We start from the raw sequence: 60,948 nt of genomic DNA on the forward strand, positions 1-60,948 counted from the left end.
ACCCAGTTATAATCTTGGCCTTCACAACATCATCTGACAAGGAGTTCCACAGGTTGACTGTGCGTTGTGTGAAGAAATACTTCCTTTTTTGTTTTAAACCTGCTGCCTATTCATTTCATTTGGTGACCCCTAGTTCTTGTGTTATGAGAAGGAGTAAATAACACTTCCTTATTTACTTTACCAATACCAGTCATGATTTTATAGACCTCTATCATATCCCCCTTTGGTCATCTCTTTTCCTGGGTGGGCAAAGACAGAGAAAGAGGAGAGAGTTTCTTTTCCAGCAAACAATGTCTTTGTATGGATGCAGTTTAGATTTTGTTTAAGCCCTTTCCAACTTCCTCAGTGGGAGAAAATGATGCTATTTTCCATGAAAGTTCCGTGTCTATAGCTTCTGGGTGGGACCTGGTCCTTCCACAGAAAAAAGTTTCAGTTTAAATAAAACCATTAGGTTGAAATGAATGTAACTAGCTGCAGGGGAAAGTATTATTCAATTAATATAATCCTGGCAAAACCAGGTCTTAAATGCCTGGCATAGGGTGCAAAAGGAATTGAGTCCCAGGACACATTAAATTATGGAACCATTCTGTAGCTTTTCCCATGGAGGGATGTGTTGGTAAATTTCATTCTAGTAATCTGAGGCCTGGTCTACACTAGAAAATTAGGTTGGTTTAACTACATTGGTCAGGGGTGTGAAAAATCCACACCCTTGAGCGGTGTAGTTAAGCCGACCTAAGTCCTTGTGTAGACAGTGCTAGGTTGAGAGGAGAATTCTTCAATCAGCCTATCTACTGCCTCTCGGGAAGGTGGATTATCTGTGCTGACAGGAGACCCCCTCCAGTCGGCGTAGGTAGTGTCTATGCCAAAGTGCTACCGTGGCGCAGCTTTAGTGTTTAAAGTGTAGACAAGCCCAGAGTTTCTGGTTTTCTCAGAGCATCTCCAGAAGTTCAGCGATAAATTGCAAATTTCCAGATTTCCAAGTGTCTTAGATGTTTAGCCTTGCCATGGAAAGTTATGACTTTCTAATAAAAGGGTGTATTTTGTTTCCTAAGTGGAAGGATTTCTACCCCTCAGTTAGACAGGGCTGGAGACTGGTCAAGCATTTAATGGGAACATGGGCCTTTTTTGTTCCATATCCGTTTGTTGACTCTCTGGATGCTATTAAAAAGCATGAAGATGATGCTCCTTCTGCAAGGAACTGTCTAGGAGAAGCGAATCATACCAACCTCAAAACCCACGTTCCACCGGAGTAGCAACAGCAGCAGCAGCAGTGGCAGCTGTAGCAAGAGGACAGACAGCAATAATTTAACCTGGAATAATAATAAAATAAATAAGCATTAAAACCTGCCTGACGGGTGTTTGGACCCGAGTGCACATGACACGGGACTGAGGAATTCACAACCGTGCTGCTGATCACCACACCTGCTGCACAGACGCAAATTCTCTCTTCTGTTCCCAGGGCTGTCGTGGGACTGGACCTGCCCAGAGCTCACTGGCACTAGCATTCCCAAAGGTGTGTGGAGACGGTGGTGGTGAAGCACAGCTAGCTGGACTGTGGGAGGGCGTGTACAATTCACCCCTCAAAGGGGTGGCACAGGATTCACTCTCCTCAGGAGCTCCCCGAAGCTGGCACACCCCCTGGTTGGAATGAAGACATTCTGCCCCCCACACCCCACTCAGAGCTGTGTATCAGGAACACAACACAGCCAGTAGCCAGCGTACATCACTTACATTTGCTGCGTGACGAGAAGCCCATAACCCAGTGGCCCCAAAACTTTTCTAAGGCTGGGGCCGCAGCTGGGGATGGGTCTGGGGCCAGGAAAGGGGGCCAAGGCTGGGGACTAGGCCAGGGTTCCACCCCCCCTGCACTGTGCCACCCTTTCCCCCGGAAGCCCTACCCCTGCCCCGCCCTTCCCCAAGGCCCTGCCCCGCCCCATCCTTGAGGCCCTACCCCACACCTCCCCTCCCCCCAAGCCCAGTTCCCATACTGCCCCTTTCCCCTGAGGCCCTGCCTCCGCACTGCTCCTCCCCGAGGCCTCACGGCCCTGCCCCCCGCATCACCACTTCCAATGAGGGCCTGCCCCCGCACCGTCCCTTCCCCCAAAGCCCCGCTCCACTGCTTCCCCCCAAGATCCCCCGCCCGCTCGCTCCTCTCCGTCCCGTCCCCCAGTCCCTCGTCCTTACGGCCAGTAAAAAGTGCCCCCCCCCCCGGTTCTTGCGCCCCGATGAGAGTTGGCAGGTAGGGTGAGGATAAGTGTGAAGGGTCTTAAAAGCAAAGACGAGGAGATTGTGTCGATGTGATGGAGAAGGGAAGCCAGTGAAGACACAAAAACAGAGGGGTGACATGGTCCAAGTGACGAGCCAGGAAAATGACCCGAGGAGCAGCATTCTGGATAGAGATGACGCGGGGTAAGAGTGCATTTGCCAAAGCCAGAAAGGAGGATCTTGCTGTAACTGAGACGTGACATGACGAGGCCCTGGCCCTGGATGACAGAGGAAAGGCCAGATCCTAGAGAGGTAAAGGAACAGCAGCAAGATTTAAACACAGCCTTGGCCCTAGAAAGGGGGTGGAGTCAAAGGATTACACAGGTCACAGGTGTGTTTGACAGTGGAAATGGAGGTGACGGTTCAGATGACTGAGAAAGGAGGGAGAGGGAAGAGCTTAGGAGGAAAGATTCAGAGCTCTGTCTTGGCCACATTGGCTGATCATCCACAAGGAGATGTCAGAGGGAGGCAGAGATAAACAGAAGGTCCAGAGCAGATGGGTAGCTCTGTGAGCGGGGTGCCGGAACAACGGGGGCTAGGGGGCATGCCCCCCCCACTTTTTACCGACTGTATGGGTGAGTTTCGGGGGGAGGGGAAGGAGAGGAGCGAGCGAGGGGCGGGGTCTTGGGCAGGAAGAGGCAGCATGGGAGTGGGGCCTTGGGGGAAGGGCGGCACGAGGGGAGGGGTAATGCTTTGGACACCTGTGGCCCCCCCCCCCATTTTTAGGGACCTTTTCCTGCTCCTGTCTGTGAGTCAGCTGTATAGAGAGGAGAGAGGGATTTGTGTTTGTGAATGTGATTGCTCAGAGACAAGGTGTAAGAAGGAGAAGAGAAGGAGGCCAGAAGGCCAGCGCAGAAAGTTGGACTGGGGATGAAGACAATGCTCCAAAGGATATGCTGAAGGAGCAAAGATGCCGACTTTCTATTGTGCCAGGGGGTGCTTGACCCTGCTCTGCCTCAGACCCCACCCCCCACTCCACCTCTTTCCCCAAGGTCCCACCCCCGCCCTTCCTTTTCCTGCCCCACCCCCACCTTGTCCTGCCCCCATTCTGCCCCTGCTCCATCGCTTTCTGCCTTTTTCCACCCCCTCCCACGAGCACGCACCGCCCTCACTCCTCCCTCTCCACCCCAGCGCCTACTGCCCACCGTGGAACAGCCAATCCGTGGCAAGCAGGAGGTGCTGGGAGGGAGGGGGAGGCGCTGATCAGTGGGGCCTGCCGGCAGGTGGGAGACACTGGGGGGAGGGGGAGCTGATCAGGGGGGCTGCTGGTGGGTGCTGAGCCTCCCCCATGGAGTCGGCACCTATGTGAAGGTGCGATTACAGAGAGAGAAGGAGAAGCAGGAGAGGACAGTCACAAAAGCGAAGGGAGGGCAAGATTTCCAGAGGAGCTTAGTCCACAACGTTGAAAGTGGACGACAAGTGGAGGAAGAGGCCAGAGTCCTGGCTCTGAGCGCTGGCTAGGAAGAGGTCTTAGATGAGAGCCGGGAGATGGGGTCACCGGGCGGAGCAGAGGAGATCAGATGAAAATGATGAGAATGGAAGAACATGAGAAATGAAATCAACCCCTTTTTAAAAGGACAGTTTTAACTCTATGATACTAACCACGATTTCCTACCTTGTAATTCCTAGCAGCAGCCTCCGGTGTGGGACCCACAGGCTGAGACTTGTGAGCTGCACGGTCCCTGTAGATCAAACCTATTAGTTTTTGATCCTCTTCACAGAAGAATTTCAAATCCTCCTCATACAGGTCACACACTCTCCCCTCCTCTCCGGCTGCCCCCCGCAAGCTCAGCTGCTTGGCTATTTCTGCAATACGCCCCAGCTCCCCTGTTGGGCTTGCAGTTTCTCTGCTGGGCGGTTTCTCTGCACTGGGGGCAGGAGAAGTTTGTCTCCGACTCCCCCCAGCACTGGTCGATGCAGGCTTGGCAGAAGTTGTGCCCACAGTGGATAGACACCGGGGCTTTGAAATACTCCAAACAGATGGAACAAGTGACTTCATCTTCAAGCTTTCCTACAGGGCTCTCTGTGGCCATGGCTAGCTGCAGGGAGCCTGACTGGGTTATTTTCAGTTTCCCCTCTGGTCTGAAACGCACATAGCAGGAAGCAGCAACCCAGCCTTTCGCTTCCTGAAGTCACCTCTTCTGGGTGACAGACCTCACCTGTGGTTATAGTCATGAGCGACGGGTGCAGTGAATTTGCCCACACTTAGGGCTGAACTGCTTTGAGCACTGGCTTAGCTGCACCTTAACCGCCCCCCTTTGACAGCAAGGGGTATTTCCGATTGCATAGGCAAGACTTTCAGAGTTACAGACCTTGGGGGGGTTTGGTGAGGAATGCACAGGGATGCATGGGGGTGGGTGAACCCCCACTTTGGGGAGGCTAGCTTGCCCCCTTCCACCTGAGGCCCCCCTGCCCTCTGGAGCCCTGAGTACCCCCCCATGGCCAGAGGAGCCCTGGCCTTCCTGCCCCAGCTGGCCCCCCTGAGCGCAGGGCCTGCCCCAGCACCAGGCTGAGCCGCTAGCCCCCACCAGCGCTGGGCCGAGCTGCTGGCCTGACCCCTCCTCCCCCGCTGGTTCCAGCGCCACCCCTGTCCGCCGACGGGCCTGAGCTCAGGGCCACCGGCTAGAGCTGAGCCCCCGCCAGGTAGAGAACCAGGGCGGGGCTTCAGGGCACAACAGGGGTGGGGCCACAGCCTCTGTCAGGGGAGGCTTAGCCTGCCCTGGTGTATGATACCCACCACCCATGAGAGGGAGGATGATCCACTAGCCTAGGATCTAGATTCAGCTCCATGCTCTGCCGCAACCTTCTTGTGTCCGATCTTTCAACAAGAGTAATTAACCACAGAAACAGCTTCCCGGGTCGGGGTGGATTCTTCGTCACTGACCATTGTAAAAATCAAGATCGGCACTAGGAATTATTTCGGGGGAGTCCTCTGGCCTGTGTGATACAGCAGGGCAGACGAGATGATTGCAACGGTCCCTTCCGGCCTTGGAATCTAGGACGTCCCTTAAGCCCAGCTCCACAAAGAGATGGAGGATTATAAACCCCAGATTTCAGTGCTACTGTGATCCACAGAACCCCTCCCTTCCCTCCCCCACCCCCCACTCCCCACTCAGCTGGCATCTCAGCTCAACTTGGTCCTTGAGTTTTCAGGGTGAAAGTCCCCTAGGCACCTACGTTTCTGCCCATGGGCGGGTGCTGCTTCCCTCTAGTCATCTGGATGCCCATCTACCGCCAAAGCCCCAGTGCAATCCTCAAACCAGGTGGAGACGGACACTCAGCGCCGGGGACGTGGGAGATCCTTGTTCAATTCCCCCTTCCCCCCACTCCACCCGATGAGGAGAAGGGATTTTTGCAGGGGTTTCCCCACCTCCTCAAGGGAGCGCCTTAGCTAGTGTCTCTCTGTCTCTGGTCCAATGAATATTTCAGTTTGGAATCTGCATGACAGCAGCTTCCGCAAGGGAGATGGAGAGATCCATAGAACTCTCTGCTCACTTTGATCACCCTGGGTTCCATCTCTCAGCCTTTCCCAGCAGAGCCCACTAGTGAGTATCTGAGTTACATTTAAGCCCCAATCCTGAAGGCTCCTTCCATACCGCCTCCTGGCTGACTTTGGGCCTTGATAGTGGAGTTTCCCAGGTTCAGATCTGCCCCCACTCCACTTCTCCCAGAGGATTTACCCGGACCAGTTACCACAGGCTAAAGCTTGTCTTCATTAGGATTTAAATGCAGGTTAAGAATACATCATTTTTTACCCCCCGAGTGAAGAAGAGGCTTCTGGGGGTGGGGCTGGGAGAAAGAGCTTAGTTTGATTCTTTTCCTTCATTTCTGTGTTTTTATTGCTAACTTTTGTTTGTTTCTCTTCTCTGGTTTCACTGGCGTTTTTGTTTTTGTTTTGTCACTGAACCGATTATTTCTGATAGCCGATGGCTCTTTAATCTAGCAGAAAAAAGACATAACAAGATCCAGTGGCCGGAAGATGAAACTGGACAAATTCAGATTAGAACTAAGATACACAGCTTTAATGGTGGTGCTAAGTAACTGATGGAACAACCCTCCTGGGAATATGGCAGATTCTCCATGCTTTGAGGCCTTTAAATCAGGATGGACTGGCTTTCTAAAATGTATGCTCAGAAGAATGGCCATACTGGATCAGACCAGTGGTCCATCTAGCCCAGTATTCTGTCTTCTGACAATGGCTAATGCCAGATGCTTCAGAGGGAATGAACAGAACAGAAGCGTTATTGAGAGATTCATCCCCCATCATCCAGTCCCAACATCTGGCAGTCAGAGGCTTAGGGAAACCCAGAGCATGGGGTTGCATCCGTGACCATCTTGGCTAATAGCGATTGATGGACCTATTCATTAGCTCAGCCACAAGGTATGGGCTTGATGCAGAAATCACTAGGTAAATTGTACTGGTCTATGTTATGCGGGTCAGACTAGATTATCATCCCTTCTGGGCCTAAAATCTATTAATAATGGCAAAAAATTACTATTCTTCCTTTTAAAAAAAGGACAAAAAAACTTCAAATGTAGCCTGTGGATTACATATCAGTGAAATATGGGAAGTTTAAGGAGTCTGCAGTCTTCTCTAAGCTCATTATGATCCAAAAAATGGTCTGACACGAGTGATAAAGTTCTGAAAGACTCCATTTTTAACGTATAAGCCAACTAACCGATTTGTTTGTAAATTCTCAGAACGTGCATTCTCTATTCAAAGAATAAATGTTTCAGTCTTGGGGAGGATATGCTAAGGTCTCTAGTTTATTATGTGCCTCTATCTTGGTAGCATATGAGCATCTGACCCTTCCAGGCTTGCACATTTAGATGCAGCATATCACTGAGAAGGAGCAAGGGGTTGGTGTAGTTCCCATTCATTCTAACTCGTCTCAGTGGTTACAAACACGCCGGCAAAAAAAGCATTCACAATTTATAAAAGGGATTTGAGAGCTCCTGTACATCACACACACACATTCCTGGGGTCGGGGTGGATCATAAAAATGTCAAATCCATTTCCTTAATAAATAAATGAAATCCTAAAATAAAATGACCCAAAGAGCTCCAAAGCTTGTCTCTCTCACCAACAGAAGTTGGTCCAATGAAAGATATCCCCTCCCCTGCCTTGTCTCGCTATATAAAATCCTGTGAAATACTCTTCAGCTAGGGAGATTAATAATTTTCTCCACCATCTTCAGGTTGCCACTCCAGTCCCACCATCTCCTCTCCCCTCTCCATGGGGTCCCCAACCATAATCCCATTGCTCGGAGAAATGTGGCCTGTACCACTGATATCAATGGGGTACTCTGAAACCTAATGATGGCATTGTTAATTCTTTCACCCAACAGAAAAACAGCAAACAAATCAATAACTCACCTCCCCCCCCAAATGAGCCTTTTTGAGCTTTTGAGACACTTTAACACAATCAATTTTGTGAATCCTGAAAAGGTCAAACCCATTTCCTTAAAAAAACTAAAACTTCAAACTTGGAAATGATTCGTTTTCTCCCTTCTCTTCAGGTTCCCCCCTCTTTGGTCTTCTCTCCTCCCTTCCCTACCTCCCCCCACCTCCAATTGCTCTGAGAAATATAGATTCCCCCATGGAGTTCAGTGGGTTTTTAACTCAAACATAAAGATGGGTGTGGTTAGATGTTGGCTGCATGTGCGTGTACTCCCTGTGTGCTGCCCCAGCTCTGCGCAGACAGCCGGCACAGCGGACCTCAAGCGAACCGCCCAATGACCACAAGATCCATTAAGGGATGAACCAGGCCAGGTTTATTGTCGACAAAGCACGGTAATGGCGCCTGGCAGACTTTACGAAGACAATGGACAATGGACGCAGTTCAGTGAATGGCGGGATTTTCCGTTACCCCCTCGGCTGGACTCTCTCAGAGATACACCTTTATACCCTGATACAAACAAATTATCTACTGCCTCTCTGACATAGTTAGTTACTGCCCCCGACGTAGCTAGTTATTACCCATTTCCTTGTACATATTGGTTTGATTAAAACATCTTTATTTATTACACTGTCATCCTGACCTTATCTTTTAGGAGGGGTCAGTGTGTTTTTGTTATCCTTGGGGAATGTTTTAGTACCATCCTTGATATCGGGATATTCTGGTACCACTCTTCTGGAATGTGTTTGGGTGAGTACTCTGCGCCTAGCACTTCTTAGGAATCTGTGTTTCTGCAATGTTAGCTCTGTCCTTGTCAGATTCTGTGAGCTTGCAAGCAGGCGGAGCCTGACGTTTGCTCACAGCCTGACTTTTGCTAACTTTGCTTTATATCAGCAAAGCTTGCCCACTACTTTAGCTCAGGCCTCATACCAGGCCTCTGATACAAGGGCTTATATCTTAGGTTCTCTTCCTACTACATTGGGCATTGTCAATTCTTTCACTGCTGATTGTTTTCACCAAAACCTCCAGCCACACGCCGATCCCTCAGTACCAAACAGCCTCTCATCCCACCCCAGGTGCCAATGGCCCAGATCCTCAAACGTATTTAGGTGTGTAACTCCCATTGAAATAGACTCCTATACCTTTAAGGTCCTGCGCCAAAATCCCCAAATGTCCCCCATCCAGAAACTAAAACCTCCAGCTCCCCCTTAAAAGAATCTCTCCTGTAGCTACGCATTCTCAGCACAAAGATGTTGGGATATTGGAAACTGATCACCTGGGAATGGTGTAAAATAAACACAATCAAATATCTTGCTACACTAACTGCACCATTTAAATCTATTTAAAAACGCCCTTTAAAATTGTCTCTGACGTTGCTGCAAAATTTCCCCTAGAGGCTGCAGAATCACAGGTGACTACTGGCAGCATTTCTTATTCCCTGATCTTGCAAAATCCCTGGGCCTCCAGAATCATAAAGAATTGACAGACAAATGCCGTTTGCTTCGCCTTCACGTCAATCTCTCTGCCATTTTGTCTGGCCAGAAATACGCTTTAGCCTCAGTGTCATGACGTCAGAAGTTAGAGAAACCTATTTTATGGTTGTCACATGAATAGGCTCCGACTTTTATTTTTCCCCGAGGGTGTTTCTGCCCTGAGGCCCCGCCCCCACTCTGCCCCTTCCCCCAAGGCCCATCCTCGCTCTGCCTCTTCTCACCCCTGCTCCGCCCACTCCCCAAAGCCCCTGCCTGCCCACCACTCGCTGTTTTCTGCCCTCCCCCAAACCCCTCTCCAAGCCACCAAACAGCTGTTTGTTGGGACCGCCATCAGCTGCTTAGCAGAGCCCCCCAATTAGCTAATCAGGGGCATTGCCAAACAGCTGATCGGCCATGCCACTGAACAGCTGTGGCTGATGGGTGCTGAGCTCCCACTATTTTTTTTCCAGGGGCGCTCCATCCCCGGAGCACCTGTGGAGTCAGCACCTATGATCATATGGGACCATTCCCCTTCACCCCTATCTCAGGGACACAGCCGGAGTGGGGATCCCGCCAAAAAGAAAGGGAAGAGTCTCTCCCCAGTGAAAGAGGCCGGTGGGAAAATGAAGATCAGGAACTTGTTGTCAACATCAAAAAATGCCACCCGCCCCCCTTCATAGTCCAGAGCCACCCGGATTCTCCTGGGGATCATAGGCAGGGGTAGAATGGTCTCACAGGCGGTGTAAGCCCGGTACTGACCACCCCAGTGACCCACAGCCCAGATCTCCTGCTCAGGGTAATTGCTCATCCGTCCCTTCCTCCTTACAGACTCCCTGGCCACCCCCACCGACCAGATTCCCCCAACGCCCACCTCCACCTCCCAGTAGTGTCTGCCCGAGGCGAACCCGTCACGGCCCAGCACGGAGAGAACGGAATCGAATCGCTCGGGATTGTCGGGCAGATCCTGCTGCTCGTGTCCCCGTCTCACGCCTTTCCCATCCGCAGATAGGACAAGCTGGGGATGAGCCGTGTCTGGATCCAGAGTCACATTCGCTGGGGAGAGAGAATCAGAGCGTTAGGGGCAGAGCTCGGCCCTGTCGAAGGAGGGGACCTTTTCTCGCACTCCCCAGCAGCCCCGTCCCACCTGGGTCGCTCCCTGATTTTCTGCCTCTCTGTCCCATCCCAGGCTCTAGGGGTGCTGCTATATCTGCTGCTGTGACTGCTTCTCTCTGCCTCTTCCCCTGCTGCGTCTCCCTGTGGGGGCTGCCCCACTGCCAGCAGCAGGGACAGAGCCTGGGAGCCACCAGCTGTCCTGTTAGGGAGAGACGCCCCGTCCCCAGCTAGCAAGGAGGAAGCAGCTCAGATCACAGCTCAAACTTCTGTGCAGTGGGGGGGGAGGGGGAACCCCTGGGGAAGAGCACCCAGCCCACTGCGGAATGGAAGAGAAATAGGGGACGCCAACCGATGGAGAGCTGCCTCCCAGCCCACGTGGCAGACAGGAGGAGGAGGAGGCAGCCAGTGGTGTAGCCCATAGGGCAAGCTTATTCACTGTCTGGCTGTGACCAAGTGGGAATGTTCTTAATGTTTTCTCTGAATACTGTGTGAATGCCTCAGTTTCCCCTATGCCTTTCTTAAGTATCTAGGTGGTGGGATAACGGTGTGTGATTGTTGCAGAGCCCTGGAGGGCCAGTGTGATGCTGTCTGCACAGAGAATGGCCGATATCCCATCTCCTGGCAACTGATGGCCTGGGCCCCTCCCCTGCAAGGTGCCAACTGAAGGTGTTGGAGAACAAAGAGATCAGGTGGCCTCCTGGCTCAGGAAAGAGACAAAGAGGAGGGGCTGGAGGGGGTTTCAGTTTGGATCTGGCTGGGGAAACAGAGGGAGGCCCAGCACCGGGGTCTGGGCTTCCTAGCCCCCCAAGATGGACCCGAGTGAGGGGTCCTGTTTTCTGTACCCACAAGCTCTGTTTTGGACTGTATTCCTGTTGTCTAATAAACCTTCTCTTTTACTGGATGGCTGAGAGTCATGGTGAATCGCAGGAAGTGGGGGGTGCGGGGCCCTGACTCCCCCCCACTCCGTGACACTTGCCTTCACTATATTTAGCTGCTTTCATTATATTCAGCTGTAATGTGAGAAACCTACAGGCCTGTGTACTGTTAATCAGGAGTTCTCACATTTCATTGCACCGCTACCCTGTTCTGACAACAAAAAATATTATATGACATCAGGAGGGGGGACCGAAGCCTGAGCCCACCCAAGCACTCCTGCCCCAGGCAGAGGGGCCAAAGCCCAAGGGCTTCAGCCCAGGCAGGGGGTCTGTAACCCTGAGCCCCACGACCCAGGGCTGAAGTCCTCGGGCTTTGGCTTCAGCCCCGGGTGGTGGGGCTTGGGCTTGGGCTTTGGCTTTGGCCCTGGGTCCCAGCAAGTCGAAGCCAGCCCTGGTGACCCCATTAAAATCCACTTTGGGATTCCAGCCCCCAGTTTGAGAACCGCTGCAGGATTAGCTGAAGCATAAATTAGCATAAGCGTGGTTAAGCAGATAGTAACCCTTGGCATGGATTAATGGCCTAGCGGTTACCTTTAGATATTGGGAACTAAGGAGAGCTTGCTCAATGGTATGAGTTACAATGTTCCAGTCAGTGCTACCGCAAGGAACATCAGAAGAAATAATCGCGAATCCGCTGGAGCAAGGGGTGATGGTATGATCATGGGCTGAAATGGCTGTTACATGTTAACCCAGCATTTCTCAAACTGGGGGTCTGCGAGGGTACTCCAGGGGCTCAGCTGATCAACTCCTCCCCCTCCCTCCCAGTGCCTCCTGCACACCAGGGAACAGTGTTCAGCAGCATGCAGGAGGCGCTGGGAGGGAGGGGGAGGAGCAGGGATGGGGCACGCTCGGGGGAGGAGGTGGGAAAGAGGAGGGGCAGGGGTGGGGCGGGGGCAGAAAGAGATGGGGAGGGGGAGAGGCCTTGGCGGAAGGAGTGGAGTGGTGCGGGGCCTAGGGGAGAGGGGAGGTTTGGGGGGTCCTCAAAAATTTTTAAATCAAAATGGGGGTCCTTGGGTTGCTAAAGTTTGAGAACCGCTGTGTTAGCCTATAGATGCCAGAGATGGGGCTGGTCCTGTTGTCTCTTACCACCAGGTCCTCAACCCAGGCTATGAGTATGAAATTCTAGGAGCTTATGCATCGAGTGATACCACAGATAACCCCAGTCCTGTATGATCTCTACCTTGTTATTTGGCTTGAGTCTTTTCTAGCTTTCTCCTTTATTTTCATAAAGGTATCTAAGGTTTTACTTTGCCGCCCGGGTATGAGTCCTTGTCATCCAACTTGAGACTCCCCACAAGATATCAATCTCCGTAGTGTTAGGTCTGATTCTGGGGGAAGACTCCGATCAATTGGCCACCAATCCAAACATGATTAACCTTCCAAAGGGTCAGGCAACAGTGGAGAGGTCCTAAAGAGCCAGAGTGAAGGGAGGACCATAAATGGAGACCCCGCAGCCCAGTGGGAAGAGAAAATGGGAGATCCAGGTGATTGAGGGAGAGAAGCAAGTGCCCCGAGGGAACACTGGGGGAGGTTCAAGCCAACAGCACTGAGTCCCATTCAGTCAGGGGATTGCACTGCCGGCCCCGTCTCACTCCCATGCCGCGCTTGTCATGTGGGAACAGCAGTTAAGGGGTTAATATTGTAGGATGTTTAAGTCCCCCTCCCCTTTCCTGTTGCCCCCTCTCTCTCTCTCTGTTGGCAGGAGGCTGTTTCGTTTGATCTCAGAGGCTCTTCTGCCATTCAAGCCAGAGCTACAAATGCAAAACAGGAAATATCCCTGTAAAAACTCACCCTTTCTTCCTATGGCGTCCACGCCCCATGCTAGAGATCTCCCTGCACCGGTCTCTAGTCCCAGAGCCAGAATGTCTAGAGAGGAGAGATGTCATGCAGTCAACTTTATGCCCAGCTTTCCAATCTGAATTAAACAAGCCCGCTTAATGAGGGAAGGGAAACAGAGAGAGGGAAAGGAGCAGATATATGGAGAGAAAAAACTTGTTTAGTCAAACCAGATGTACCTTAAACCAAATCAAGAATATCCCAGGAGCATTTTTATGTGACTATATCACTTGTTTCCTTGAAGGATCTCAGAACACCAATACATTCCTAGACTGAGCATCAGAGAACCCAGCACAGACTGCAGTTCTCATTGTCTGTTGGCCTGACCCATCGAGCTTTGATCAGCCCCACTTGTTGCTCCCTAATGGTGAGGGGCTGGGCTAACCTAAGCCGGGAGACTTGGTGTAAATCCTCATTTGCTAGGCTAAGTAACGGGAGAGCTTGTCAGGGAGCCAAGAGAGGGCACGCGAGAAGCTTTCCTTCTCCGTGCAGATTTCAAGATGGCCAGCACTAGAACAGCGGCGGTGACCTACCACGGATGTGCCATGTTTTCTTTCCTGCCAGAAGCCAGAAGGGACTTCCTATGCACAAAGTGCAAGGGGGTGGCTGTGCTGGAGGAATAGAACGTCGTGATTTTGGAGATGGGGAAACTGAGGCACAGGGAACCGAATTGATTTTTCCAGGGTCGCTCACCAAATCGGTGGAGGAGCTAGAACAAAACCCAGGTCTCCTGACTCCCAGCCCCCAGCTCTATCTCCTTGATCTGTTCCCTCTTTTTCTCTGTTATTAAACCATTGTTTACTGGAGCTCTTTCTCCCCCTGTGAAATCAGGTCTTTTGTGTGCTTTTGCCCTATACTATATAGATTTCATGGTTTCTCAAATTGTGGGTCTTGACCCAAAAGGGAGTTGCAGGGTGGTCGCAAGGTTTATTTTAGGGGGGTTGCGGTATTGCCACCCTTACTTCTGCATTGCTGCCTTCAGAGCTGGGCGGCTGGAGAGTGGCGGCTGCTGACTGAGGACCCAGCTCTGAAGGCAGCAGCGCAGAAACAAGGGTGGCAATACCATACTGTGCCATCCTTACGTCTGCGCCGCTGCTGGCGGTGGTGCTACTTTCAGAGCTAGATTCCCAGCCAGCAGCCACCGCTCTCCAGCTGCCCAGCTCTGAAGGCAGCGCCGCTGCCAGCAGCAGCACAGAAGTAAGGGTAGCAGTACTGCAACCGCCCCTACAATAACCTTGTGACCTCCCCCACAACTCCTTTTTGGGTCAGGACCCCTGCAATTACAAGACTGTGAAATTTCAGATTTAAATAGCTGAAATAATGAAATGTATGATTTTTAAAATCCCATGACTGTGTAATTGACCAAAATGGACCATGAATTTGGTAGGGCCCTATTCATACACAGGATTCAGCCTCTTTGGGATCTGGCACTGCTCCCTTCACCTGGATCCCAAATGTCTCATGATGTAGGAGAAACAAGTAAATATAACATTGAACCATATTCATGTTATTTCATTTCTGAATCCTCGTTCGAAACTTCTTTAGCCCTGGACAGTTCCCACTGCCCGTCCAATGGTCCTCTACTGTACTTTTGCTGGGTTTTACATTGGCTGCTAAGTGGCCAGAGCCCGCCCCCTCTTACAGTTACAGAGACACATCTCGATTCTCTGCCTGCCTCCCCTCTTGGTACCTTTGAATTTCCGCAGGGTCTCCTTTAAGGCAATAGTTTTTTGAGAGAAATCACTGAGTCTCTTTTCCAGCTCAAGAGAAATCCCTGTGGGCTGCTGGAACATCTCGCACCTGGAGAGAGAAAACTCTCTGAAGTGAATTGTATTAATTACATTAATTACTCCTTATTATGCATTACTTAATTGCCTTTTAATATGAAGCTCATGCTAGTCAATGCTGCTGTACTGGGGCCCATGGAGAATGGATTCCTCTGTGTGTCCTACCCTCACAGAAGGTGACACCGAGGCACTAGCTGTGCATGCTTCCCCCACAGTTATGATCCATCCTTAGGCTACAGAGACTATTAGGCCCAGATCCACAAAGGGATTTAGGCACCTGAGTCCCAGATTTAGGTGGCATTGCAACCCCCTTCATCTGCCACCTAACCCTGTAGGTGCCTAAGCTCACTCAACACCTACCTTTTAGCCACAACCCACAGTCAACCTGTGGAACTCTTTGCCGGAAGATGTTGTGAAGGCCAAGACTATAACAGGGTTCGAAAAAGAACTAGATACATTCTTGGAGGATAGATCCATCAATGGCTATTAGTCTGGCTGACAGGGATGGGGTCCCTAGCCTCTGTTTGCCAGAAGCTGGGAATGGGCGACAGGGGATGTCTCACTTGATGATTACCTGTTCTGTTCATTCCCTCTGGGGCACCTGGCATTGGCCACTGTCGGGAGACAGGATACTGGACTAGATGGGGCATTGGTCTGACCCCGTGTGGCCACTCTTATGTTCTAAAAATGCCATGGGTTCTAAAAATGCCATGTTTCTGCCTCTGGGCACGGGCACTGTTACCTCCCAGTAGGCATCTCCTGCCTATGCTGCAGTGCAATCCTCAAATCGGGGAGGTGTCCCCCCACCTATCTTGCCTGAAGAGGTGCTGAGATGAAAGGCCTCTTATTCCATCCCCAGCATCCTGACACAGCCAGTCCCTTAGAGGTAGAAGCATTGCTTAATTTGTGCCAGGGCTTGCCAGGGCTTAGTGCCAGCACCTCTAGGCCTGGTAGTTCCTAGCCCCGGCACCTTTAGGTTGGCAGTTCATAGCCCCGGCATCTCTAGGCCTGGCAGTTCATAGCTTTGGCACCTCTAGGCTTGGCAGTTCCTAGCCCCGGCACCTTTAGGTTGGCAGTTCATAGCCCCAGCATCTCTAGGCCTGGCAGTTCATAGCTTTGGCACCTCTGGGCCTGGCAGTTCAGAGCCCCGGCACCTCTAGGCCTGGCAGTTCATAGCCCCGGCACCTCTGGGCTTGACGCATCAGTTATGAAAGTAAAAAATATGGCTTCTAATTGCCTGAGCCATGGCACTTCTTTCATTACAAAGTAATCACTGGGTGGAAGCTATTTAAAACCACTTAATTAAACTTAACACTGGGAGAATTGTGATTGTGCTCCCTACACCTTGCTGCTGTGCCCCGGGGTTTTAACATGACAAGAGAATGAAAGGCGAGGGAGAGTGAGACGGAGCCATGTACCTGCTCAAGGTGATCCTGATGTCCTAGAAGGAAGAGAAAGAGAGAAAGGAAGTTGATTGCACATGTGAAATGCCAAAGATCCCGCCTGCGGGAAATGAGCTTTCACCCATCAAGTTCCATAGGTTAAAGTCACAACCTACTTCTACATATTTATTAAAGCAGTTAGATCACGGAGTTGGATTTTCAAAAATGGCCCCTAAATCTTCCCCCGGGGATAGGCGGCACGTTCTATTGGGCACAGAGAAACAATCCAGGGTGTTTTCAAAAGGCAAATGCTAATCAGGAAGATTAACATTTCCCACTCCAATCTCCACCGCCATCTCCACAGCAGATTCCTGGGGTTGGCGTGTGTTATGTTGCCTTAGCAAAATGTTTAGCCTCCTACTTTGGAGGCTGGATTATGGGGTTCATTTGCTGGCTCTGCTGCAGCCTCTCTCTGTGCCTGGCACATTGGGGCCTCTGGAGGCTACTGCAATACAAACAATACATTAAATATTTATGGGCTCATTTGGATTTGAACTTCCCTAGGGCACTAGCTGGATGCAGAGCTCTGGCAAGCAAAGTTGCCACAGGGCTCTGATGCATTCTGCATGCACAGGGCAGCCGTAGGCAGCGTCTCACAGAGAACTGGGAGAGCAGGCTACATACCAGGAATATTCCACATCAGAGAAAATGTTGGGGGTAATTTTGGCATCATCCCCTGTGCATCATCCCCAATTTTATGCATCATCCCCTGTGAAAATAGTTCAGGATACTGTGCAGAGGCAACTGGGGTGTCTCTAACAGAAGTGGGGAAAGGCTCTGGCAACGGGGAAAGGCTCTTGCAGCTGCCCACTGCTGGAGCCTATCTCCACAGAAAGGAAATTCACCTGCAGGAAATCACTCGTTGGCTGCTGGCACTTCCCCTCCAGCTCACTGATCAGGCTATTAAGATGGGAAATCTCCATGGGAAATCTGTTGACCGTTTCCTTTTGCCACTTCATAATCCTGTCCAACTCTTCCAGCCGGGCCAGCAGGAGGCGCTCTTGTTCCTCCAGAAACTGGCGGAGCTGCTGAAATTCAAACCCAATTCTCTGCCTCTCCTTTTTGATCTTTTCCTGTAACAGACAGATAGAAATGGGGAATGGGCAGGTAAAGACCCTGCAGAGAGATCAGGGGTATTTCATACAGCCATGTGTCTGCCAAAGGGAAATTTCTCACTACCCCAAAAAGTCATTTCAAGACTTTTTTTGAGACAAACTCCCTATGGATGAGAGAGAGATCTTCCTAAAGCTTCCTTAGTCAGTCCTAATTTATGTTAATAGTGTGCAATCTTTAGCATGGATTCATAGATTCCAAGGCCAGAAGAGACCATTGTGATCATCTAGTCTGACCTGTGTAACACAGGCCATAGGATTTTCCAAAACATTTTCTCTTTAATTAGAGCAAATCTTTTTTTTTTTTTTTTTAAATCCAATCTTGATGGAAAAATTGTCAGTGATTGAGAATCCGCCATGACCCTTGGTAATATTCCAGTGGTTAATTACCCGCACTGTTAGAAATATACGTCTTATTTCCAGTCTGAATTTGTCTAGCTTCAACTTCCAGCCAGAGGATGGTGGTATATTTTTGTCCCCTAGTTTCAAAGAGCTCATTATCAAACATTTGTTTCCCACTTAGGTACTTACACACAGTGATCCAGTCACTTCTGAAGCCTTCTTTATGTTAAGTTAAATAGATGGAGCTCTTTGCATCTATTACTAGAAGGCATGTTTTCTATTCCATTGATCAATCTCATAGCTCTTCTCTGAACCCTCTCCAGTTTATCAACATCCTTTCTGAACTGAGGACACCAGAACTGGACATGGGATTCCAGCAGCGGTTTCACCAGGACCAAATACAGAGGTAAAATAACCTCTCTACCCCTACTCAAGAGTCCCATGGTTATGCATCCAAGGAGCACATTTTGGCTACAGTGTTGCATGATTAGGATGTTCTCATATCACTGGCTTAGTGAACTCCAGATTCGTCTAGCAGCAGAAAGGGCAGCAGGAGGCAGGACTCAGGTTAACATTCTCTCCCTCTCTGGCTGTGTCTACACTGAAACCGCTACAGTGGCAGCGCTGCAGCTGCGTCGTGCTAGTGCGTCAGTGTAGACACTCACTGCAGCAACAGGAGGGGGTCTCCCCAGAGGCAGATCAAGGTCTCCTGGGGCCCTGGGCTGGAGCAAGTGAGGGGGCCCCAATGCCAAAACTGTGGCCCTATCCCACCCCTTCCACCTTCAGTTCCACCCCCGTTCCGCCCCTTCCACCTGCAACCCCGCCCATGACCCCACCCTGTTCCGCCTCTTCCCCTGTGGCCCTGCCCTCGTTCCACCCACGGCCCCTCCCTTGTTCTGCCCCTTCCCCCATGGCCATGCCCCTGTTCTGCCCTCAGTCCCACCCCCATTCCACCCCTTCCACCACAGCCTCATCCGCCCCCCCCCCGGCTTGCTCCTCCCCCCTACTGCAGCACCGAGACTGGAGAAGCTCTGCACGGAGGTTGTGGTGGGGAGAGAGAGCTCCTCCCGCCCTGTGGCTGTGGCAGGAGGAGATTTTTCCAGCCTGTTGGCCCATGCAGTAATCTGGCACTGGTTCTCCCATTGCTGTGCTAAATCTACCTCCCTGAGAAGCAGTCACTAGGTTGATGGAAGAATTCTTCTATCAACTTAGCACTGTCTACACCAGGGTTGGCCAGCTTAACTATGTCTTTCGGGGGGGGGGGGGGGGATTTTTCACATCCTTGAATGACATAGCTGGGTCAAACTAACATGTCAGTGTAGACCTGGCCCCTCTCTCTCTCTCTCTCTCTCTCTCACACACACACACACACACACACACACACACTGCACTGGCAGTGACTCCTGGGCAAAGGGAGGTGCAGGAAATTAAAAGCATGACACCAACAAAAAAATCCAATGAGAAAAATCATGATATCAGCACATCGGTCATTTAAAAAACAAATACAAACTGCAGAGACAAATGCTCATGGACACACATGAGAGAGACATCCAGAAACTTCCTATAGGCACTCCCGTGAACAGCGACAATCCATGCCTGCCACTGGGGAGGGGGCGGGGGGACAGAGTGAGGGCAGCCGGCTTCAGCAGGGTTACTGAGCATGCTCAGTCCATGGGAGCATGCTCAGTACAAATTGTGCAGCAAATCTGGAGGGGCACATGACCCCCCTATGTGTTGCCTCGGCATGTGGAAATTTAATCACACATGCATCACACTCAGGAGCATGTGGTCACAACAAAACCCAAATACTGCCCCCACACGGAAGCCGTAGAGCGAGAAACACCCTGACACACACACATTTATTGTCTCAGAGGGACACAAACATTCACATCCCAGTATCAGAGGGGTAGCCGTGTTAGTCTGAATCTGTAAAAAGCAACAGAGGGTCCTGTGGCACCTTTAAGACTAACAGAAGTATTGGAAGCATAAGCTTTCATGGGTAAGAACCCATCTGAAGAAGTGAGGTTCTTACCCACGATAGCTTATGGTCCCAATACTTCTGTTAGTCTTAAAGGTGCCACAGGACCCTCTGTTGCTATTCACATCCCAGGCTCTTAAGCTTGGGTTCCACTTAAAAGTTATATCAGCATAACCACAACGGTCAGGGGTGTGAAAAATTCACACCCCTGAGCAGCATAGTTCAGCCAGCCTAAATACCCATGTAGCCAGCACTAGGAAGAATTCTTCCGTCGACCTCTCGGGGAGGTGGATTACCTACGCCAATGGGAGAGCCCCTCCTGTCAGCGTAAGTTGTGTCCACACTGAAGCACTACAGCTGTGCCACGGTGGTGTTTTCAGTGTAGACAAGCCCCAACATCTACTAGCCCATATTTAAATTCTAGTCTACACAAGGCCAGCGATACTCACTCAGAGGCAGAAATACCCATCTCTGCTTTGGGCACCTACCAGATACTCCCAGCTCCTCCTCTCACCAGTCAGTTTAAATCCCAGGAGTTTTTCTCTCTCTTCCCTCAGAGCCTGCAGTCGAGCCTTGACTTGCTCCTGAGAAGAGAAAAAGGGTTTGGTGGGATTTCTGTTTTGGGTGGGGGAGGAGTGGATCCAATTCAGATTTCATTTAAATAAACTCTTTACCAGCTACTCTAACTCACGGGGAGAACTTTCTTAATGTCACTTGCATGTAAATTCCCTGGCTGGATGGGGACAAGTCTGCCTCCCATAATTCACTGAGTTCCCGCCCCCCCCCACCCCCCCACCCCCCAGTCAGTAATGCTGGTCTGTATAATCTACACAAACCAAGGGCTCTGAATACCCTGCTTAGCAGTCAGGCGGTCTGGGGAGCAAGGAGTGGGTTATTGCTTTGTTGGGTATGAAATTAATGACACAAAAGAAGAATAAAAGGACCTTAGTCAACTTTATTTCAAATAGACCAGCTTCAGAAAGGGACTTGCAACATCTTCCAGACTACCCGCCGGATCAGCGGGTAGCGATTGATCTATCAGGGATCGATATATCGCATCTCATCTAAACGCAATATATCGATCCCCGAACACACTCCCGTCGATTCCGGACCTCACCAGGGCGAGCGGCGGTAGCGGAATCGACGGGGGAGCCGTGGACGTCGATCCCACGCCATGAGGACAGGAGGTAAATCGATCTAAGATACGTGACTTCAGCTATGCTATTCCCGTAGCTGAAGTTGCGTATCTTACATCGACACCCCCTCTCCCAGTGTAGATCAGCCCTAAAGGGCTTATCTATACTAGAATCCTACAGCAGCGCAGCTGTACCAATGTTGACCAGCTGTTTGGGGGGCCAGGGGCAAGAGGGAGGGGCCGTGAGGGAGGGGGCAGGGCAGGGCAGGAGGGGTGGAGTGGAGCAGGGGTGGAGCACCCAGTAGGGAAAAAAAAGACAGCACCTGTGACTCCACTCCTGGAGCCGCAGTAGCTATATCAGCAGGAGAGCGGGCGACTCCACACCCCCAAGCGACTTAAGTTATATTGAAGTAAACGCTAGTGTAGACCTGCCCTACATAGCTTTGTGAATCCAGATCAATGTGTCCAGGCCCTCAAGGATATGGTGTTGGACAGAATTATTAGATGACAAAAAGACAAAATAACTCAAATCCTATTTTCAAACAAAAAATATTCCTTAAGATTGAAAGCATAGATCAGTAACGTAAGGGTAAAAAGTCTTTACAAGAACATTGCAGTTGTTAGCAAAATACATCCATTAAAAAGCCAGGGAATTAGGAGTCAGTGTTAAACTGGATACTCAGCGTACAAGAATTGGAGAAATATATTACCTTATTGGGAGTGAAATATGTGGCATAGAGCAAGGAGTAATATATTATTCCAGTCAGTTTTAGTCACAACAGATTCAGTGCCCGAGAAATGTAATTTCAGGGTGAAATAGCCCTGATCCTGTGACACACACATGCTTAACGTACTACTCTGAGTAGCCTCACTGACATGGTAATATAAATTTAAGCATGTGCATAAGGACTTATCTAGACTTGCCAGTCATTGCGGGTGTGAATTTAAAGCACAGTACGTGTGTGGACACTTTTTTACTCCAAAACAACAGTGACGTATTCCTATTCAGCTTAATCCACTTTACAGGAGCAAGGGCACTCTTGCTCCAAAATAAAAGTTGATCAGGAATTTCTCCATGTAATGGACAAGCCCTAATTAGTGTTTGGAAGACTGCGACCTTTGATGCAAAAGGGCACATTCATTTAGGTCTAATTCCCAGACTATACAGCATTTTCTTAAATGTTAGGTGCACAGATCAGTAACTTAACAGCACAACCCCTTGCAGGAACACTTGTTAGCAAATTGAATGAATGAGACATTAGGCGCTCAGGTTCCACTAGAAAAAAAACCAGTTATGAGGAGCACAGGTCAAAAATTTTGTGGCTAAGGCTTTGCTCCTCAAAGATACCTAGGCTCTCAATTTCCAGTGATTTCAATGGAATCCAGAAATCTAAAGACCTCTGAAGCTCTGGGCCAAAATTCCATGCAAGAACTCTGTTGTGAGCATAGAATCATAGAATGTCAGGGTTGGAAGGGATCTCAAGAGGTCATCTAGTCCAACCCCCTGCTCAAAGCAGAAATCGACCATCAGTAAGGCAGGAAATGAGGAGTTCAAGTTAAACTGGAAAGAAACCCAAACGTTTAGTCTAGAAATTGCCCAGCGAAGGGCCCAAATTACACTAGGCTTTACTGAACTCCTGCCATTTTGATATTGAAAAGGCAACCAACCAAAACCATAAAAGAGGCATAAATAGAGACTCTGGAGAGAGAGAGATTCCCTACCTTGTACTTCTGGGCAGCCTCCTCTATGGGAACCACAGCGTGAGCTCCGTGCGCCCAGGACTCTCTGCAGACCAAACAGATTAATTGTTGTTCCTCCTCACAGAAGAGTTTCAGAGGCTCCCTGTGTTTCTCGCACACTCGCTCCGCCTCTGGCTCTTTTGTTGGAGGCAACTTCAGCTGTTTCACTAGCTCCACCATGTTCGCCAGCTCCCTGTTGAGCCTGAAGTTTCTCTGCTGGGCGGTCTGTCTGCACTGCGGGCAGGAGAAGTTTGTAGCCAGTTCGGCCCAGCACTGAGTGATGCAGGCTCGGCAGAAGTTGTGCCCGCAGTGTATAGACACCGGGTCTTGGAAATACTCCAAACAGATGGAACAAGAAGCTTCCTCTTGGAGTTTTTCCACAGTAGCCATGGCTCTCTCCGTGAGGACAAGTGTGACAGCAGGTTAGTTTCACATCACTTCCCTTTGAGTGCATCCTGACAGCATTTCTTCTCCTGAAGCCGGCTCATTTGCTGGGCTGGAATGAGCCCCATCTAGTTTCAGCCCCTGAGGCCCTGGAGAGCAATGTGACCCTCCCCATGCAGGGAACAACGCTACTTAATTCCCAGGTTAAAAAAAAACTCTTTGAAACCGCAATTAAGAGAATGCATCTCTCTGCTACTGAAGGGCAGAACGGTGAAATCCGGCCCCCAAATGTCAATAAATGAATGTAATGTAATCATTTATTTAAATCCAGACACAGTAAGAAAAATTATTGATGGTTAGGAGTTAGATTTCACCTAATCTCACTGGAGCTTTTTAAGAGCAGGTTATTCATAGATTCATAGATTCATAGATTCTAGGACTGGAAGGGACCTCGAGAGGTCATCGAGTCCAGTCCCCTGCCCGCATGGCAGGACCAAATACTGCCTAGACCATCCCTAATAGACATTTATCTAACCTACTCTTAAATATCTCCAGAGACGGAGATTCCACAACCTCCCTAGGCAATTTGTTCCAGTGTTTAACCACCCTGACAGTTAGGAACTTTTTCCTAATGTCCAATCTAGACCTCCCTTGCTGCAGTTTAAACCCATTGTTTCTGGTTCTATCCTTAGAGGCTAAGGTGAACAAGTTCTCTCCCTCCTCCTTATGACACCCTTTTATATACCTGAAAACTGCTATCATGTCCCCTCTCAGTCTTCTCTTTTCCAAACTAAACAAACCCAATTCTTTCAGCCTTCCTTCATAGGTCATGTTCTCAAGACCTTTAATCATTCTTGTTGCTCTTCTTTGGACCCTTTCCAGTTTCTCCACATCTTTTTTAAAATGCGGCGCCCAGAACTGGACACAATACTCCAGCTGAGGCCTAACCAGAGCAGAGTAGAGCGGAAGAATGACTTCTCGTGTCTTGCTCACAACACACCTGTTAATGCATCCCAGAATCATGTTTGCTTTTTTTGCAACAGCATCACACTGTTGACTCATATTTAGCTTGTGGTCCACTATAACCCCTAGATCCCTTTCTGCCGTACTCCTTCCTAGACAGTCTTTTCCCATTCTGTATGTGTGAAATTGATTTTTCCTTCCTAAGTGGAGCACTTTGCATTTGTCTTTGTTAAACTTCATCCTGTTTAACTCAGACCATTTCTCCAATTTGTCCAGATCATTTTGAATTATGACCCTGTCCTCCAAAGTAGTTGCAATCCCTCCCAGTTTGGTATCATCCGCAAACTTAATAAGCGTACTTTCTATGCCAATATCTAAGTCGTTGATGAAGATATTGAACAGAGCCGGTCCCAAAACAGACCCCTGCGGTACCCCACTCGTTACGCCTTTCCAGCAGGATTGGGAACCATTAATAACAACTCTCTGTCAGGGATGGTCTAGATAATACTTAGTCCTGCTATGAGGGCAGGGTACTGGACTAGATGACCTCTCAAGGTCCCTTCCAGTTCTATGATTCTATGATTACCAAGAAGGGAAGCGCTGTCCCTGTCCGTCTTTATCCCCTGCTGATCTCCCACCTTTGCACCATCCAAATTGCATTTATGTTATTTATTGATATTCCTGTAGCTCCTAGACCTGCCCCAGTCAGGCTCAGAGTCCTGTTGTGCTGCAGGCCAGACAAACTTGTAATAAAAGCCCAGATCCTCAGGTATTTAGCCTCCATTGGAAGTTAGGAGACTAAATACATTTCAGGACCTGGGTCAAAGCAAAAATCCTTCCTCCGTATTCATTAACATTCCCATGATTTCCTGGAGGGGGGAAAGGAGTGGATGCTGCAGACAGGGACGTAGATCGACCATGGCAGACCATTAAAGGCAAGGCAAACTGTGCTACCAGAGCAACAAGCAATGAAAAAAAAAAAAATCTGAAACTGAGGCCTGGTCTGCACTAGGGAGTTCAGTCCATATAACAACATCGCTCAGGGGATGTGAAAAATCCACCCCCCTGAGTGACACAAGTAAACCAACCTAGCCCCCAGTGTAGAGAGCACGGTGTCGACGGGAGAATTCCATAGCTACCGCCTCTCTGGGAAGGTGGAGAAGTCTTCCCGTCAGCAACGGTAGCGTCTTCACTGAAGCGCTACAGTGGCACCGCGGCAGCGTTTTAAGCGTAGACCTGCCCTCAGTGGGAGGAGACGGGGATGGTTGGAGTTTTTAGACCATCTGCACCCTGAGAGCCCTTTGGTTTAGGTTGACCAGTCAGACGATGGGTGGGGGAACGGGATACAGGAGACAAAGCAGAGCAGGAAGTCGGTGCCCTGACGTTTCGTCTGTTTGTCTGCAGGTTGTTGTGATTGTTTTATCTATGGACCTTTCCAGTGAGGGACAGAAGCGGCTTAAGCTCCCTAAAAGTGGCCGGGGGGGGTACTGGTGCCCATGACCCCGGCCCCTGTGCCGCCCCTCCCACCCAAGGCCCCACCCCCACTCCATCCTCCCCCAAGGCCCCACCCCCACCCCATCTCTTCTCCCAAAATAAGGAAGATAATACAAGTGCTTTGTGGGACTCCAGGGCTTGTGTCAGCCAAAGGCTTTTCATTCATGGATAATTAGGGCAAAGAGGTTCTGCAGAGACAGATTTAGAACCCAAGTCGGTGGAACGGCCGACACGGTCACACCACTAGCTGGCAGCCATGGTAGGGCTGCCTGGGTTGTCACAGACGCCGCTATGAGATAAACACCTCAGGAAGCGCCACCTCCGAAGGCCGGACTGACAGCTTCCCTTGAGGTCCCTGAACATAGGCACCGACTCCATGTGTGCTCTGGGGCTGGAGCACTCACAGAAAAAAATAGGGGTGCTCGGCACCCATTGGCAGCAGTGCCAATTAGCTCCTCCCCCTCCCTCCAGCGCCTCCTTTCTGCTAGTTATCAGCTGTTCACTGGCATGCAGGAGGCCCTGGGGGGGGAGGGGGAGGAGCGGGGGGAGGGAGAGGCAGGGTAGGGTGGGGGCTTGGGCGAAGGGGTGGAGTGGGGGCGGGGCCTGAGGTGGAGCAGGGACAGGAAGAGGGGCAGGGCAGGTGGGGGCTTGGGAGAAGGGGTGGAGTGGAGACGGGGCCTGGGGCAGAGCAGGGGCAGGAAGAGGCGGAGTGGGTGGGGTTTGGGGGAAGGGGTGGAGTGGGCCTGGAGCGGAGCAGGGGCGGGAAGAGGCAGGGCAGGTGGGGGCTTGGGGGAAGAGGTGGAGTGGGGGAAGGGCCTGGGGCAGAGTGGGGGTCAAGCACCCCCTGGAAACTCAGAAAATCGGCGCTTCTGCTCCTGAACCTTGTTTAAGTCCAGGAGGCATTTCAAGAAGTGTTTGTGCACTGAGCTGAGCTCTCCAGCCAGATGTAGTGACAGACGTGCCTCCATCACTGGACATTTAGATCCCGAAGGAACCACATGAAGACACTTGAATATTGCCCAGTAGAAGCGTGGGCATTTCTAAAAAGAGGTGAGAAAGTTCTTTTCATTGCCATTCCCTTTCACTGGAGTGACCCACCCTCGTGGCAACGGGCATGTCAGTAAAAACAACCACCGCACCCGTTAGTTCTGAGGGTTCCTTGGCTTATTTCTCTCCAGTAGAACCTCAGAGTTCCAAAGCCCTCAGGAACGGAGGTTGTTTGTCACTCTGAAATGTTTGTAATGCCGAACAAAACTTTATGGTGGTTCTTTCAGGAGTTTCAAACTGAACATTGACTTGACACAACTTTGAAACTTTACTAAGCAGAAGAAAAATGCTGCTTTCCCTTTATTTTTTTTAGTAGTTTACGTTTAACACAGCACTGTACTGTATTTGCTTTTTTTTTTTTTTTGGCTTTACTGCTGCTTGGCTGCGTACTGCCGGTTCCAAATGAGGTGTGTGGTTAACCGGTCACTTTGTAACTCTGGTGTTGGTAACTCTGAGGTGCTACTGTATTGTGTACTAAACAGGAAAGACAAGGGAGCCCATTGGAGCGATCAAGACACTTTAATACAATCATCTGGTGGATCATAAAGACACAGAATCCACTTGCTAAAACAATAACACTATAAAAGTCCATAACATTTTCTCCATCTCTTTCCAGGTCCATCCTTCAGGACCCATCTTGTTGTCCCTCACCCATTCTTACCACACAGCCTTGAGAAATGTGGAGTACATCATTGAAGTCAACGGGTTTAACTCTGAAACCTAAAGAGGGCGATTTCATTCGTCGACATTGTTAACCCTTTGACTGCCAATCGCTTTTAGCAGAAACATCCACAGTCCCAAACGTCCTTAAAGGCCCTATTAGTACGAACCAGCAGCCAAAGCCTTCAGATTCTCCTTCTCCCAACACTGTCAATAAACACAGGAATGGGAGCCCGGAAACTGACCGTGTGGGAACAGAGTAAAATAAACCCAATTCAGTGCCAAAATAAATACCCCATTTCACTTCAAGTCAAATACTCCATAGGAAACAACTAGCTGGAGCTCCCATGAAATTTTGCCCAGGGGCTACAAAATCCAGAGAACTTGCTACAGAATTTCTAATTTGCTCACCCTTCCGACACCTACAGTCCTCCCCAAGAACGGAGGATGAAGACACACAGGCTAGGCCATGCCCATTGCTTCTCTAGCCCGACCGCTTCACTCTCTTCCTGGTTTTGACACCTCAGAAATACACGTCAGTTTCCAGGATCATAGAGCTGGGCTTGTCAGAGGCCAGAGGAGCCCGGTTCATGGTCCACACTGGGATAGACTAGCCCATAGCTCAGGGACACAGCGTGAGCTGGGATTCCCAGACCCAGAAGAAAGGGAGGATTCTCTCCCCATTGAAAGAGGCAGGATGGAAAGTGAAGATCGGGGCCTCGTTATCAACATCAAAAAAAGCCACCTGCCCCCTTTCATAGTCCAGAGAAACTCGGATCTTCCCAGGCCTCCTACTCAGAGGAAGCAGGGTGTCGGGGTAAGCCCGGTACTGTCCCCCACAGAGCCCCACAGCCCAGATCCCCTGGGTGGGGTCCAGACTGATCCATCCCTTTCTCCACACAGATTCTCGGGCGATCCCGACAGTCCAGAATCCCTGCTGCCCCAGGTGCACTTCCCAGTCGTTCCTCCCCGAGGTGAATCCCTCCCGGCCCAGCACGCAGCAGTACGTATCAAATCTCTCAGGATTGTTGGGCAGATCCTGAGGCGTGTCCTCCCACCGCACACTTTTCCGATCCTCGGTCAGGACGAGGTGGGGATTCGCCGTGTCCGGATCCAGAGTCACATTCACTGCGGGGGAGAGAGAATCAGAGCCTGAGGGGCAGAGCTCAGCCCTGGGGGAGGCTGGGACCATTTCTGACACTCCCCAGCAGCCCCGGCCTGGCTGGGACACTCCTAGCAGTAGAGAGAGACAAGAGAATCATGCTGCCTGCTGAAGAGACGTCCTGTACCCACCCGGAAGGCAGCCAAAGGGAGAACGCAAACCCCAGTGTACATGGAATGACCCTGGAGGGTTGAAATCAGTGGCCCCGAATGAGAGCAGAGGCCTCTTGTTTGTACCAAAGAGCCCAGGTGGTCACCCCAGCCCACGGGGAATGGAAAAGGCACCAACTCAAGACTCCTCTCCCCAGCCCAGGGGCAGGGTGGAATTTTGAGACACGAGAAATCGAAACAACTTCCACATTTTCCAATTTTTAGCAAAGCTGTTTTTCAGTGGCGATGGGGGCTGGCCAGTCTCCATATGGCCCGGCAGCCCCCTTCTCACTCCCATGGGATAACAGCAGTTAAAGGATTACTAATACTGGGGTGCTAAAGGCCTTCCCCCTTTCCTGTAAAGCTCCTCCTTCATTGCCAAGAGGCTACTTTGTCCGACCTCAGAAACTTCTTCTGCAAGCAAAGCCCGAGCCACAACTCTCATGGACTTCTCAGTAGGGAAATATCCCTGACACAAGTCACTTTTCCAGCTGTTTTCCAGACACTCACCCCATTCCACCTCCAATTCAGACGGCAGAGAATCTAGAGAGAGGAGAGAGGCATGTCATGGTGTTATCTTTAGGAGAAGATTTCTGCAATTCACCAGTCTAACAGGACTTTAATGATGGGAAACAAATGGAGGGGATGGGACAGAGCTATCCAGACAGAAGGAAATTAAGGTGGACAGAGTGTGAATTCATCCCGCTACAGAAGGGCCAGGCCAAGATCTATGCACCTCTTGAATCTCCAAAATACAATTCAAGTGAGAGACGATGGACCATTGGCTCTCAGCAGAGGGGTGAGTTTCACCTCCTGCGAATTCCTAGGCAGTTTGAAATAAAATAGAATCAAGAATATGATTTGATCCCTTTGTGTTAGGTAGAACTGATGTCATCCCCAGTATATCGCACTCCTCAGTAATTAAGATAGATGCGCAAATCCATCTATGAGAACACAATTATATACACCTCTCCAAACCCTATCCCTACTTCAGGGATGATGATATATTCCTTTACTGTTATTTAGCTGGGCTTTCCCTTAGCAGCCAATTGCCTAGTGCCTAAATCCTCCCTGTCACAGACACACGTCTGGATTTGCACCCCCTTGGTACCTTTGAATTTCCTCAGTGTCTCCTTCAGAACAATATTTTTTTGAGAGAAATTGCTGAGTCTCTTTTCCACGTCTGGAAAAATCTCCAGTGGCTGCTGGAAGTCCCCCACCTTGCACCTGGAGGAAGACAGGCTTTTTTATTGATTGTTTTTTATTTTATCGGCTTGTAACGTGACTTTCACGCCAGTGAATGCTGCTGGACTAAGAAGCCAGGGTTAGGGTTAGGGATAGGTGCATAACTCCAGTTGAAATCAATGCTGCCTGGGGATGGCAGCTGCCCAGAGCCCATGGCAGGAGAGCAGGCCTCTACTGGATTATTGATTTGATTGAAGCCTAGGCACATGTTCTGGGTGTTGAGACAGGCCCTTGCAGATAGGAGCCTGCCTGCTAGGAAGGAGGTTGGAAGCAGACCCCAGCTGTGCTAATGATTCTTTTGTCTGGTGTTTCTGTTGGATTTTGACCAGAGGACTCTGTTACCCTGGAAGGGATTGAACAAGTGTCTTGGCTGGAGGGCTAAGCCACCTCTACAGGGGAAGCGGGCTGAAAATCATGTGGAGAAACTGAGGCATCACCACTCCACACTGGGGGGGAAGGGCATGCTGGAACTCCCCAAAGACTCCAGCAAGAACTCCCCAAAGACTCATCGGGTGGGGAAGATTTTTGATCATGGCTAATCTGGCCAGGGTCCTAACCCGTGACACAGAGGTGAAAAAAACCAAAGCCCACTGCCAGATGTGTCAGTCCCTCAGGTATCCAAGTTACTCAATACACACATTCAGATGACGGACGAGTCCTTTCCCTAGGATGGCTAATTCTACAGTCTAGTAGAAATGGAATCTACCCTGGGGGTTTGTTCAGCAGTGGGAGATTTCTATACCAAAGGTGACTCTGCCCCACAGGCTGAGCTAGGGAGACGGGGCTTTATTTATTCAGGGTATGGCTTATACTGCAATCCTGGGATGTGATTGCAACAGGGCCAGCTTAAGGCCGATTCCCCTGAATCGAGCCCTGCGCCTAAGAGGGCCCCGCGCCCTAAAGAAGAGCACCTAACTTAGGCACCTTTTTAATTTTTTTACTCACCAGTGGCGGTCCGGGTCTTTGGCAGCACGTCGGCGGCGGGTCCTTCACTCGCTCTGGGTCTTTAGCTGCATTTCAGTGGCGAGTCCTTCAGTGCCACGGAAGACCCAGAGCGAGTGAAGGACCTGCCACCGAAGTGCCGCCGAAGACCCAGACCGCCGCCGGGTATTCGAATCGGGTCCCACACTTCCTAAAGCCGGCCCTGGATTGCAATGCCAGTTAACGTACCTGAGGTAGCTTTCATTGAGCAAGCTCAGGTACCGGACTGTAAAGCCGTGGCAGAATATGCTTCAGCATAGGTGAGTAATGACCCAAGGTTCTGAGTGGGTTTATACTGCCTGTGCAAAAGCACATGCCGCTGAAGGTTGGTTGCTCTCAGTACGTGAGCTGTAGGCCGGCTAGGAGCAAAAACCATACCTCGTGACTGCAGTATGGCCCCTTAGTATTGTGATATAGCATGGCCAGAGGGCAGCAGGAGAGGGTTAGAAGGGAGCCTTATTCCCTGTAGAGGGAAGAAAGTTTGCTATAGATTAATTAGAGCACCTGAAGCCAATTAAAGCACCTGAAGCCAATTAGAGCACCTGAAGCCAGTCACCTGATAAAAACCCCCTGCTTCAATCAGACAAGGGAAGGAGTTGAAGCAGAGTGGATTGGTGTTGGAGCAGACAGCAGTTTGGAGGAGTTGAAGCAGAGTGGATTGATGTTGGAGCAGAGAGCAGTTTGGAGGGAAGCAGAAGAAAGTTTGGAGAAGTACTGCAGTGGGCTAAGAAGATCAAGACCCTAGGTAAAGGGACACCTGGCTTGTGCAGAAGGAGGGCAGGAAGCCCCCACAAGCTGAAGGGCAGGAGAGGGAAGTAGCCCAGGGGAAGGAAACCGCTAGTTCAAGTGGTTTACTGCTATCCCTAGGGCCCCTGGGCTGGGACCCGGAGGAGAGGGCAGGCCCGGGTCCCTCCCTCTCCACTCCCCTCCCCTAGGACACTAGTGGGGCAGTTAATATTCCAGTTCAGGGGTAAGAAACAGCGCCCTGAACTGCCCCCTGCGAAGAGAAAGCGTGAGACCCATCAAAGTAGTGCTGGCAATTTGCCACAGTATAGATAATCAAAGTGAATCGTGCTTCCTTCGGGGACCAGAATCAGCCAGTCATCCCCAGCTAGAGAGGAGAAGCTGAACTGTGGCCCTCTCCCATGTGCTTTGCTGTTGAGTTGTGGGGCGAGCTTCCCACACAGTCAAGTGGGAAGGAGAAGGAGCCACATACCTGATCAAGGTGCTTCTGATGTCCTACAGGGGAGAGAGAAATACAGAGAGCTCAGTCTCACAGCAATAACAACCAGAATGAACAATAAAGGGTCTTTGCACCTTTCCATGCATTTTATCCCTATGACCCTCCGCTCTATTTGGTGAGCATCAGTGCTTTGTTAATTTCGCACCTTCCTGCCACTGCCCCTTTTAAGCACAAATCAGTTATTATGAAATAACAAATTGATCAATCAGCAGGCCCCCAGAGGTCGGGATCTGGCCACATGAGAATCTGAACGCAGCAGCGCTGCTGGTGTGCCTGGCTGGCACACCTGCTGTCCAACCGATAGACCTTTATTGCCTAACACAAAGTGACTTAATGGCCCGGGGCAGACTTAGATCCGGGTTCAGCTGCTGGCCCAGCTCCTTCCTCTGTGGCTTTGGCGAGCTTTACTTCATCTTTCCATGCCTGGTGTGTGAAATGAGGATACCAGCCTCACACTGCACCTACATTTTCACTGTACAAGTCCCCCAAGCTTCTGGCAGGCAGCATCTGGTGTCCAGGCACCTACGTCACGTCCAAGCCCCAGTCCGATCCATGAACCAGGGGAGAAGAGCGGCTCCTATTCCAAGCTTTCCCATAGGGCCCAATCAGGTAAGCACAAGACCCAGGGATGGGGTCAGAGGAAGGGGAAGAGGCCTCACTGCACTGGAGGGTGATTTTCATTCTGTCTCTGGTCTAATTAATATGTAAATAAAGCACAAAGATGGCTTCAAGCAGCAAGACCCACCACAGTCTAGGGCAGGCACTCACCTAAGAGGGGGCAGATACCCTGCTCACCAGAGCAGGACTTGAACCGGGGTCACCCACAGCCTAAGCAAGTACACTAACCACTACGTTACAGGTTTCTGAGGCAAAGCCTGCTTCATCCCCTCATCCAGCCATTTTGTCTGGCGTTAAGCAGATACCTAAGCCAGTGATTCTCAAACTGTGGGTCGCAACCCCATTTGAATGGGGTCTCCAGGGCTGGTGTTAGACTTGCTGGGGTCTGGTGCCAAAGCCGAGGCCTGAGCCCCACCGCTTGGCTCAAATTGCAGGCCCCCACACCCAGGGCAGCAGGGCTCGGGCTTTGGTCCCGCCTCCTGGGGTCATGTAGTAATTTTTGTTGTCAGCAGAGGGTTGCAGTACAATGAAGTTTGAGAACCCCTGCCCTAAGCCCTTCTCACAAGAAATGCCTAAGTGAGGAGAGCATGTCCTGTTTGTGGCTCCCAAGCAGAGCTAGGAGCCTCCCTGCATCCCAGGTTTTAGACTTCTAACTCTGGGCTTAGCACATATCTCTCTCATCAGCATCTCCCATTGGCTGGCTGAGGCAGCTCCCTACTGAGCGTGCATTGAATAGGGAGCCAGGCGGCTAACCCAGCTTTGTGGACGCCAGTGATTTTCAAGGGGCCGAAAAGCCAGGTGTTGCAACATTGAGTGAATCCAGGCCAAGGTGACAATCCCTTTGGAGTCCAGGGAGATTACTGAGGAACCCAGGAAGCTAAATAGGACATACCACCCCTCAGCCGCCCCGGAACCTAAATGGGGCATAATAAAACAAAAACTTTGCCGCCAAACCCTGCAACCGCGGCAGCACCAGGGAAGGTAGAGCCTCCTCTGCCTATTATCCCTGCTGCCCATGCTCGCCCAGGATCTCAACACCATGACAAAATGTGAAGTAAAAAAATCAACATATTTGAATGAAATACCATAAATCAGACACAGCGTTTCCTAGGCTCCAGTTCTTGCCTAGAACGGAGGTCTCACCTGCAGGAATTCACTCACTGGCTGCTGATACTTCTTCTCTAACTCACTGATCAGCTCACTGAGATGGGAAATCTCCTCCGAGAGTTTGGCGACACTCCCATTCTGCCAGTTCACAATCTCCTTCTCCAGCTCTCCCAGCTGGGCCAGCAGGAGCCGCTCTTGTTCCTCCAGTAGATGGCGCAGCTGCTCAAATTCCGACACGATCTTGCACCTCTGGGTTTTCGTCTGTTCCTGTAATGAACAGATTAAAACAAAGGTAAAGGAAAGGCAGGTCAAGAACATAGAGATTCAGGGGACATATAACTGGGCCCTGAATGTACAGGAGGGTGACTTTAATTGTCCTTAAAAACCTCCAAGGTCAAGGATTCTACAACCACCCAAGTTAACCTCTCCCAGCACTTAATGCTCCTCAGAGTTAGGAAGCTCGTGACCCAGTGGCCAGCTGCTATCGCTGATGTCTCTTCGCTTCCTCCCAGGGTCGCACACAATTTATCCTCATCATGTTTGGCTGAGAAACCTTCTATGGTTGCTCATACTTCTGAGGCAATATCTGTCTCTCACTTCCTTGTATTTAGTCCGCTGGAGTAGAAAGTGTCTCTCTCTGTCCCGTTGCCTGCTCAGCCCATCCTCTCTGGGTTTAGACCAGGGGTTCTCAAACTTTTTTTTCTGGGACCCCCTTTGAAAATACTGTGACAACCCAGCCCCCCCATACCAGGCCATCTTTACTTCTGCGTTGCTGCTGGTGGCAGCGCTGCCTTCAGAGCTGGGCGCCTGGCCAGCAGCCGCCGCCCTCGCGACTCCCCCACAATAGTCTTGCGACCCCCTTTTGGGTCGGGATCCCCAGTTTGAGAAACGCTGCTTTAGACTGTGCTTTGCACTTTCCACCCCTAGTTTGTGGCCACCGATTTTGCGTTTGGAGCAAGTCTGCATTATTTTGGCACAGGGCCATTCCGGTGAAGTAACTGTCAGGGTTATAGCTCCGTGCAAGAGATCGGGAACAGCCTCGCTTGTGGCTGTTTGATTTCTTCTTCCCGGTGACTCCTGTGCGTTTTGCTTTAGGTGCTGATCTAGCAACCTGAGCATCTTTTGATTTTTATTGTTCACTCTACTGGTCAAAGAGTGAGGCTGACCCAGTGAGAGAGAGACCCACGCCCATGTCCCTGCTGGGTAATAACAATGGGCACCTACCAGATATTCCTGGCTTCTCCTCTCTCCAGTCACTTTAAACCCCAGGAGCTTTCTTCTCTCTTCTTTCAGAGTCTGCAATTGCATCTGGATTTGTTCCTTGTGGGGGGGAAATGGTCTGGATGAGATTTCACTGGGGAAAGGGGGCTATTTTCTTCTGTGATTGATTTTCTTAGAACAATACATAACAAAAGGGGGAAAGAGGAAGTAGATAGTACTCAATATGAATGTGAAGTAATGAAGTGTGGAAAATTGATAAGGGAGGCCAGAGACATCGGGGGGGGAAAAAAATCACAACTGGTATGGCTAAGGACAGCAAGGAGGAGTTTTTTAAGCGTACCAGAAAAAACAAACAAACCCCCTAACAATGGTATTGGCATATCACTACATCATGATCATGATAAACCTGCTAAGAACAATGCAGAAAAGGCAGAAGTGTTCCATAAATATTTCTGGAAGAAGCAGGATGATCCATTCCACATGTGAGGATGATGAAGTATTTCCCAGCCCATTTGCAACCAAGGGGGATGTTAGAAAACTCCTAGGAGGGATAAACATTTTTAAATCCGCGTTCCCAGATAACTAACTCCAAAGGAACTGGCTGAGGAGATCTCCAGCTAGCTGGTGTTCATGTTTCACTCTTGGAACAGTAGGGAAATTCCAGAAGACTGGAAGCATTCTAATGTCATGCCAGTAATCAAAAAGGGCAATCAGATGATCTGGGTAATTTTAGGCTGGTTAGCCTATCAATTCCAGGCACAATGCTGGAAAAACTGATATGGGATTCAATATGAATACAATTAATGCCAGTCAACATGGTTTTACGGAAAACAGGTCATCAAACCTGATTCAATTTTTTTTCAATGAGATTACAAGTTTAATTGTTGACTGTACAGATGTACTATACTTACACTTCTGGAAGGCATTTGACTTTTAATCAGAATGTGGGGTGATAATGCAATCAACACTACACAGTGTCAACAGAGCCCATGTTAAATGGATTAAGGACTGCCTGACCTGCCTCAAAAAATAGTTTTCAATAGGGAACCATCACTGAATTGGGGTGTTCTGCAGGGATCAGTGCAAGACCTAAAACTATTCAATATTTTTATCAATGACCAGGAAGTAAATATAAAATCAATGCTGACTACATGTGCGGATGATGTGAAGATTGGTGGAGTGGTAGATAATGAAGAAGATAGGGCAGTCGTATAGAGCGATCTGGATCATTTGATAAGTTAAATGTATATTACAATCAAATTCAAAGTTATACATCTAAGAACGAGGAATGCAGGCCAGACCTACAGAAGGAGAGACTGTATCCTGGAAAGCAGTGACCCTGTGATGCAGAGGTCCCGACACTGTGGAGCATGCCCCCCTAGGAGGTTGTGGAGAAATGTCCGGGGGGGCACAATGGGACCCAGGCCAGACCCCACAGGGGGCAGGGAAGGAGCGCCACCCAACCCCTCCCCGCCCCCAGCTCTGCTCCGTGTGCCCGGCTCCCGGCCCCACTCCTAGTCCCATCCCCAGCCTCAGTGCAGCTCCGCTCCCGGCCCCAGGGCCGGGGCCGAGGCTGGGGGCGAGGCCGGGAGCGGAGCCATACCTGGCTGTGGGCCCAGCTGCTGGACCCCATCTCAGCTCGGCTGCGGGTCTGGTCCCGCACCTGCCCCCAGCCTTGGCCCAGCCCCGGCCCACCCCAGCTCCGGCCGCAGCCTCAACCCCTTTACCCCTGTCTGCCCTCCCTCCCGCACCTGGAGCTGCAGCCCTGCTCCCGGTCCTGGCTCAGGGGGGGCGGGGGAGCAAGGGGGATGCGGACAGGGGTAAGGGGGCATGACCCTCAAAAGTTTGGGGACCACTGCTGTAATGGATTTAGAGGTCAGTGTGGACAAACAGTTCGACATGTGTTCCCACTGCGATGCGGAGGCTGATATGATCCCTGGATATATAAACAGTGGAGTCGTGACTAGTTTGTATATTTTTTTACCTGTGTATATGTTCATGGTGAGGCTGATCCTGGAATACTGCCTCCCATTCCAGGGTCCACTTTTTTACAAGAATGATGAAAAATCGGAGAGGGTGCAGTAAAGAGCAACAAAAATGACTGAAGGGCTAGAAATAACGACTTAGGGATATGTCTACAATTGAACCGCTACAGTGGCTGTTGTAGCACTTCAGTGTAGACACTCACTACAGCCATGGGAGAGGTTCTCTGGCCATTGTAGTTAATTCACCGCCCCAAGAGGCGGTAGCTAGGTTGAGCAAAGAAGTGGGGTAGCACTGTCTACGCTAGGGCTAGGGGGATTTTTCACATCCCTGAGAGACGTAGCTATGTCAGTGTAAGTTTTCAGTGTAGACCAGCCATTACAATGAGAGATTTAAGGATTTCAATCTGATTATTTTTATCATGACTATTGAAAGGTGACTTGATTAGTGCATAAATACCTTCAAAGGGGGAAAAAATGCCAGGTACTAAAGGACTCTTTAATCTAGTGGATTGGGTGATAATGCAACAAGAACAAATGGCTGGAAATTAAAGACAGATCATTTCAAATGACAAATAAGGCACAAAATGTTAACCGTGAGGGTGAGTAGCCAGGGAAGTGGCAGAGTTTCTCCAACTCCTGAAGTTTTCTGATCATAACTGCATGCCTTTCTGGAAGCAGTGGTTTAGCTAAACGCAGGTCACTCGGTTCCATACAGGGGTAACTGGGCAAAGTTCTATGGCTTGTTTTATACGGGAAGGCAGACAAAATGATCATACTGGTCCCTTCTGGCCATACAAGGATAGCCATACTGAGTCAGACCAAAGGTCCATCTAGCCCACTATCCTGATCTAGCCCAGTATCCTGTCTTCCGACAGTGGCCAATGCCAGGTGCCCCAGAGGGAATGAACAGAACAGGGAATCATCAAGTGATCCATCCTCTGTCCTCCACTCCCAGCTTCTGGCAAACAGAGGCTTGGGACCATCCCTGCCCATCCTGGCTAATAGCCATTGATGGACCTGTCCTCCATGATCATATTTAGTTCTTTTTTGAACTCTGATATAGTCTTGGCCTTCACAATATCCTCTATTAATCTAAGGGAGGTGTGGTCACTTTCCCTCTACAGATTTGTGCATGTGAGAGATTATCTGACTCCTGCTATGTGTCCTTTGAAACAGAGAAAAGAATAAGGATTTAAAAAAAAAAAAAGCTGGTACAAAAATGGCGCTAAACCATAGTTTCTTACCTTGTAGTCCTGGATAGCTTCCTCTATGGGAGCCACAGTGTGAAATCTGTGAGCGCGGGACTCTCTGCAGATCAGACAGATGGGGCTTTGATCTTCCTCACAGAACAGTTTCAGACCTTCCTGGTGGGTCTCACACACCCTCTCCCTTCCAGCCCCTTGGGCAGCCTGGCAACTCAGCCGTTTGGCTATTTCGGCCACATTTGCTAACTCCCGGCTGGGCCTGAATTTTCTCTTCAGGGCCGTGCCTCTGCACTGAGGGCAGGAGAGTTTGGCCTCTGATTTCTTCGAGCACTGCCTGATGCAATCGCGGCAGAAGTTGTGCCCACAATCGATAGACACCGGGTCAGTAAAATAATCCAGACAGATGGAACAAGAAACTTCTTTTTGCAAACACTCCACAGGATCCGGGGCTGCCATGGCTGCCTGCCAGGGGGAGAATGAAAAGGTTAGTTTCACTTTACAATCTCTTCAGCCTTGGTCAGCAACTGGGCGGTTCCCTTGCTGAAGCTCCTTCATTTTCTGAGCTGTGAGGAGTTGCAGTCCCTGGGGAGGGGAAATTCCCCCCCTCTCTGGGCAGGACACAGTATGAAATCGCTGTTGACAAGCCGCGTCAATAGGACTGAGGCTGGTCTACACACAACACTACGAAGCCTGGTCAAATTCTGTTCTGGCAGCTGAGGGCGCGTCCACAGTGTGCCACTGCAGTGTGTAGTAAGAGGATTTTATGTTTGTATTTTGTATAATTTAGAATAAAAAATAAAATAATGCTAATAATGTAGCATGTGTTAAATGTATTAATGTATCCAGGGCTTTGGAGCTGTGCTCCGGCTCCGCTCCAGCTCCAGGCAAAAACCTGCAGTTCCACTGCTCTGGAGCTGCTCCGCGCTCCAGCTCCGGGCTCCGCTCCAAAGCCCTGAATGTATGATATGATCCATATTCTGCCAGCCACTCTTCCTGAAAGCAGAAAGGAAGGGTCTAGTGGGCCATTGGTAAAGATACATCAGCCAGAATCTTGTGTCTGAAGCAGGTCCTCAGAGCCACAGCCAGGCCATGGTAAGAACTGCGCGGGCAGCCGCGGACCCTGCAGCTTGAGACCCAATGTCCACACTGATATTTCAGAGCCCTGCAAACCCGAGTCAGCTAAGCCAGGCCAGCCGCAGCCAGGCCACAGATCTTTCAGTGTGGTGCAGACCTACCTGTACTCCCAGGCCTCTCTGCTGGAGCCTGCTCGCTCCTAGCAGCCTCTGATCTCCCGGACCATCCTGCCCCATGCCTCCTGCTGCGCCCTGTATGGAAACCAGGAGATTCCTGCCTCCGTGCTGATTAAATGGCTCCCACTCAGCCAGGTTTGCCGGAAGCTGGGAATGGGCGACAGGGGATGGCTCACGTGACATGATGATTACCTGTTCGGTTCATTCCCTCTGAGGCACCTGGCATCAGCCACTGTCTAGGGTTGCCAACTTTCTGCTGGCACAAAACTGAACACCCTTGCCCCACCCTGCCCCGCCCCTCCTCCAAGACCCTGCCCATGCCCCACCCCTTCTCTGAGGCCTCGTGCCCCCCTCACTCCATCCCCCACCCCCGGTCACTAGCTCTCCCCACTCTCACTCACTTGCTCATTTTCACCGGGCTGGCTCCGGGGGCTGGAGTGCAGGTTCCGGCTGGGGGTGCAGGCTCCAGGGTGGTGACAGATATGAGGAGTTCTGAGTGAGGGAGGGGGCTCCAGGCTGAGGCAATGGGTTGGGATGCGAGAGTGGGCAAGAGCTCGGGCTGGGGGTGCGGGCTTGAGGTGGGGCCAGGGATGAGGGGTTTGGGATGCAGGAGGGGGCTCCGGACTGAGGCAGAGGGTTGGGGTGTGGGAGAAGATACGGGCTCTGGGCTGGGGGTGTGGGTTCAGGGGTGGGGCCAGAAATGAGGGGTTCAGGGTGGAGGAGTGGGCTCCGAGCTGGGGCAGGGGGTTGGGAGGCAGGGGGTGCCAGGCTCCGGCTGGGAATGCCAGGCTCTGATGTGGGGCTGGGGATGAGGGATTTGGGGTGCAGGAAGGGGCTCTGGGCTGGGGAGTTCGAAGTGTGGGAGGGCGGTGCTTGGGGCGGGGGGCAACGTGCGGAGCCCACTGGCTGCCCCTATGCGTAGGAGCCGGAGTGAGGACATGCCAGCTGCTTCCCAGGAGCCGCACGTCATGGAGGCTAGCAGGGAACCTTGCCAGCCCCGCTGTGTGGCGCCGCCAGCCAGACAGTAAACAGCCTGGTCAGCAGTGCTGACTGGAGCTGCCAGGATCCCTTTTCGACCGCGTGTTCCAATCAAAAACCAGTCACATGGTCACCCTACCACTGTCAGAAGGACTGGGCTTAATGGACCTTGTCTGAGCCATTGTGGCTGTTCTTATGTGGTGATTTGGGAGTCAAATAACTGAATTCCATTTATTTATTTATTTTCAAAGAGTGACTTTGCCTTTAAAGTCTGTTTTCCCCTAAGGGAACAAAATCTCTCTGTCTGACTTTATTTCCAGTAAAAAGATCGGGAGTACTTGTGGCACCTTAGAGACTAACAGATTTATTAGAGCATAAACTTTCGTGGACTACAGCCCACTTCTTCGGATGCATATCAAAGAAGTGGGCTGTAGTCCACGAAAGCTTATGCTCTAATAAATTTGTTAGTCTCTAAGGTGCCACAAGTACTCCTGTTCTTTTTGCGGATACAGACTAACACGGCTGCTACTCTGAAACCTTTATTTCCAGTGTAAATGTCCTATTAACCTGACATGTTGTCAAGTATCAGGGGGTAGCCGTGTTAGTCTGTATCTACAAAAACAACAAAGAGTCTGGTGGCACCTTAAAGACTAACAGATTTATTTGGGCATAAGCTTTCGTGAGTGAAAACCTCACTTCTAAGTGAGGTTTTTACTCACGAAAGCTTATGCCCAAATAAATCTGTTAGTCTTTAAGGTGCCACCAGACTCTTTGTTGTTTCTATTAACCTGAGTTTAAACACTGTCCCCAGCACACAGAGGATCACGTTTCTCACCAGATCCCCCAGGGGCTGGGAGAAGTCACAGACACGGCTCAGCCAATGAGACAGATCCAGGAAGGGAAACACCCAATTCCATCCTGTGTTCCTCTGCCAGAGGGCTGTAAATTCAAACTAACTTTTTGTTACCCCTTTCCTGCCAGGGTCCATTGCCTGCAGAGAGCCCTGCACTGCAGAAAGTCTCCGGGAGGAAGCTTCTTGTTTCATCTGCCTGGAGTATTTCCACGAGCCGAGCCGGTGTCTATCCACTGCGGGCACAACTTCTTCCGGGCCTGCATCAGCCATTGCTGGAGGGAGTCGGAGCCAAACTTCTCCTGCCCCCAGTGCAGAGAAACTGCCCAGCAGAGAAACCTGCAGCCCAGCAGGGAACTGGCGAGAGTTATCGAAATAGCCAGAGGGCCAAAGGCTCAGGACGAGTGAGTGTGTGAGAGACACCAGGAGGCCCAGAAACTCTTCTGTGAAGTGGACCAAACCCCCATCTGTGTGGTGTGTGACAGAGCCAAGGCTCTGAGCCAGATCTCACAGGGTGGCTCCCATAGAGGAGGCTGCCCAGGAGGACAAGGTAGGAAATATTTGCCCGCTAACAATATTTGTACCGGTGGCTTTTTTCCAAACCTAGATTTCAGAGGCCAAAGCTCAGCAGTTCAGACAGACCTCATGGAGTCTGGCACCTTACTTGTGAATTTCCAGATGTTCAGATGTTGGGGTTCCTTTCACCTGAACGCCGTATCTTCTGCCACTTTATTGGTTGTTATTTGTTAATTACAATGATCTTATCAGGATCATTAGGTGAAGTTACTGATCTTGGCCCTCAATCTTAGGAATAATTGATGATTAATTTTTGGAGCAAACCTGCCTCCCTCTGTTTTACTAGCAATCAGCAATATGGGAGCAGAGTTGTAGGAAAGAGATCTCTACCAAGCACGCTGAGAGGCCACTGCTACATAGGGAGGCACTAGGGTTTGTACATTGGAGGCCTGGACCCAGCTTGCATTCCTAAGATAAACTAGGTCTCCTCTGTGACCAGGGGTTCTCCCCCAGTTCCTGCATCTTCCATGGCCTGGCCCGTGAGTTGCCATGTGGGTGCTCTCCCGGCCTGCTGCTCGGTTAAATAAACTGGAAAGCTAAATCCGCGTAGCAGCGTTATTGTTGGGGGGAGGGGAGGATCATTGAGCCTCATGCTCCAAAAGAAAAATAATTAACACCCTCCCCAGCACCTCCCATGTCCCTTTGCCCAGGAACAATTCCAGACCCGACTGCAGGCTCTGAAGGAAGAGAGAGAGAAAAGCTCCTGGGATTGAAACTGACCAGAGAAAGGAGAAGCCCAGAGTACCTGGTAGGTGCCCAGTGTTGTTACCCAGCAGGGCCGTGGGGATGAATGTCAGTGTGGGAAGTTTGTGCGTCTCTCTGGGGCCGTGTGCTGCTGGTTGGGGATTGTGTGTGTCTGTCTCTGTTCCCCTCTGTGGGCTGGAGTGGGACTGGGACTCCTTGCCTGGCTCTGGGACTGGGGCAAATTCCCCAGGAGCTCTGGGCAACCCTGGGGCAGGGCAGACGCTGATTGAATCCAGCAGCAGGTGGCCAGTCTCGGGTTTCCAGTGGCACCATGGAGCCGGGCCCATGCTCAGAAGGGGCCCTGGCCTGCTCTGCTTGCACTGAGCCCTGAGACCCTGCCAGCCTGCTGGCTCCCCCCACCCACCACTTGCTCTTCTCCGCTGGCCCAGGGCTCCTCTCCACCCCCGGCCCCACCCACCGGCTCCTCTTAGCCCCCTGGCCGGACCGCAGTGCACTTCCGGCTCTGGGCAGTCTGCTTCCCACCACCTGTGGGGCCCCACCTGTCTCCCTGGAGCTGAGCCGCCTGGGACTGGTGCAGAAGCCTGGCCAGTCTCGGACAGTGTGGGGGGCTTGGCTGGGCTCCTCCAGGCAAGTGGGTCCTTAGGGAGCCCGGTCGGGGCAGTTGCGCCACGCCTGAGGAGCCGGAGCGATTCCCAACACTGGGACCAGCCCTGGCTGCGCTGCCAGCTCAGCCCGGCAGACACCGTCGCCTCCCAGCAGGGCCGGTGAGTGCGTCCGGGAGGCAGGGCTTGGGGGAGTGGGTCTCTGGGGAATCTGGGGGTGTCTGAAGATCTGTGTGTGTTGGAGCACTAGGGAGTGGGGGTTCTGTGTAGGGTGCTGGGCAGTTGTGATGGGGACCGGGGGGGGGGGGGGGGGTGCTGGGCGTAGTGAGTCCAGGGGGGCTCTTGGCATAGGGGGAGTCAGTGGGGGTATTTGGGTGGGGGGGGCTGTGTGGCACGGCATGGGCCCGCTCCCAAGGGGAAGGGACATGCTGGAAGCACAGGGCCAGGCAGGCCATTGTGCATCTGACAACTGCCGGTTTGTAAATAGTGCTCTTGCACTGGGTTGGGTGGAGCAGGGCCGCCCCTGCCATGCCCCATTGCCCCTGGCTGGCCCCTCGCTCTGGGAACTGACCTCCCTGTGCCATGCTCCATTGCCTCCATGGGAGCCCACAAATACGTTTGGAGCCAGACCCACACAAGGTTAATCCGGCCCTGCAGGTGGCCAGAGTGATAAGGAAGCGGGATCGTGGCTAAGGCTGCATTATGGTCAGTCCCTGGCTATCAGAGAGGCTCCCTGGGCCCTTCCCAGCCCCATCACACACTCCTCGGCTTGGCTTCAGGCTTGAACTTCCTGCCTGTGGCCTGGCCTACACTACAGAGTTAGGTCGACGTAAGGCAGCTTATGTCGCCTTAACTGTGTACACGTCTACACTACCAGGTCCCTCCTGCCAACATAACTCGCCCACTACATCGACTTTATTACCCTGCCTCTGCGAGAAGCATAGCGCTTAAAGAAGTCGATGCCGGCGGCTTAAGTGGCCTCCAGGAGTTGTCCCACAATGCTCCGTGGTGACCGCTCCGGTCAGCGTTCTTAACTCCGCTGCCCAGCTGCCGGGTACACAGGTACCCCTCCCCTGTTAAAGGACCGGGAGCATTAGAATTTCCCATGTCTTGTTTGTTCAGAGTGGAGAGCTCGCCTGCCCAGCTGAGCATGCGGGGTCCACGCTCCAAACGCTCTCCTGCCTGGAGTAGGCGGGAGGTGTTGGATCTCCTTGGCCTGTGGGGAGAAGAGGCTGTGCAGGCACAGCTCCAATCCAGCCGTAGAAATGCGGATGTCTATGAGAAGATCTCTCGGGACATGGTGGAGAAGGGCTACCAGAGGGACCTGCTGCAGTGTCGCGTGAAAGCAAAGGAGCTGCGGCTCGCGTACCAGAAGGCAAGGGAGGCAAACGGTCGCTCTGGTGCAGCACAGACGTGCCCCTTTTACAAAGAGCTGCATGCTATCCTCTGCGATGACCCCACCCCCAAGAGCCGCCTGGAGTCCTTGGAGGAGTCAGAGTCCCAGGGCACTGCAGGCAGTGGTGAGTCGGAGCTGCTGGATGAGGAAGAGGAGGAGACAAATTGGAGACAGGCGAGCGGGGGATCCATTGTCCGGGGGAGCCAGGAGCTGTTTGTAACCCCGGAGCAGTCCAGCCAGTTGCAGCACTGCAGCATGGCTGGTCATGATGCTGGGGAGGGTACCTCTGGTGAGTACACACTTAGGATTAATATTGTAGGGACACATGTTCTTATTTGCTATTTTTTATTGAAATAATCAGTGGAGGTAGAGTGGCTCTCTGCTTCTCAGTGCCCGGACCAGCTAGGCAGAGGATGCCCTGCGAAAGAGATTGTTTATGTACACAGGGATGTCCCAAAAATCTTCCATAGAGATCTTCAGGAAACTTTCCTGGAGGTAGTCTGCAATCCGTTGAAGGTTTCTGGGGAGGGCTGCCTTATTTCTTCCACCATGGTAGGACACTTTCCTGCGCCACTCCAGTATTGATTCGGCAGGCATCATCTCAGTACACAGGATAGCAGCATAAGGACCCAGTCCATACCTGAAGGCATGCAGCAGCTGTTCCCTTTCCGCCTCTGTTACCCTCAGGAGCGTGGTATCAGCTAGGATCACCTATGGGAGATGGTGCTAGTATTCATTTCAATTGCTCTAACCGCAAACTCTAGTGCCTGTTTCCCTTCTCTCCCTCCTCTTCCATCCACCCCCTTGTGATATCACTGCCTTGTGATAGCTTGTCCTACCCCCATCACTGGACAGGGGTGCCAGAACCCAGGGGCACAATGGGGAAGGGGCGCCGGAATCGGGGCGGGGGGGCATGGCCACCCGCTGTTTAACATGGCTGTAATTTGGGTGTCAGGGGTCTGTGTTCCCCCACCCCCACTTCTGAAGAAGCCCCAACGCCCCTGCCCCTGGGCCGTACTCCCCATGGCTAAGAGAGCAAACCGGTCCAATGAACACCTTGCAGAAATGCAAATGTTCCGCTGTACATTTGCGGGGATTCAAGGGAGTGATTTTTATGCAGGAAGTCTGCCCTGGACCCTGGGTCTGCGCTGAAATGGTTCCTTTGTGCTTTTACAGCCAGGAGCGCGGCCTGGGGCTCTCCCTCCACACTGTCGGCGGGGCTCTTCCAGATAAGACGAAGGCCAAAGAGAACACGCGCCGACGTGCCTCATGAGACAATGAACGCCTCTGGGAGGGCGGACACCAAGCCAAGGACCGCTGTCTCGGAAAAAATGGATGTTATGAGCAGGGCGCGAGCCAAGGAGACTGAGCGTGCCATGCAGCAGGAGGTGCTGGGGATTCTGAAGGAACAAACAGACATTTTGAGGCGTCTGCTTGACCTTCAGGAGCGATACTTTAAGTCTCGACTCCCTCTGCAGCCCCTCCAGAACAGCACTCTAACATCGCCCTACTTCCCCTCCCCCCCTCGCACACATTCCACTTGGCGCAGGGGCCCGATGCAGTATCCCTTCCACTCAATCCCCGGGGAGGGTGAATGGACTCCCAGCCGCCCATACGCTGACGTGTGATAGGCCAGGCCTGTGCACTTTTAAACAGAAGGTGAATGTGCATTCCCCCTCCCAGTTGTATATTCCCCTGCGGTTTCCAAGGTTTACCTCTGTGGCACATATTTCTGTTTCGGTGTGCAATAAAAGTCCATTTCTTGAAAACGAAACCATCTTTATGACTTCGAAGTGAAGGGGGAGGGAAAGTGAGGCACTCAACGGGGGTGAACAAGGTCACACAGAGCCAGACCTGTAGATGGAACCCACCGTGAGCCATCCCCACCCCCGTCAGCCCCCGCCCTGAGTCCACTCACTGGCTTTGCTGGGCTTGAGCCGCTGCAGCAGATCGGCAGGGAGGAGCTGCCTTCTGGGGGCTCCTGCAGCAGATGCATGTGGGCAGAGGCCCCCGTGCGCCCCCCGGCTCCCCCCTCGCCACGCTCGGGCTCTGCGGCTCCTGGGAGTGTGAGCTGCCGCTGCTCCTCCCGGAGCAGGCTCAGGGCCCGCGCCCCGGCGGCGGCTCACATCCCCAGGAGCTGCAGAGCCCGAGCGTGGTGAGGAAACTGGGGGGGGGGGGGGGGGTGTGCACGGGGGCCTCTGCCCGCATGCATCTGCTGCAGCCTCCAGGAGCCCCCCGGGGGGGTGCCAGGCCGCAACCTGGGCAGGAGGAGCGGGGGGCGCAGCTGCTCCCCACTAGCGGCGCTGCCGCCTTTGCAGGACTCCTGCCCCCCTGCGCTGCGCCGGCTCCTCCATGGCTGGGGCTTGCCGCCGACACTCTGGATCTCCGGTGCCTCCAGAAGGCGATTCCAGGGCACCGCTTTTTGGCACCCCCAGGGCCGTCCTTAGGATTTATGGGGCCCTATGCAGTATTATTAAACTGGTGCCCCTATGCCCGACGGCAGCCTGAGCTTGCAGCCCAGCGGGGGGGGTGGAGGGGGCAGGGCGGAGGGACAAGGCAGAAAGAATAACAAGACGCCCAGCCCACCTCACGTGGCGGAGAGTCACAGTTCCCCGCAGAGACCCCTGTACCCTCTCCCTCACGCAGAATTGACATGCAGAAGGTACCTAATTAAAAGCACTAAACTTGGGAATAAAAAATGTCAGTCACAGGTTTTTTGATATGCCCTGAAGTTTGTCAGACATTTATTTGCAAAAACTTTGTAGTAAGGGCGAGTCAGCTGTCTTGCTGAATACAGCATTGAATATTATGGAATACATGATGCAGCTCTTCTCTGTTTTACATTTTCTTAATCAGTATTTCTAAGCTGATTTTATATTTTAAATGTACTCTTAAGCCTTCATAAAGTAATCATTCCAGATTACTACATATTTAACTCACTGAAACAGACATTATTTTAAATTAATCAGTCACAGAGGTTTAGTGTGTTCATAACAAAGTTCATTGCTTTTAGAAAAAGGGAACACTAATTTACTGTGTGTGATCTCCATAACAATACACATGTTTATGAAATGTCACCAACTTTAAAAAATATGTTTCCAAAGATTTTAGGCATAACAAAGGATTTTATATCTCACTAAGGTACTGATTTTGCTTAAAACTAGTTCATCCGATAGTCAGAAGTAAAGAAAGGGAAACTCTTTCTCCAGCTATCTGGAAGCAAAGGGCTGTTGCTTCCTTCAGTGGGTGGGGGGGAGGGGGTGAAGGGAGAAATGGATGGACAGAAAGGACAGAAAGACTTTGGAAGTAAGTTTTTTTACTATAGTAATTAAAATGTGCTTTTTAGATAAAGGTGGTCTTTTGAAGAATTATTTAAAAAACCATGTCTGAAGATCCAAGGGTCGTGAGCTATCAGCTCCGTGGGGCAGCCCCGAGCCCCCATTAAAGTAAATGACCCCACCCCCGATTTTAATGAATAAGCCACATTCCAAGGCTTGCTGTGTGGAAAGGGTCACCAATACAAAAAGTTTGAAAACCACTGATTTAGCCTGACCTCCTGCACATTTCTAAAATTAATAAATAGTGAATTAACTTAATTATCTTACATCCTGGCGATTGCAAACTTCACGTTTCACGTAAGAAACAGGCACAGATTACAGAGTGTGGATTCAGAGCCAAGGACACTCTAATAACCCTGAGCCACATGATCGCCTCCTGTGAGGGGGGGAAGAGAGAGAGAGAGAGACAGATTAATGAATCTGCTTTACAGCCTTAACTAAGGGCCATTGGGCTTGAGGCTCATGCAGTAGCGGTTTATGCACTAAGATCTAAAAGCCCCAGCTTCCATTCCACCTGCCCATAAGTGGGGTTTGTGACTGTCCGTGTTACAAAACCAGCAGAGATTTCTCTTCCTTTCTCTTTCACTTCTCTCAGCCCCACTATTTCCCTCCTATTGGCCATTCCCTGCACCCAGAAAGGTCCTCCCTCCTCCCCCTCCAGTGGATGAAGAGCAGTGCCAGGAAACTGGCCTTATTAGCAGCAGGGCCGGCTCCAGGCAGCAGCTTAGTAAGCAGGTGCTTGGGGCGGCCACTCCGGGGGGGGGCATGTCCAGCTATTTGGCGGCAATTGAGCGGAGGGTCCCTCTCTCCGGCTCGGAGGGAAGGACCTCCCGCCGAAGTGCCACAGATTGCGATCGCAGCTTTGGGACGGGGGGGAGGGGGCTGCTTGGGGCGGCAAAAACTTTAGCAAGTGCGGGGCCCGATTCGTGGGGCTTGTACTCACCGGGTGGCACTCCGAGTCTTCAGCGGCACTTCAGATTGCCGCGCTCCGGGGTTGCGGGGCCACTGGGTTGCTGGGCTCTGGCCGGCGCTTTGACCGGGGAGCGGCGCCACGGGACTTGCAGGGCTCAGGCCGGCACTCCGGCCGGGGGAGCGGGGCCGCAGGGCTTGCCGGGCTCGGGCCGGCGCTCCAGCCAGGGGAGCGGGGCCACGGGGCTCCCACCGGGGGAGTGGGGCCCTCTTAGGCGCGGGGCCCGATTCCGGGGAATCGGTGGAATCGGCCTAAAGCCAGCCCTGCTTATTAGCCATCAGAGGCCCTAGAAATGGAGAATAGTTTTCAGCTCCCACCCACAGAGAACACTGATCTTGGTGGGTGGGTCCTAGCCCACTTTGAAGCTCATTGTGTATCTACAAAGGATGAAGCTGACACAAAAATCCGCTTCCACACCAGAGTGCAGAAAGCACCGAGGAGTACTGAGTACAGACGCTCTACACTGGGCTCCATCAACAATGCCCTGATGAGAGGCAAGCTGGTGACGGGCTGCAGAGATGGGAAGGTCCCATGAGCATTTGCTCAGGGGCTGTGAGCCGATGCCAGAGAAAGCCCAGCAGAATGGCATGGAGGCCAGAGCAGGAAAACTGGCCAGTGGAGGCTTTGAGGAAGGAGGACAGTGAATTTGGAACAAAAGCCTGGACCCACAAAGGTCCTTAAGTGCCTCAATCCCAGTTTTAGGCTCCACACAATTCCTCTTTGGCTGCCGCCTAACCCTGCGGGTGCCTAAATTTACTTGGCAACTACATTTCCGCTGTTCAAGTTCTGTAGTTGCTTCAGTTTCTTCCTCTAGGCACCCAGACATTGATCCACAAAACAGGGGAAGTTAGGTAGGCAGGGGCGCCAGAACGGGGGGGTCAGGAGGCCATGGCCCCCCACTTTTTACCAGCCATAAGGGCAAGTGATGGGGGGAGAGGGAGCAGAGAGGAGCGAGCTGGGGACAGGGTCTTGGGGGGAAGAGGCAGCACAGGAGTGGGGCCTTGGGGAGAAGGGGTGGCATGAGGGTGGGGCCTTGTGAGGAAGGGGTGGGGCCTCAGGGGAAGGGGCAGTGTGGGGGCAGGAGCTTGGGGGAAGGGACGGCGTGGGGGCGGGAGCTCGGGGGAAGAGGCGGCGTGGGAGCAGGGCCTTGAGAGGAAGGGGTGGCGCTGGGGCAGGGCCTCAGGGGAAGGGGAGGCAGAGGGTGTGTGGCCACGGTTCAGGTGCCGGTAGCCCCCCCCACTTTTAGGAAGCTTCTGCTGCTCCTGGGTGGGCAAACACCTATCTCCCAGAGGCCCAGTCCAGTAGCTGTGCTTAGAGGCCACAAGCTGGAGCGGGTCCCATTCAAACCCCAGCCACCAGAGGAGGCAGCACCAGCTCCCTTATAATCCGTAGGCCAGTGGTTCAAGCATTTACCTCGGATAGGGGAAAGAGGGGTTCAAATCCCCCCTTTCCCGGTGGGGAGAGGATTTGAAGAGGGGTCCCCACCTCTCAGGAGAATGTCTTAACTGCTGGCTCCCCGATCGGGGCTCCCTCAATCTCTCCTGCTGAAGCTGTTTCACTGTAGACAAATACTTAAATAACCATTGGGCCAGAGAGAGGGCATGACGCTGTAGCCTGGTGGTTCGGGCACTGCCCCCACGGGAGGTGGGAGACCCACGGTCCAGTCCCCCAGCCACGGGGAAGGGGGGATGGCTCTGTTCAACCAAGGCTCACGTTGCAGCCCGCCCAGGGCTGCCCCAGGCATGGAAACGCCCCTTTCCTGTAACTATTCAATTATTTAATTCTGCCTCCAGAGGGGCCGTCCCCCAATCATGCCCCTCCCACGGCTGCTCCTGGCTGGGGCAGGTCATGCACCAGCCTGCGCTTAGGGTGGGGGCCTCAAAGCCCAGCAGCTGGGATTCCCCCCGCTGGCTGCAGACTCCCCCCAAGTTCAGAGTTAGGGCAGCTCCCCCTCCCATCCCAGCCAGTGGGAGAGCAGCTCCCCCGTCATCTGTACCCCCCACACACGAGCACCAGCAAAGGGGGCAGGGCCAGCTCCGCAGGCCCCCACACTGGAGCTGGGCAGGCAGGGGGAAGGCGGGGGCCTAGCCCCACAGCGCTCCTCTTCCAGCACCAGCTTCCCTCCCTGCTCCAAGTGGTAGCGATGGCCTATCATCCCCACACCACCAGCCGATGATGGCCCTTCCCAGTGGCACACCTGTGCTTGCGGGGGAGGGGGTGGGTGAGGAGCAGCAGCAGCAGGAGTGTGGTGGCCAGTTGCCAGCTGTGCCAGACCCACAGGTGTGTTGGTCACGGGACACGTGTGGGTGATTCCCCCTTGTGCCCCTGCATGGGGCTGACACCCAGCCTGAGCCGCATTCTGAGCCTGATCTTCTACTTCTTTTCCCTTTATGCCGCTTCCCTGGTGAGGGTCGCAGTGGCAGCATGGAGAGTAGGGAGAACCAGCCCTCCCTTTCCCTCCGCAACAGGTTCCAACTCCTCCTGGGGGATTCCCCGGTGTTCCCAAGCCAGCCGGGAGCTATAATCCCTCCAGCGTGTCCTGGGTCGGCCTCTGGGCTTCCGCACTGTGGGATGTGCCCGGGAGAGATCCGAAGGAAGCCTCCCAGGGGGCATCCTTATCAGGTGCCCGAACCCCCTCAGCTGGCTCCTCTCGATCCGAAGGAGTAGCGGCTCTACTCCAAGGCTCTCCTGAATAGCCGAGCTCCTCACCCTGTCTTGGAGAGCAAGCCCAGCCACCCTGCGGAGAAACCTCATTTCTGCAGCCGGTACCCGCGATCTCGTCCTTTCGGTCATTACCCAACATTCATGACCATACATGGGTGGTGCGTGAGCTCCCCCCTTTGGGGAGGCGAGCCACAGGGCCCCACCCCTATTGCCCTCTCCTTGTCTGCTGGAGCCCCAACCTCCTCCCCACCCCCTGGCAGCCAGAGGACCCCTGGCCAAACCACCCTGGGCCATATCCGGCACCTGGGCCGCTCGCCGGACCCAGCGCCAGATTGCCTGCTGGCCCCCACCGGCTTCGGGGGAGAGGGTGGAGCATGGGCAGGGCCAGGACCTGGGGCAGGGGAGGCTTAGCCTCACCTCGCCTATTATACCCACCACCCATGTGACCATAGGTGAGGCTGGGACATAGAGCGACATGTAACCCCCCAACTCAAACACCAGGCACGTGTTTCTTCTCTCCCCTGCGTGTAACTGAGCGCCACCCCTGGGCATCGCGTGTTATTCCCTGCACAGAGAGAAACGCGCACTTTTCTGCCCAGCCCCCTGGGCGGCGGGGAAGGGGGGACGGCCCTGTGCAACCAAGGCTCATGTTGCAGCCCAGGCATGGAAACGCCCCTTTCCTGTAACAGACACTGAACACGTGAAGATTTCAAATCGCTGCCGCTGCTGCATTTGCAAGGTGCGGGCTGGCTGCACGTGGGGTGCAGGGAGCCCTGGCCATGGCCACAGAGAGCTCTGGGGTAGAGACCCTGCAAAGAGAGCTGGCTTGCTCCATCTGTCTGGAGTACTTTCAGGACCCGGTGTCGATACAATGCGGACACAATTTCTGCCGAGCCTGCATCAGCCAGTGCTGGGAGGGATCGGTTAGAAACTTCTCCTGCCCCCAGTGCAGAAAAACTGCCCGGAAAAGAAACTTCAGGCCCAACAGGGAGCTGGCGAGAGTTATCGAAATAGCCAAAGGGCTGAGTGTCCAGGCAGCCAAAGGCTTGGGAAGGTGTGAGAAACACCAGGAGGCTCTGAAACTGTTCTGTGAAGAGGATCAAACCCCCATCTGTGTGGTTTGCAGAGAGTCCCAGGCTCACAGCGCTCACACGGTGGTTCCCATAGAGGAGGCTGGCTTGGATTACAAGGTAAGGAAGCTCTGGCTAGGGCTAGAGAGTTCGTGCCTCTTTTTATTTGTTTTAATAGCACTGTTATTTCAGGGGACAAAGAGTAAGAGTCACACAGTCCTTCAGACACAGGACTTTGTGTAGACTAAACCCCCCAAGGCAAAGAAAACCTCACACACCAAAATACTTCAATCCACTCAAACCCTTTCTCTTGGCTCAGGAACAAATCCAGACCCGCCTGCAGACCCTGAAGGAAGAGAAGGCAAAGCTGCTGGGATTTAAAGAGACTGAAGAGGGGAGATGCCAGCAGCATCTGGTAGGTGCCTGTTGTTACGCAAGCAGGGACATGGATTTGGGGGGCTGTGTGTCTGGGGGAGTGTCACTCTGTGAACAGGGGAGGTAATTGTTGATGGAGCTTGGCTGAACACTGCATCTGATCCATGCCAAAATTTCAGGGGATGCTCTAGGCCTCAACAGCCAGAACCCTATAGATTTGGGGGACAACTGGGACATTCAAAGAGGGGGTAAAATGAGAGCCACCCACATCTGTGGATGGCCCTTGTTAACACATTGCAGTATAACAATAGCCCCGCTCATCTTCCCAATAGAGGGTAACTGTGTTCACACCCTGAATTACAAAAGGAATAATTGCTGTCCCTGGTGGAGGGAGCCATGGGGCGGGTACTTAGCCTGCAGGGGAAGCCAGAGGGAGGAGAGAGACATAGCTCCCTTAATTGGGGGGTCCTGCTCTGTGTGGGGTGGGGAAAGGGTCCCTGGCATGAGGGGGTGAATTGGGGACCCTGCTTGGGGGGGGGGGGGGCTGGTATGGTGGGATGAATTGGGGAATCTGCTCTGTGAGGAGGGTGGAAGGCCCCTGGCTCGGTGGCCAGATCTGTGTCTTTGTATGTCCCTTTCCCTGGGCTGGATTGTGGCAGTGACTCCCTGCCCTGCATTGAGGCTGGGCCAGACCCAGGAGAGGGGCCGTGGGCACTGGACAGTGCAGGCATAGGGCCCTGGTCCTGCTTCCTTCTTCCCTTGTCACTAGCGCCACTAGTCTGGAGCTATCCTGGCAGGTCTGTAAGTGTGGCCAGTCCCACACATAAGAGAGAGTCCCATTTTTCTTCTCCATCACATGCCCCTTATGCACCCTGCTGGGACCTGTCTCAGTCAGGGTCCCAGTGTTCCCATTTGCACATGGCTGGCTCTGGGGGTGTCGGAAGATCAGAGTTTTCCTCAGAACTTCTGAATTATTTTCTCCCCCTCCCCTGCCCGCTCTCACCAAGCCTCTGCCAAGGTCATTGTGAGTCCTGCCCTTCCTGCTACTGGAAAGGACTCAGATGTGAAGACCCCCTTTTATCCGGGGACAGACGGATCAGGTCAGATATGAGGCTGCACCAGTCAGAGCCACCAGGGCCAAGTGTGAGGCTCTAGGAACCCTGGGGAGAGTAGCAGGCCGAGCATTTTTATTTCTCAGTATTTCAAATGCTGCATTTTTAGATGTATTGATGTCTAAAGTCTCCCCTCTGCTTTATCAAATGTCACTTGACTGTCCTCATGTCCCTGCTAATAAGACCCTGGAGTTGCCTTTTTGAGCCCAGATGAACGTTTTCCTTATAAAACCTCTTCCAAGAAAACATCTCTGTAAAATCTGAAATTTGCTCAACAACTAGGAAACTGAACAAACCTCCGCTTGAGCAATTTAATTGGACAAAATGGGAAGAAAGTAAAGATCTAGCAGCACCAAATTAAAAAACAAATAGTTTAAATAAAATCTGGGTTTGTTTTGTTTTTTTAATTATTACTCTTATCCACTCTGGGTCCCTGAATTTCCCTTTCCCCTGTTTGTTACAGAAACAGACACAAGCCGAGAGGCAGAAGATTGTGTCTCTATTTCAACAACTGCACCAGATGCTGGAGGAAAAAGAGCGACTCCTGCTGGTCCAGCTAAAAGAGCTGGACAAGACGATTGTGAGGATACAGAATGAAAATGTCACCAAACTCTCCGAGAAGATTTCCCGGCTCAGTGAGCAGATCAGTGAGATGGAGCGGAAGTGCCAGCAGGCAGCGAATGAATTCCCACAGGTGAGAACTCCAATCTCTGCAGCGAAATGGAGATGGGGTTTTCTATTGCTTTGTATCAATCTTGATTGTAGTTCGTTTTCGTGCTGTGATTTGTCAGAGTGGTGGGAGAGGCGTATAATTATGGATCTGTCCAATCGAAATAAATAAACTCTATGAAGTTGGTGATCAGACCTCTTTTGGTCCAATGTCTGGGCACCTCACAAATATTAATGAAGATCTACTCACCAGGGTCTATAGTAGGTATGTTCTATCATCCCCATTTCATGGATGAGGAACTGAGGCCAGAGAGACTAAGTGATTTCCCTAAAGATAGGGCCAAAGTCTCTGACGATGTCAAGAACTGACTCTAGGTCTCTTGAACCCCATTCCTGTGCCTTCATCACAAGGCCGGCCTTCTTCTCCTGCTTTGTTTGGGCCAAGAAAGGGTCTTGGGTCAATGCTTCAAGGCAGTTGTGCTAACACAGTGTTTCTCAAACTGGGGTCCACAGACCCCCAGTCCGCTGGCCTCACTGATCAACTCCTCCCGCTCCTTCCCTCAACTCCTCCCCCTCCCTCCCAGCACTTCCTGCTGGGAGGGAGAGGGAGGAGTGGGGACGCAGCGTGCTCCGGGGAGGGGGTGGAAAGAGGCGGGGAAGAGGAGGGGTGGGGCCTTGGGGGAAGGGGTGGAGTAGGGTGGGGCCTGGGACTGAGCAGGGATGGGGAGGCTTGGGGGTCCACGAAAATGTTTAAATCAAAATGGGGGTCCTCGGGTTGCTAAAGTTTGAGAACCGCTGTGCTAACCCATCAAGAGGTCTGCACTGTGGCTAAAGGCCTACCCCCTTTAATCATGGTCCAGAGTGTATTTATTCATTATTAGTTTACATTCACTGCTTTGTGCTTCAAAGGGACAGTGACAAGAAGGGGTAGATTTAGTGAAGGTGCAGTAAATACACCTGAGGTTACACTGTTCATTTTCACTTTTTGATTAAAAAACTAGAGCAACATAAAATTAACCTGGCACACATGATATGGACTTAAAGCTGGCTAACTGACAGGTCTCAGTGTAACTGTAGACAGGGAATCATCACTGAACACGTGTTTCTAGTGGGGTCCCTCGAAGATCGGTTCTGGCCCTATGCTATTTAACTTAGGCTGGTGATGGGACAGTAGATTGGGAGGGCTCTGAGCTACCACAGCGAATTCTTTCCCAGGTGTCTGGCTGGTGGGTCTCGCCCACATGCTCACAGTCTAACTGATCGCCAGATTTGGGATCAGAAAGGAATTTTTCCCCGGATCAGATTGTCAGAGACCCTGGGGTTTTTTTGCCTTCCTCTGCAGCATGGGGCATGGGTCACTTGCTGGTTTAAACTAGTGTCAGTGGTGGATTCTCTGTAACTTGGAGTCTTTAAACCATGATTTGAGGACGTCAGTACCTCAGCCAGAGGTTAGGGGTCTATTAGGAGTGGGTGGGCTAGGGTCTGTGGCCTGCAACATGCAGGAGGTCAGACAAGATGATCACGATGGTCCCTTCAGACCTAGGAATCTATGAAAAAGTGTAACCAGGTACAGAGATTTATGTAGTGTCAGTTTTCATTATTAGCACTGTGGGACTGAATCTCTCTCTCTTTCTCCCTCTCTCTTCCCCCCTCCCCTCCAGGATGTCAGAAGCACCTTGAGCAGGTATGTGTTGCCTTCTCACTCCTCCCTTGGGCTTCACCATGCTGGGAAGGGTTCCAGCCAAATGCATGGGGGAGGATTAAAATTCAGATCCCAGCCTTCCTCAGCTGAACAAAATCCTGGACTTGGTGCCCTTTATTTAAGGCCCTGTGATTAATCATCCTAAAGGCTGGATTATTCACCTGAAAATAACTCCTTTCCCCTCCCTGGGCCTGGTCTTTCTTCACGTCGCAACTGAAGCATGTTAACTGGACCTGTGGGGGAAATTGGTGCCTTGACTGACCGTGTTCTGAGGCTGGGATCCACAGAACAATTCAGTCACCTGACCCCTCAATCTAGCAGTCTTCACTATCCGAAATTCGTACTGACAGGTGATGTGATACATTATATGTTATAAAACAATGAATTAGAACATAAGAACGGCCATACTGGGTCAGACCAAAGGTTCATCTAGCCCAGTATCTGTCTTCTGACAGTGGCCAGTGCCAGGTGCTTCAGAGGGAATGAACAGAACAGGTGATCATCAAGTGATCCATTCCCAGCTTCTGGCAAACAGAGGCTAGGGGCACTGTCCCTGCCCATCCTGGCTACTAGCCATTAATGGACCTATCCTCCATGAATTTATCTAGTTCTTTTTTGAACCCTGTTATAGTCTTGGCCTTCACAACATCCTCTGGCAAAGAGTTCCACAGGTTGACTGCAGTCTGTCTCTCTAGGTGCAAAAAGGGGAAGTCCCAGCAGCAGGTGGAGATTCCTCTTGAGCTGGAGGAGTTCCTCAGTGAATTCTCTCAGGGGAACAGTGTCAGGAAGACGCTGAAGGAATCCAAAGGTACTGAGGCAGGAAATAGAGCTGTAACTCTGAGTGAGAGGGGGCGGGCTCTGCCTGATCAGCTGATAAGGTAAAACCAAACACCCAAAGAGGACAGGCAGCTGGTACAATATCTGAATCAAGTGAAGATTCTGGGGAATTATCCTTATGACTTAGCAGGAATGACATGAATGTGATTCCTTGGTCAAGAACCTGCTTATGCTAGTTATGGAGGGATGGTAAAGTCTTTTGGAGGACTTAAACTCTATTGTTGACGCCAAGGGCCCATGTTGTGTTCTTGATTCTGTTTAATTTCAGTCTGGCTTTCGTAGAAATTTTCTCTAGGTGCAATTCACCTCAAACAGAGTGACCAACCCAAGGGTTTTTCCTCTCCCTCTGGGTACCTCTGCATCTTTCCCGTAATTAAACCACAGTTCTCCCCCCTCTCCTTTCCCCGGATTCGGAGGCCTCTGTGCCCTGTTCTTAGGGTGAGGGGGGAATCTCCCCAGGCATAGGTGCCGACTCTGTGGGTGCTCCAGGGCTACAGGGAAAAAATAGTGCGTGCTCAGCACCCACCAGCAGCGCCCCCACAATTAACTCCTCCCCCTCCCCCCAGTGCCTCCCGCCTACCAGTGGGCCCTGCCAATCAGCTCCTCCCCCTTCCCCCAGTGCCTCCCGCCCACCGCAATCAGCTGTTCAGCAGTGTGCAGGAGGCGCTGGGGGGGCGAGGAGTGAGGGCAGGGGCACTTGCGGGGGGGGGGGGGGAATGGAGTGGGAAGGGGTGGGGCCTTGGGGGAAGGAGTGGAGTGGGGGCGGGGCCTGGGGCGGAGCAGGGGTAGAGCACCCCCGGGGATATGATAAAGTTGGCGCCTGTGTCCCCAGGTGCTGCCTCTCTAAGGCCCAGGAATAGATTGCCCTAGGAACAGGTTCATATTGTCCATAGTGCAGAATATGTGTCTGTGGTGGCAGAAGATCTGTTTGCATTGTCGGTGGGGGGGAATGAGGGGCGGGTTTAAGAAATAGTTATGAATGAAGAGAAATAGCAGCTCCCCCGTTAAAAATAAGGCAGAGGCGGTGGGGGTGACTCTTGCGGAGCCCTGCAAGCAGAGGGCGCTGCTGTGTCGGGAGCCAGGCATGTCACCGGGGATCGGCTGGATGTGGTGGGGGTTTACCCTCTCCCCATGGCTGGGTGGGGAGGGGTCTCTCCACCTGGTGCCTCTGACTCCTCCCACTGCCAGATTTCTTGTCCGTGTACTGCCCCCTTCCCTTTCCTTGCGCGGGGGGTGAGGTGGGTTCCCAAACTGCAACTAAAGCTGATGCCTCCGTCCGGGCATCCTCCCCTGCTTCGTCCCTGATGATGGGAGTGGGGGAGAAGGCAGAGGGGCAGCCATAACAGCACCCTTCTAGATTCTGGCAGGAGGGGGCTGCAGTGAAATCCCAGCTCAACCCCAGCACAGAGGCAGCTGCCTGTGTCCCAGGACAGCGAGGCAGGAAATCGGGGAGTGTCCTAGCAAGGATGTGGCTGCTGGGGAGTGTGAGAAATGGTCCCAATGTCCCCTAACGCTGAGCTCTGCCTCTAACCCTCTGATTCTCTTCCCCTCCCCCCCCAGTGAATGTGACTCTGGATCCAGACACAGCTCATCCCGAACTCACGGTGTCTGAGGATCGGAGAAGCGTGAGATGGGGAGACACGCGGCGGCGAGTGCCTGACAATCCCAAAAGATTTGACGCTGAGCCCTGTGTGCTGGGCTGTGAGGGATTCACCTCGGGGAGACACTACTGGGAGGTGGAGGTGGGGGATGGGGGATACTGGGCCATGGGGGTAGCCAGAGAGTCTGTGAGGAGGAAGGAAGAGATCAGCCATAGCCATGAGGCGGGAATCTGGATTTTGTGCCAGTGTGTGGATGAATACTGGGCCCAGACCTCCCCTCTGACCACCCTCTATCTGAGCTGGGACCCCAGGAGGATTGGGGTTTTGCTGGACTACGAAGTGGGGCGGGTGTCTTTCTTCGACGCAGACAACGAGAAACCCATCTTCACTTTCCCGCCGGCCTCCTTCGGCGGGGAGAGAGTCCACCCTTGGTTCCATCTCTGTGGGGAAGACATGCAGCTCCAACTGTGTCCCTGAGGTGCAGGGCGGGACAGCCCCCATCTGAAGTGCATTTCTGGCCTGCCAAAGCAACCTCAAGATGGGAGCGATCTGACTAGATGCGAGAATGACTCTGACCGGCCTGTTGGTCCCTGTTCTCTATGATCCCCGAGGGCTGTACGTTTCTGCAGAGAATGAGATGGGGGTGGGGGTTGAAGTATGATTTAGTATATCACAAAAGGAGCTCTTGTCTGATGCATTGGGTAAAAACAAGAGAAATAAACTCTTTTATAAACTGGGGTGGTGCTCTCTTTTCCCTGCCATGCCTACTGGGTTCAAGGCAGGCTATGTGAGAAAGATTATTCATTAATAGTACAGTAAAAGCTGTGTTATCCGGCACTTTATGAGCCGGAAAGCTCTATTAACTGGCATTTCTGATCTCTCCCAATACAAATCTTCAATCTAGTAACCGGGACAAGTATACTGCCCAGGAGGTTATGCAATTGCACATTCTGCACTCTGCTTTTATGCAAAAGAGGCAGAAGACAAGTAAACAAACTAATATCAGGGATTTATTCAAAAAAGCAGCTTCCAGGGTGTGTTATAGGGTCAGTATAGATTCAGCCCAATCTCTTACACCTTCTACATCTACTGTAGAATAATTGGTATTGATAATGCTGACCCGGAGGCACTGCAAGCTCCTGAAGTGCCTTCTGAATCATCAAAGAAAGATTAAATGATGTTCAGTATACCTTTAGTGTTCTGCGTGTACACCCTGCGCTGCCCACAGTGACATGCAGTGTCATAAGATAACCTACGATATAGAAAACTTGCCCTGTATACACCTAAGTGCTTCAAGAAACCAACCAATCTGCCGTGCAATACTACGACCGAGTACTGCTGAGTACCAGTATTGCTGAGTACCTGTCTACTATTTTATGCTGTATTCATTTTATTGTATTCTTATTCTTTGAAAATTGGTATTCCAGTGGTAAGTATAACACTTAGTTAATTGGAATTTTTGACTAACTGGCACCTCCATTCCCCCAACATGCCAGATAACAAAGCTTTTACTGTATAAATATTTATTTATATTATCATAGTAGCTAGGGACCTCAGTCACAGCTTGTGCTAGACAGTGTGCAAACAGAACACAAAGACAGTGCCTGCCCTCAATCCCTGTGTAGCGAGGTTGAGACTCACTGGTGCGGCGCCTCCTGCTGGTCGTCTAGGAATTATCTTTTTTCCAGCCTATGGAGTGTCCTCTGCAGACCAGTGTCTTGCCTGCTGCTGGCCCCGTGTCCCTCCCGGACCCCAGTGCCCCTTACCCTTGGGTTTCTGCCCCCAGCAGTACCCCAAAATCTGACTCTCCCCTCCCAGAGAAACCCCCAACCTCTAAACCCACCTTGCCTCAGTGGCTACTGCCAGTCATCATCTAGCCCCCACTCACTGGGGCAGACCAGTCTGTAATGGCCGCTCATCACTGGCAAGGGGGTAGGATCAGCTGCCTCTGCCTATCCCCGGGCTGCCTCTCTGCAGCCCCAATACCTTTTGTGGGCCTTCACCAAGGCCTGCAGCCTGGGGGTTCACCAGGCTGGAGCTCCCCAGCTCCCTTTGCCCTTCCCCAGCACTGCTCCACTTCAGGTACCTCACTCTCAGACAGCTACCCCTTCCCACTCCCGGGCTAGAGTGAGACTCCTTCAGCTTCTGGCCCACAGCCCTCTTAGCGGCCAGTTGGGCCCCAATTAAGCTGGCCACAGCTGTGGCTGCTTCCTCAATTAGCCTAGCTTTTCACA

General features: G+C 51.9%; 5 protein-coding genes across 9 annotated transcripts in view; 2 read left to right on the forward strand and 3 right to left on the reverse strand.

The window, feature by feature from the left end:
* The window catches only part of LOC128847766 (zinc finger protein RFP-like), a 20,892-nt gene extending 16,594 nt beyond the window's left edge, over positions 1-4,298 (reverse strand). Inside the window, 3 exon segments of the mRNA XM_054047458.1 lie at positions 1,227-1,310; positions 3,881-4,090; positions 4,092-4,298. Of these exon segments, the coding sequence (XP_053903433.1) occupies positions 1,227-1,310; positions 3,881-4,090; positions 4,092-4,298 (501 nt within the window).
* Positions 4,299-9,460: 5,162 nt separating this feature from the next.
* Positions 9,461-22,945, reverse strand: LOC128847765 (zinc finger protein RFP-like). Its single transcript, XM_054047457.1, has 7 exons — positions 22,538-22,945; positions 20,169-20,264; positions 17,094-17,321; positions 16,225-16,247; positions 14,710-14,819; positions 12,975-13,049; positions 9,461-10,188 (listed from the first exon to the last, which is right to left on the reverse strand). Exons 1-7 carry the CDS (start codon positions 22,943-22,945, stop codon positions 9,680-9,682), a joined length of 1,449 nt encoding a protein of 482 aa, XP_053903432.1. The 3' UTR covers positions 9,461-9,679.
* Positions 22,946-26,949: 4,004 nt separating this feature from the next.
* Positions 26,950-40,233, reverse strand: LOC128847764 (zinc finger protein RFP-like). 4 transcript variants are annotated; one of them, XM_054047454.1, is made up of 8 exons: positions 39,671-40,233; positions 38,059-38,481; positions 34,833-34,928; positions 33,645-33,875; positions 31,857-31,879; positions 29,526-29,641; positions 28,925-28,957; positions 26,950-28,336 (listed from the first exon to the last, which is right to left on the reverse strand). In XM_054047454.1, exons 2-8 carry the CDS (start codon positions 38,473-38,475, stop codon positions 27,726-27,728), a joined length of 1,527 nt encoding a protein of 508 aa, XP_053903429.1. In that variant the 5' UTR covers positions 38,476-38,481; positions 39,671-40,233; the 3' UTR covers positions 26,950-27,725. The 4 variants fall into 4 exon arrangements, with proteins under 4 accessions (XP_053903429.1, XP_053903428.1, XP_053903431.1 ...); XM_054047453.1 differs by lacking the exon at positions 39,671-40,233 and adding an exon at positions 39,255-39,427; XM_054047456.1 differs by lacking the exon at positions 39,671-40,233 and adding an exon at positions 39,255-39,425 and having other exon boundaries at positions 26,950-28,231.
* A 2,095-nt stretch (positions 40,234-42,328) lies between these two features.
* LOC128847769 (myb/SANT-like DNA-binding domain-containing protein 7) lies at positions 42,329-46,150 on the forward strand. 2 transcript variants are annotated; one of them, XM_054047461.1, is made up of 3 exons: positions 42,329-42,421; positions 44,103-44,665; positions 45,553-46,150. In XM_054047461.1, exons 2-3 carry the CDS (start codon positions 44,131-44,133, stop codon positions 46,002-46,004), a joined length of 987 nt encoding a protein of 328 aa, XP_053903436.1. In that variant the 5' UTR covers positions 42,329-42,421; positions 44,103-44,130; the 3' UTR covers positions 46,005-46,150. The 2 variants fall into 2 exon arrangements, with proteins under 2 accessions (XP_053903436.1, XP_053903437.1); XM_054047462.1 differs by having other exon boundaries at positions 44,103-44,500.
* A 5,906-nt stretch (positions 46,151-52,056) lies between these two features.
* LOC128847767 (E3 ubiquitin-protein ligase TRIM39-like) lies at positions 52,057-59,452 on the forward strand. Its single transcript, XM_054047459.1, has 6 exons — positions 52,057-52,538; positions 52,738-52,833; positions 54,369-54,599; positions 56,236-56,258; positions 56,972-57,084; positions 58,674-59,452. Exons 1-6 carry the CDS (start codon positions 52,128-52,130, stop codon positions 59,189-59,191), a joined length of 1,392 nt encoding a protein of 463 aa, XP_053903434.1. The 5' UTR covers positions 52,057-52,127; the 3' UTR covers positions 59,192-59,452.
* Positions 59,453-60,948: the final 1,496 nt, after the last annotated feature.

Source organism: Malaclemys terrapin, chromosome 13 (genome assembly GCF_027887155.1).
Source record: "Malaclemys terrapin pileata isolate rMalTer1 chromosome 13, rMalTer1.hap1, whole genome shotgun sequence".
Taxonomy (NCBI): domain Eukaryota; kingdom Metazoa; phylum Chordata; order Testudines; family Emydidae; genus Malaclemys; species Malaclemys terrapin.

Bases quoted from the DNA above. Each gene is read 5' to 3' on its own strand.
- LOC128847765 (XM_054047457.1), bottom strand. From the start codon at position 22,945: ATGGCTACTGTGGAAAAACTCCAAGAGGAAGCTTCTTGTTCCATCTGT. The intron at 16,248-17,093 runs GTGAATTTCCTT...TCTTCCTTCTAG, and splicing joins CAACGAGTGATTTCCTGCAG to GACATCAGGATCACCTTGAG. The intron at 10,189-12,974 runs GTGAGTTTTTAC...CTCTCTCCCCAG, and splicing joins GGACGCCATAGGAAGAAAGG to CGAATGTGACTCTGGATCCA.
- LOC128847764 (XM_054047453.1), bottom strand. From the start codon at position 39,329: ATGGGGCAGGATGGTCCGGGAGATCAGAGGCTGCTAGGAGCGAGCAGG. The intron at 34,929-38,058 runs GTAAGAAACTAT...CCCCCCCACAAG, and splicing joins AAGCTATCCAGGACTACAAG to GAACAAATCCAGATGCAATT. The intron at 33,876-34,832 runs GTAGGTGCCCAT...TGTTCATTACAG, and splicing joins GGAGAAGCCAGGAATATCTG to GAACAGACGAAAACCCAGAG.
- LOC128847769 (XM_054047461.1), top strand. From the start codon at position 44,131: ATGCGGGGTCCACGCTCCAAACGCTCTCCTGCCTGGAGTAGGCGGGAG. The intron at 44,666-45,552 runs GTGAGTACACAC...GTGCTTTTACAG, and splicing joins TGCTGGGGAGGGTACCTCTG to CCAGGAGCGCGGCCTGGGGC.
- LOC128847767 (XM_054047459.1), top strand. From the start codon at position 52,128: ATGGCCACAGAGAGCTCTGGGGTAGAGACCCTGCAAAGAGAGCTGGCT. The intron at 52,539-52,737 runs GTAAGGAAGCTC...CTCTTGGCTCAG, and splicing joins AGGCTGGCTTGGATTACAAG to GAACAAATCCAGACCCGCCT. The intron at 57,085-58,673 runs GTACTGAGGCAG...CTCCCCCCCCAG, and splicing joins GACGCTGAAGGAATCCAAAG to TGAATGTGACTCTGGATCCA.